This window comes from Sphaerodactylus townsendi, linkage group LG07 (genome assembly GCF_021028975.2).
Source record: "Sphaerodactylus townsendi isolate TG3544 linkage group LG07, MPM_Stown_v2.3, whole genome shotgun sequence".
NCBI classification, from domain to species: domain Eukaryota; kingdom Metazoa; phylum Chordata; class Lepidosauria; order Squamata; family Sphaerodactylidae; genus Sphaerodactylus; species Sphaerodactylus townsendi.
Window position 1 is genome coordinate 79,092,082 of NC_059431.1, and position 72,089 is coordinate 79,164,170.

General features: G+C 41.1%; 1 protein-coding gene and 1 long non-coding RNA gene across 5 annotated transcripts; one reads left to right on the top strand and one right to left on the bottom strand.

Moving 5' to 3' along the window:
• Positions 1-2,451: 2,451 nt before the first annotated feature.
• Positions 2,452-10,882, bottom strand: LOC125436224. Its single transcript, XR_007245021.1, has 2 exons — positions 10,601-10,882; positions 2,452-2,962 (listed from the first exon to the last, which is right to left on the bottom strand). It is a non-coding gene; the product is annotated as an uncharacterized LOC125436224 (long non-coding RNA).
• Positions 10,883-10,990: 108 nt separating this feature from the next.
• Positions 10,991-31,954, top strand: VLDLR (very low density lipoprotein receptor). Of its 4 annotated transcripts, XM_048503042.1 has the most exons (19): positions 10,991-11,308; positions 16,380-16,499; positions 18,024-18,146; positions 20,369-20,491; positions 21,105-21,476; positions 21,576-21,698; positions 22,451-22,573; positions 22,948-23,067; positions 23,142-23,267; positions 23,526-23,697; positions 24,408-24,626; positions 25,064-25,182; positions 26,684-26,823; positions 27,038-27,179; positions 27,591-27,737; positions 29,483-29,566; positions 30,245-30,325; positions 30,513-30,682; positions 31,346-31,954. In XM_048503042.1, the coding sequence occupies exons 1-19, from the start codon at positions 11,230-11,232 to the stop codon at positions 31,379-31,381; spliced, it is 2,619 nt and encodes an 872-aa protein (XP_048358999.1). In that variant the 5' UTR covers positions 10,991-11,229; the 3' UTR covers positions 31,382-31,954. The 4 variants fall into 4 exon arrangements, with proteins under 4 accessions (XP_048358999.1, XP_048359001.1, XP_048358998.1 ...); XM_048503044.1 differs by lacking the exon at positions 29,483-29,566; XM_048503041.1 differs by lacking the exon at positions 31,346-31,954 and having other exon boundaries at positions 30,513-31,020.
• The last annotated feature ends 40,135 nt before the right edge of the window (positions 31,955-72,089 follow it).

The window sequence follows — 72,089 nt, forward strand, 5'->3', positions numbered from 1 at the left end:
ATAGAAGATACCCTTTAAAAGTTAGTGGACTGATGCAATTAGCTAGTGGGGTAGTGGGCTCTCTATCAGGTTTAGTCTTCAAGCAGAGAATGGACAACCACCTTTCGGGAATACTCTGTTTGTATTTCTTGCTCTAAGCAAGAGTAGAACTAGATGGCCCTTTCTTCATGAGGGTCGTACAATTCAGCCTTATCGAATATGACAGCACAAGCTAGCCTACCACTTATTTTGCTCATTTATGTGAGGCAGCCCGACAGGCACCCTAACAATTGATATATATTCATAAGCTATATTAAAGCTTAATAAATTGTAGAAAGTACTGTGAGATTTGCCAATGATTGTAACAGCAGAGCTGTATTTAGCATATGCTTCTTTATTGGTAAATCAAATGTAATTATATCATGATCAGAATCACTTTTTGAATGAATCTCAAAAATACCAGTTTGGAGCCAGTGCTATTGTCCCTTCTATTATAAATTGTATTATTTTCTGTGATATTCTGGTAACTTCTGAAGTTCCCGTCTACATGAAATGAGCACACATTATGTCTGTCCCAACACCTGAAGCTCCTGAAGTAGCCATAATGTCCACATGTCACAGCAGCTCCCACACTGCTCAAATTACATTAAAAGGGGCCCTGACTGCACTATTGTGAAGAAAAGAAATATTGTCACTGCTTTTTAGGAGTGGACGCTGAGGTGTTGACATTCAGATTAGTATCTGGCAGAGAAGATTCTTAACTCTTTTTTGCCATCAAGTCACAGCCGACTTATGCAACCCACAGGGTTTTCATCAAGGCAAGAGATGTTCAGAGGTGGTTTGCCATTGCCTGATTCTGCATCACATCCCTGGTGTTCCTTGGAGGTCTCCCATCCAAATACTTGCCAGAGTCAAGTGTGTGACTGGCCCAAGGTCGCATAGCAAGTTTCCATGGCAGAGTGGAGATTCAAACCTGGGTTTCCCATATCCTAGTCTGACATTCCTAACAGCACAATCTAGTAAAAACATTTTGTCTGATTTGGCCAACCATTTCATTTGTTTGTAGCTGTTCCAAGGAAATGTGTATAACCAATAATCTAGACGTTGCTCATATTTCTGGCCACAATGTTTTCTTGCATTTGCATCCAAAGACACCAGTACTAAATAAATGCTCCACTTTGACATCCAAACTAATGTTTGGGGTTTATTTGTTTGTTTTGAAGTGTTTACATGAGATTGTCCCCTAACCATCTACTTTCTGGGTTTCCCATGTTTTGATGGGCTTTGAAAGATGACTTGATACAATCTTTTCAAAAGGATTCCTACCACAAAAAGGGCTATAAACTTACTTTTTTTTCAAAAACTAATAGGAGTGAGTAGATTGTGGTGAAAGATTGTTACAATGCCATAGTGATCTAGAAATTGCCATTTAAAAAAAAAAGTCCAGAAAAGCCCTCTGGTGACATGGGTGCAGAGGTTAAGGCAAGGAATGTGTGAAGAAAAAACCCATGTGAACATACTGTTGCTACCTAGAATGCCTCTGCATTTACAGTAGCAAAGAATTACACAGAATCATCACCACGTGGAAGCAGGGGAAAAATACTATAATAGAGCTGGATTTTACAGCTTTATCTAAAGATAAAGCCCAGCGTTCAACTTTCTGCTGCCTGTATGGCTTTTCTTATGCTCTTATGATACAGATGGTACTATGAGCTTAAAATGCAAAGTCACACAGCCTGCTTTGGTGGCATCCCTCCTAAGCTCATGAGGCTGCAACTGCAGCCTACAGTTGTCTGAAGTAAGCTTCTCAAGTCAGGAGAGTGTATGGGTGGGGCTTGATTCAGATCCTTCATACCTTCCATTGTTCTGATTATTTCCAGTTCTCGTGTGGGAATTATCATGGTTCACTGTAATTAAACTTCAGAGGCAGTAGGATTATGGCAAAAGTCCAGGCCGTTGGACCAAGACAAGACTCCAAAGATGTCTGCTTAGTTCAAATGCCTTCGGAATGATACTCTTGAGGAGTGAGTCCCCACTGCCTTGCATAACCCTGCAACAGCAAAAAAACATTGAACGAGAAGTACAGCATTTCATGTAATCTGTCTAACCACTGGTAAAATGCAAGGGTAGTATGAATATCTCACAGCTTCATATAAAACTTTCATTAACATAATGTAGATAAATAATTTATTATCAATCCTGCATGAAAGTTTAGTAAAGTATTACTATATCATAAAGTTTCCTGAAAGACCAATCCAAATGAATTTAATATAGTAGCATACATTGCAATTCATTACAGAAACAGCAAAACAATTAGAAAGAGGAAGGAATTCATTTTGAACTTCTGTTGTCTCAAGCAAAACATTTGAAGAAGCTCAACATTACTATGCACTGGTACACAGAATCAATCTTGTTTCTTTATTTTTTGCAAAAAAAGAAAAAGAGAGAATAATCCACAATTCAGTCTTTCAATGGGCATGAAAAATGTTTAATGGCTACAAGATTTGTACAGTGACTCAATAGTTCATCCAATAATTTATCTGAATACTGATCATACGAAAAGTTACTTGTAAATAAAGAAAATACCAGATTGCTAATAGCAACTGTTTCTGTATATAGTTTGTATTCCAAAAGGTGTCCTGGATCTACCTCTTAATTTTCCTTGGCAGTTTGAATTGTAAACCAAATCTTTATCATGCAGAGGGAAACATCTATAGTAATCATTACAATTTTTATCTGTTTACATCAAACTGGTGTTGGTAACCAACATTCTTTAAAGAGCTTCCCATCACTTGAGGTAATATATCTTTTTGCAGCTGGATGTAAATAATATGTCAGGACAGCAAAGATGATGAAGATGTACACTCCAGATGATGCAACATCTTTTCCCTTTTGTCAGTTTCCAGAACATTACCTCCACCCAATTGATTCATCTTCTTTCTCAGAAACCTCCACATCTTCTGCCATCTTCAGGATCATTTCACTAAACACCCAAAAGGAAACATTAATCATTAATGTGCTAAAATCATGTTAGGAAGAAAATTCTGTAATTTGTTCAAATATTAAACTTTTGTTTAACAAGGGTAGAGTTAAAATGACCCTAAAGAAAGTATTTGTTTAATATAACCAATTATTTAGCATTCTTCTGCTAATACTAGTCTTCTTTTATCTTCCTATTTTTGCACTGAAAGAAGGTAAGCTATTCGTGTTGGTTGTTCTTTTGTAACTGGAACAAGGAGAACTCTTCATTGGCTAGAACCAGTATGTACCTCAGGAATAATAAATGTGGGGGCGGGGGTGGGGGAGCAGGGCACCACTGAGGGGGGGCGGGAAATGCAGAGTGTGCACCAGGTGCAGTATGGCCCAGCTGCACCTCTGGGCAAGGACACAGTCTACCTCACCATGCTGTACAGACCACTGATGAAACCAACTCTGCCAACCCTAATAGGAGTAACCGGTAAGAAACCAGCTCTTCCACTTTTGAGACTGCCCATCTTATTGCTCTATCAGGACTCCTGTGTCCTCTCAGAGGGCATCTTGGACAATAACATCATAGGGATCACATTACCCAGCATGGATAGGGGACAACTGTATTTGTTGTTTCTCTGTTTGAAACACAAATACCTTGCAGAAACACAAAGACTGACAATACAATTCCTTTGTGACATGATCAGAACTCACAAAACAACTTAAACAACAAAACCTGTACATGTCTCAGGGTTCCCTCTGTTTTCACTATGACTATTGAAGCCTTTCCACCAATTACTATTTACCTCCTATGTTTTAATTATGAGAGCACCATCAAAACACTCCACGAGGACTAAGGCTGATGTGTTGGCCATGGTGTTACTACTGCAGAACTAGCAAAGGGGACAGAGGAGGCCCAAGCACTTCATTGTCAAAATTATCCCATCTCACTAATTACAGGTTATGTGTGGTAATTAACCTAAGAGTTGAGTGTTATGAAGTGCTCAGGAGAGAGAGGATAAAGTGACCTGAGAAAACAGACAGCAACCACTCACTGGTGACCACTGTAATGAACATAGATGGGATGTCATGGGAAAGGATGAATGGGGCTAAGCAAAATATAAAGTACCCTGGGACATGATTGGGTCAGACAGATACTACAATGAAGCTACTGACCCAGGACCAGTCACTCAGCTTGACTATCACAAAGATCACTCAGCTGTACGTGTAGGACTTTCCCTAGCTGTTTTCCCTGGGAAACCCTAGCCAAAAAAAATCTATTTAGAAAACTGAAACAGGATCAGTCAAGTCTCTACAGTTCTACTGTGCTATGGAGATGAGGAGCTGGGTCATGAGATGAACTAGCAAATACTTTTCTCACAGGTATTTTTTCCTATTTCCTGCTGTTTCTGTGTGGGTAGGGAAAATTAGTCAACACAGAAGAGATGCTTGTGTTCTAATTCTGCTGCCCCTGTCTAACATTATTGTTGTTAGCAGGATCCCCAAAAGGTCTCTATTGCTTTATAGAGACCCCAACTGCTATTCCAATGACCTGAGCAAACAAAAGTTTACAATGTGATCCTCATTAATTGTAGGGCTCGTGAGTTTCTTCTCCTCCTCTACCTTCCACATGCTGTAATGAAACTGAAGACCCAACAAAATCACACTATTATTACAATTAAAATGAGAGCTGAAATATATGTACAAAACCAAAAACAACAGCTAAAATGCTGGCCAGGAAGGAAGGGGAATCACTATCTTCACCCACTGGCAGAAGATGGCAACAGAAGGGAACAATGTACCTAACCTCTATAGTAATTTTCAGAGGTCTTGCTTCAGATGCCTTCTCCTGCTGAGATGAGGAATGGCAACCCAGGAGAGGGCTTTCTTAGTCATGGCATTAAAATTCTGGAATGCTCTCACCAGAGAGATTTATCAGTTCCCTTCTGTTGCCATCTTCTGCAAAGATGTTGGTCCCAAACCATGTAGAGCTTTGAAGGTCAATACAAATCGCTTGAATGAAACAGATGGCAGCCCATGTAGACAGATCAAGAATGGAGTGAACCTACAACCTACTTCAATCAACATCCGGGCTGCAGCATTCTGCACCAACTAAAGTTTCCTAAATACTTCTCAAGGACAACCCTATGTAGAATGTCTTTGAGTAATCCAGTCTAAATATACCCAGGAAATGCACCACAAAGGTCAGAACATCTCTGCCCAAAAAAGGATACAGCTGGCTAATCTTGCCAGTCCTTAAGGAACTGTACTGATTCCCAATTTGGTCCTGGGCCCAATTCAAGTTGTTGACATTGATGTACAAAGCCCTAAACTATTTTGGCACTGCCTACCTGAAACAGTGCCTACACCTGTATGTTCCTGCCTGGGAACTAAGGTCACAGGGGAAGGTACCTTCACCCACCAAAGTGCAGGGAGCAGTGGCATGCAGCAGGGCTTTCTCCCCCAGGCGGGGTATAAATATTTATAAATAATAAACAAATGGTTTAGTGGTTAACAGCACTGGACTCTTACTTTGGTGAAGTGGGTTCATTTCTTCACTCCTATACATGAAGCTTGCTGGGTGACCTTGGGCTAGTCACAGAACTCTCAGAAATCTCTCAACAAGATTTTGACCATCTGAACATATGCTGATGCAATGGTGGCAAAAAATGTGTTGTTTCATTGTCACTACCATCGAGTATACTTTAAAATTAGTCCATGTTTTATTGGGTTCATCTAAGAACATAAGAACATGCCAGCTGGATCAGACCAAAGTCCATCTAGTGCAGCTCTCTGCTACTTGCAGTGGCCCACCAGGTGCCTTTGGGAGCTCACATGTAGGATGTGAACGCAATGGCCTTCTGCGGCTGTTCCTCCCAATCACCTGGTCTGTTAAGGCATTTGCAATCTCAGATCAAGGAGGATCAAGATTGGTAGCCATAAATCGACTTCTCCTCCATAAATCTGTCCAAGCCCCTTTTAAAGCTATCCAGGTTAGTGGCCATCACCACCTCCTGTGGCAGCATATTCCAAACACCAATCACACGTTGCGTGAAGAAGTGTTTCCTTTTATTAGTCCTAATTCTTCCCCCCAGCATTTTTAATGAATGCCCCCTGGTTCTAGTATTGTGAGAAAGAGAGAAAAATTTCTCTCTGTCAACATTTTCTACCCCATGCATAATTTTATAGACTTCAATCATATCCCCCCTCAGCCGCCTCCTCTCCAAACTAAAGAGTCCCAATTTAAGGACACAGTCTACCTCAAGCCTTCATTATCATTCTAGCTGTTTATGTAAGTACATAAGCATAGATATTATACACACTTGCAGCTCCTCAGAGCAGGATCCAGGACGACTTTAGCATACCCCACTGCATAGTCTTTCATGGTGAACCTAGTATGGCCTCAACAAAGTTGGTGTTGCAGTTTCCGTTCTTCCTTATCCATGTGGATTCCTCCCTTCACCTTTGCAGGTTTGCTCCCCTCACACTGACACCAATATCAACAGTGTTATAGGCAATGATATTAACATTACATGTGCTGAATTATTTGCACTTAAGAGGACTAGAATTCTTCCCCAAGGAAACCTCTGAGTTCTAAATGGTGAGGGTGATTGCAGAGACTCTGGGACTGTCCTTATGCCTCATTTGTGGAACTGTGGTTGGATTGAGTAATATATTCATCAGTGCTTTCCATGCAGAAGCAATATATTGACGGGTGATGAGTGACAGCCAAATTACTAGTAACGTTGCCTCTTGTTTCTATAGATATACTTGAACTTTCCTCTTAGGCAGTATGCTGTTTCTTGCCAAAAGATGATAGGAGATTTGTGAATTAATCCACCATATCCTGGACCTTTGTTGTGCCAGAATGTTCCACTTGGGTCCTTGTGCTTACCTAGTTCTGTCCCCAAGGAACTAGGACCCAAGCGGAGAATTCTAGAACAAAGAAGGTCCTGGAAATGGTGGATTAATTCACAAATCTCCTTTCAACTTTCAGTGAGAAAGAGTATAGGAGTACATAGAATTTAAGTATGTTATATTTTATGTTTGCCCTAGTGTTGTAGTCACCAAGCATGGTCTGTCCATCCTTTATCATAGATTGGTCTGTTCATCTTTCATCACCATCAAACCAGATGTTCTAGTTTGTCTTTCTCCCCTTTATAGGAATTTCCAGTTTGGTAATGGAGACTGTGAACACCTTTTGTAGGGCAGCAAGATGCATCACTCCCCAAAATGCCACTGTTAAAGAAGCATGCTGCTTGCACTCTCCAAGGACTAGCCATTCTTGTCAAAGTAAGCCAGCTATGGAAGGCTGGTGGCAACAATGACAAAGGATGAAGCAAAGCAAGCAAGCACTTCCTGGATGCCATGTTGCCAGAAACTTTATTCAGGGGCAGACAGATAATGAAGTACCTTTGCCCAGATACCCCAAAATGTCATTGTTGGATTTAATTTTCTATTTGTTTAATATTCACATGAACTTTGAAGTGGCCTGTCTTTTGTGTCACAGCATAGCCAATTCTCCAAAGATGCAAGCAGTGCTCTCCTGTAGCACTCTGCCTCTTGGGAAATGATGCATCATCCTGGCCCAAGGACCACACATTCTATGCCCCACATGGACAGAAGGGCATTCAAGACTCTCACGTTGTCAATTCCTATTTAAACACCATTAAACAAAAAGTAACAAGCTATCTTTATGGTCTGGAAATTTCAAAATACTTATAGGGTATTACAGACACTTACTTATAAAAGTATATATTTTGTCACTTAGCAACCCTTTATCTGGGTATTATGAAAAATCCTGAATTGCCTTCCCTTATGCTCTTAAGTATCCAGCCAATTTAATATCTTCCTAATTATATCTAAACAAATTTAATATGTTACTTAAATAAGGAGGTCTACTACAATAGAAGACAGTAAAAAACAGATATACCTACTAATCCTGAAGCTGTTTGCAGTTTATGTATCCCATCCAAATTAATGATATTTATGAGCTTTCAAGTGGTTTCAGAATTACAGATGTATTGGTTCTAAAAATTATTCCATGATCAGGGTAACTTCTGTATTATTCTGCTCTCTCTTCTTTGTTCTATTGTATGGCTTATAATTGAATGTTGAAACTGTACAAATGAAAAGCATTTCTCTCTTAAACATGAGTTAAACCTTTCATTATAGGATCCCTCCATAGCATTTTGTAAAATTAACAATTAAGTGTAATCCTAGATGAGAGAATGCACAAGTAGCAGTTTTCTTCTTCAGTTGCATGGACTTGTTATTTTAAGTAAGATTCCAACCAAATTCCAGTTCGCAACATTATTAATGTTGGAAAGTAGAGCCATGCATGAGAAGGTTTCAAAATCACATATTCAAACAAAACACACTATTTAAGAGAAGGAGCTGGGGGAGCTTGCTGCAAAAGGCTGAGAGTGTGTGACTGGCCCAAGGTCACCCAGCAAGTTTCCATGGCACGGTAGGGATTCACAGCTGGGTGTCCCAGATCCTACTCCAACACCTGAAACTCTACACTGTGCTGGGTCTCTCTGTGTTATGGGTACAAAAGACCAAACAGACAACAAATAAAAGAGCCACAGGCAGCCAACCAATTTCCATTACAGCAGTTTTGTAAGATGCATTTCTTCACATGCAAGCTCTGACTGAGATTCGCTAACCAAAAAGACAAACATTCTTGCATCAAAATTGATGCAATATCTCTATGATTAGTGAGGTTTGGTCAGCTTTACTTTTAAATTCAGTGGCATGTCTATAGGATCCCTAATCCTAAATATATCAGTTCAGAACAAAAGTAGATAACTAGACCTCCTTAAAGACTTGGATACATTCAGTGAAAAAATTTTGGGGGGTGGGATGGGATAGCAACGATGCAAATTTGAAATAGTTTTGGGTGTGAAGGGCTAGTTGTACAATTCTCCAGCTTTTGGCAAGTGTGTGAAGCAAGAAGTGCTTTATGCACCAGTCATTGTTGGCTCATGTGAACAATACATGTGTGAATTCAGACACATGTCCCCAACTATGCATTGCAAAACAACAAGCTGGTTGCCCCTGAGTGCCCTATGGGAAGGGGCTGTGGTTCAGTGGAAGAGCATTCGCTTGGCATACAGAAGGGCACGGGTTCAAGCCCTGGCATTTCCAAAAGACTTAGCATTAGGTGCTGTGAAAGGCATCTGCCTGAGATCCTGGAGAGCTGCTGCCAGTCTGAATAGACAATACTGACCTTCAAGGACCAATGGTCTGATTTAGTATAAGGCAGCTTCAGGTGCATCTCAGTGTTTAGGGAAGAGCATCTGTTCCTTACATGTGAGATGCATGACATGTTTAGGGACACGTGTCTAACTGTACATGTTAAATAACAGACAAATCACTAAAATACACCTCTTCAAAACAGCTTTATGCAGCAACACTGTATGTTGTAGCTTTGCAGTCACTGCACTGTGTAGCAAACCCTATTTCTGCATGAAATGTAAATCAGGAACTGATTGTACTAAAATCAGGATTACAAATTAGCTGCATAAATGCTTGGATAGTATTTCCATAGACAGAACCATTTCTGCACACACAGGGCGCCACTTTTTCTACTCCCTTCCACTGCAGTCTCAAATGTCTCCACAAGGTTTTTCCCCTTGGGGTATAGAGACCTCCAACAACAGCATTTTGTTTTCCAGAGGGTAGGGGAGAAAGCTGTAGTGTGCTGGAAGAAATGATTGCATCTGAAGGAATGTTCGAGTCAGTGGATCCAAGCCAATCCGTCAGTGCGGAAGCAATTACTGTTGATCACATCCTCACCAAAGTGTAACAGTACCAGATCTTAGCATTTTAATTTCTATGAATGGATAAGGTAGGAGGGGCTACAGTTTAGTGGCAAAGTGCACATGTTGCAATACATAAGGCTAAAAGCAGCATGCTTTAAAAAAAAAGATGCTAGGGACCTGAACTTGTGAATTGTCTGCCTCTCATGCTATTGTTAAAATACACAAATGAAAGCCTGCCAGAGGGCAAAAGGCCCTGACAGCAGGCAAGCATCAACCATTTATTCATCTTTCCCTGACTGGACTATGGAAGTTCATGGGAGATGGCACCTAATGCTTTAAAAAATGGCAGTCACAATAATAATTGAGATGGAATCATAACTTTCACACAGTGACAGAGATAATACGAACACTCTGCAGTAACGACATGGGAGTCTTTCCCAGAAAGGGGGAGGTTTAAGGCTCTTATTGTAAGACACACTAAATTGAGAGGAAGTCCCATTGACCTAGATCATGTGTACTTCTGGACAGGGCAGAATGTCACACGTCCTTCAGAATAAACCACGCTGAACTCAACGGGATTTATTTATCAAGGTTGGGCAGACTGATGTCCGGAACGTTAGTTACCTGGAAGTAAATCACACAGCAGAAGTGGGAGTTTCTTCTGAGTAAACAGATTCAGGATCAGACTGTCAGCATGTTTTGGTCGGTCGACAGTCAGTCACTTGCGAGGGCATAACAATTAAAAACCAAAGGGGCAATAGTGCCACACGCACAACGATCCGTCTGCGTTAAGCGCACTTGCACGGAATCCCAGCAAGGGAATGGACACTGGGCGCGCAGAGAGTCACGCGATCCCTCCCACCAGAGTAGGCAAAGTCGCACCTTACCGTCGTGAGCCGGTCTCCGGGGGGCTCCTAATCAGCTGGGCGGAGGAGGAGGCGGCGGTCCACCTGTGCGCCTCATCAGCACCGACTGGGCGTGGACGGCGGTGGCGGCGCGGCTGGCCGAATGAACGCCTGCCTGCCTGCCTGCCTGCCTGCCTGGCCCCGCTGGCCGTGTGGAGCGCGCACAGCTGCGGCTGCAGGTTGCGTGGATCAGGAAATTAGGACAGGCGGTTGGGATTGGAGGCGCTCAAGAGCCAACCAGAGGCCGTCCAGGCGCCCGTGAGTCACCAGCAGCAGCACACACGGAGACAGGAGCGGGGCGGTTCGTATAAAAGCGTCGTGGAGCAGCCCTGCCCCCTCCTCCTCCTCCTTGGGCATGTTCCTTGGGTCCTCCTAGCCGGCCCGTGCCTACCCGCACGACGTCCTCTGCCGGCTTGCAGGAGCTGCCTTCCCTGGCGTCGCCGGCATTGTCTCCCTTTCCCCACCCCGGCTAGAGTACGCGAGCCCCGGCTTGCATTCGTGCCTGGACGAAAGAGACGAAGACATCCCCGCACGCCGCCCCCCCGCCCCCCCGGTCCACCCCAATACCGCTAACTTGTTGTGCGCGGAATAGCAGCGGCAGGCGCTGCGCGATGGACACGTTCTCCCTGGGGAGGCTTTGGCTTCTGGTCGCTTTGGCTTGCCTGCAAGGAGAGAGCGGCGGGGTGCGCGGTGAGTAAAGGGAAAGCGGGGCTTTATCTGCTCGGACACGCGGGTGGCTTGCTGCCTTGTCTGGGTTTGCGTGGAAAACCTTGCAGGCGGGGAGGGCGTGGGGGGTGCGGAGAGGAGCGAGCTGTGCGCTATTGCTTTGGCTGGCCCCAGGGCCGGCCGGGGAGGGTGTCAGCTTCAATTAAAACTGGGCTCTCCCCTCTTATAGTAGAACATCTGTAGCCTCCCTCTCCTCTAGAATACAAGAACCATGGAACCAAGGTGATAATTTAGGGGTCTCTCTCGTCAAATCGGGGTTGACAGAAAGAAAGAGGAACCCCTGTCTTTGCAGTGAGTGGAGGAAGATGGAGAGGGAGCTGTCCTCTGAAAAGGATTCCAAGAGGGTTTCTTTGTCTCCTTTGGCTGTTGCCTTATGGCCTTAACCCTAAGAACTGGCCCTGGAGCCTCTTGGATGCTTGCAGGCAAGCTCTTCAAAGCTAGGCAGATGAAAGGGAGCAGTTTCCCTCTTGTTTTCAGAGCTGTTGATAAGGCATCAACGGCATAAATTTGCCTTATAGTATATTCTGCTATCAGGGACGATTAAAAACGAGACTCTCTTGCCAATATAATCTACCTTATCAGCAGATATTGTACTTTAAGTACCAAGGGTATATACAGCACGCACAAGTGACTAACTCTAATGAAGCCTAGTAATTCTCTTGGATCGATTCTGGTATAACCTTTTGCACTTGCCCTCACCTAGGCACTAAACACATGAGCTTTGTCCTGAGGTGTTTTGGTTGGCACTTGTGACTAAGTTGGGCACTAGCTCTGCTCTTTATGCAATGTGTATATTCAGGCCTTCTAAATAACACTGTGATATAGCCTAGGTGTTGAACAGTACATAGTTTCCTTATTGGCTTCCCCCAACCCCAAGCATGGCAATGTTATTTAAATTTGCCTGGGTTCTTAACATGCCTTTCTTCTCACTAGTTACCTAAAGTAGCTCACATAGTTCTCCTGTCGTCCATTTTAAATTGAAGAGAAGAAAATACTTGAGTAACATTATCAGGGCCAAGATGAGATGCAAGAGTACAGGTAGCTTACATTCAAGGTGTTGTTCTGAGACAATGGAAGTCAGTGGCCCTCAGCATACAAATCAGACATGGAGTGAAGCACTCTGTTGATTCTAGTAGGCCACATGCGCTGAAGAAACCTTGGTCTCATCAGCAGGTGTAAAACACTTCAAGCTTTTTGGTCTGGGATCCATTTTGTTTACTGTTCTGACTGTAGGCTTGTACTGGATAGTGAAAGCCTTTACTTTGCCTTGCATCTCAAACAAAAGGGAACCTTGTGTCTTCTACTTAATGAGACCTGTTGTTGACATTCGTATAGAGCTTGCCACAATGCTTTGCTTAAACTTAATTCATCCTAAGTATTAAGGTTGCAACTATTGAAAGTGAGCTTGTATTCACCAATAGACTGAGATAGTAGAATAGCTGAAATGAACATCTGTTGCAAGTTTGATTTGTTTGTTCATTAATCTCAAAGTAGAAAGCCATTCAGGATCCAAAATACATGGCAAGACATTAACCCTTTTCTGCTTAGTGTTTCCCTGTAAAACAAGTTTTGTACACAGCTAACAGCCAAAAACAGTTTAAAAATATAAAGTGCCATTCCAGCTTTTCAGTGGAAACTTATGCTAAGATGGGTGCTTAAGGTAGCTTGTTAAACATGGGATTCCTGTTAAAATGCTTTGTTGGACCTTGGTAACTTCCAATTAATATCTATCCCCATCAAAAGTCTCACTGGTTAGGAATGTCTGCATATACTAGTAAATAATGGACAGAATGCATACTTGCAATTGAACAGGTAGATTGCCATTCTTTATGGCAAAGGGAAACTTGTCCAGCATTTCATTGCCAAGTATATTGATAGGAGGTAAAGACAGATTCTACTACATCCTTCTACACACATTTCAATTGAGTTTGTGCGGATAGAATGCAGGCCCAAACAGCTAAAGGAGGCCTGCTGCTGTTAATTGTAAGTGTTAATGTAAGACAGCAGACAGCAGATTTGAATATGCTATGAATGGGTCAGTGCTAACTATAATTAGCGTTAGCCATAGCAAAGGCTATGCATACAAAGTTCTATTCATGAACTTAAATACAGGGGCTAGGTAGCCTTACTAGTACTTTGAGATGAATGTCTAACATTTCATGAAATAGCCACTGTTTCAGTACTAGGAATTCTGCCTTCCTGAAATGTCTGAGCTGTACACATACATACGTGGGACTAATACCTGACACACAGACGCATCAGCACTTTGCATGCAATTACTGAACAAATTGCAAATGTATTAGCACGTTGCTAGGAAAGAACAGGAGCGAACATTGTCTTAATTTAGCACAAACTGTGCTTTATGTTTACAGCAATTTAAGGTTTTGATGGTGGCGACACTGTTCTAGAAATGGTTTTAGAAATAGCATTCTTGATATTCTGGTAACAACTTCAGCTGTCTAAAGCAAAGATTACTAGAAAGTGCACATTTCAAACATGGGGAGAACATCTTCAGTTAAAGGGGGGAAACATGGCCATATAGGCTACTAACATGAAACTTACTGAGTTAACTTTATTCATGGCATGGGGGAGAACTAGGTGAGGACTCGAACTAAACGTTGAGTTCTTAGCTGGCTAAAGGCATGATCGAGACCCTTTAAGGTTATGATGATAGCATTTAGCCTCTGCATTCTTTTTGAAGCCACATGCATTTCTACCTAGGAAAGAAAAGCTGCTTAGTTGCTCTAACCAGTATAAAGTATACTACAGATCTACTGGAGTCTGCCTGGAGCACAACTGACTGATTCAATGAGGGCTTAAAATAGATGTGCCCTGCCAGCCTTGAGGTGACAAAAGTAAACCTCTGCATGATGCAACAACCTGAAGAAAAGGGAGTTTTGCATCATGCAACTCTGGCACTTCCTTGGTCTTTAAAATGCCCATATCATGTTACTAGAACTGTACAAGCTGAAGAAGAATTTGCTATTGTGCTTCAAGCTAGCTTGGTGGTAGGGAGAGAGAGCATATGACACAAAGAGAAATACTTGCAGGCAGCAACAATTGCAAAAGAGGTAGTCCTGATTCCAGGTCTAGGTCCACTGGGTTGTCCTTTCTTTGCTCTTCCATATGCAGTCTGAGCAGAAGGAGCCATGAGAAACAAAACCCTGTTGACATGTCACTGGCATCAACTACATGGCCAATTAGTTACAACAACTAGCAGATCTTCTAGCTGATCTTAACCTAAGCACCCAGGGAATTTGTTCCTTGTTATGTCTGGTAACTCTAATACACTGCCTGTGCTAGCTGTACAGCTTTATAACAAATTGTGAGTAGTGGCTTAATGTAGCTCTGCTGTCTGAGTCCTGGTGCTTGATTGTTTCCCACATTCCATCCTACTTCAGAAGGAGACAACAGGACAAGTAGCTGCCATGATTTTTTTTTTTTGCATACTGCCCTATAGTAAAATAGTGAAATTTTGTGTGTGGCATTGCAAGGCTGTTATCCAAACAAGCCCTTTATGAAACGTGTAGAATGCCCCCTTCAGAGTTATGGGTTCCAAGATTGGCTTTAAAATTCTGTCCAGCTTCCAGAACCATCTGAAAATAGCCACTTGCTGTGAGGAGATTTAAGTTTCCTGAACTGCAAACCATTTAGACTTCTAATGTCTCAATGCTGTTTGCCCAGAAATGGGGTTACTTGGACTTTATCTCCTGCCACGTTTTAGAGGGTTGCTTCCTTTCAAAGGCTCACTCTTGAAATTAGTGGCTGCTTGTGGGCCTCTACTGCAACTTAGTTTTCAACAATGCTCTAATGAGCTGTACAGTTGGCCTAGGTTTTCAGAAGTACAGATTGTGTAAAGCTCATTTATACTTGCTCTAAGCTCAACTTGCTGAACACAATCTGACATTGTTCAACAGATCTTAGTATTTATTATTCATCTGTCAACTCTAGATTCATGTTTAACATTCAGGGACTGTTAGGAACGTTATTAATTAGAATATAATGACTCTTTGTGTTCAGATGGGACTTAACAAGGACATGTCTCAAAAGCCTGTCTTAAGCAACTGTTCTTATAACTTTAAAGCAGACGTCTTGGCTCAAGAGACAAGATTAACTTGTTAACCTGCTACTTTGGATTTAATATTGATTCAGATAATTTATATGGAGTATACATCATTTCCTCAACAACTAGTTTTAAAGAAGTAGACTACAGGTTCAGAATAGAATATTAGATTTTTTCCTTTGATAGAAGTAGCTTTCAATGATCTTTCACAGTATAATTTGGAACAGTGAAGTTTCCCTTTAATTTTCTCTGCCTTACTGTTTCAATAGCTATCATTTAAACATCTACTTGCTGTCCTGTAGTAGCTGCTATTCTCAAACATCTTCTCCAGCCCCCCTTCTGCAAAACTTTTTCTGGATTGCTATATAGTCATGTCTTTGTATTAATTTTTGCTAGTAAATATTTGTGCAATGCTTACCAAGTCTTCAGCTAAAATGAGAGAATATTGATCATTCTCTGAGGTATAGAACTGTTGAGCAGACAGTGCAACTCTTAAAATATTTGATAAGCCAAATACTCAGAGTGGCTTTCCATTCTGTCCAGTCTTGTCATTTGGTGGGGCTTTTTCCCCAAGAAGGTAGCAATTTTTTATTGCAATCATTTCCGCAAGCCTTTTTGTCTTACAGATTTTAACTGCTAAGCAATTGGACTTGCTATAGAAATGTGTATTGGGTCTAAAAGAAGCTCTGCATTTTATAGCATTGCTAGAAAGGCAGGCATGCCCAAATGTAACTGGACATACTGATGAAATGAGAACTAACAGCAATAGGTTGAGGGTTATTTAGGTACAACCAGACTAGATTCTGGCCCCATCACTTCACCAAGAGTTCAGGCTGTCCTTAAGGTGACATAATTATGCTAGGTTAAGTCTTTGCTGTCTTTGTTCAGGTGAAAAGACATTTTATTGACCCAGCTGTTAAATACTGCCTTAAAGCACTACTGAATAACTGGTGGCTTATTTCTCAATTCAAGGTGCAAGAGTAAAATGTGAAGAAACTCAGTTCCAGTGTAGTAATGGTCGCTGTATAACTCTGGTGTGGAGATGTGATGGGGATGAGGACTGTTCTGATGGCAGCGATGAACTATCCTGTGGTAAGAACTTTAATATTTGGGTTAAAGCTCTTGGGCCTGGAAATGTTTCCATTCACAGAAAAGCTTTCCATGGGAACCTTCTACTACTTTTGCTCTTCTAAAAATTTAGTTGAATACTATTAGTCACATATAATCAATGCCAGCCACACTAAGAACTTTCCAAAGTGGTTAACTTGTTTTCATATGATCACCAGGAAGTATAGTTCTGTTCTATAATTCAAGAGCATTTTACTGATTTTTTTTAATCAAAAGAAACTTTTGGGTAGTTTAAAATTAACATGGTACAGGGGTTGGAAGGGAGAACTTCCCAATCCACAATCTTCCAGTCGTACTTGGAAGTCTCTCTGTCTGGCATGCTGAATTTATTTAGCTGATGCCAAGCCAGGCTGAACAAAATGGCAGGATTAGTGTCCATGTACACAAAGGAAGCATGACTAAGGGCTGGTTTTGCCAAGGCATGCGTATGATGTTCTGTTCAAGGCCAGCTAATAACTGTGCTTTTTAAAACGTAAGATCAGCTTGACCTGAGAGGTTTTGTGGCATGATATGCCAAGGAATGAGATGGTAACCTGAAAGATCAAACCATTTCCAAAATGGATAAGCATCTCATTGCCAGGCCGGTGCGTTAGGAGCCTTTACTGTGGCAGACCTTGTGACAGTTTGCATATGAGGTCAGGCATTCCCATTGCATTGGAATGGGCCTGACTTTTATTTTTACGAGCTAGCTGAAGTATTTCTGCCAGTGTCTAGAACAGGGGTAGGGAACCTGCGGCTCTCCAGATGTTCAGGAACTACAATTCCCATCAGCCCCTACCAGCATGGCCAATTGGCCATGCTGACAGAGGCTGATGGGAATTGTAGTTCCTGAACATCTGGAGAGCCGCAGGTTCCCTACCCCTAGTCTAGAAGCATTGGCCAGGAAAGGGCAACCCATAGGGTTGCCAAGGCAAGAAATGTTCACAAGTGATTTTCTATTGCCTACTTCCATTTGGGCTGAGAGAGTTCTGACAGAACTGTGACTTGCCCCAGGTTACCCAGCAGGCTTCATGTGGAGAAGTGGGGAATTGAACCCCATGATGCAGATTAAAATCAACCTCTCTTAACCACTACATCGCAATATCCTTAGTTTAATGCAACACTGCATGGAAAACATAACCAAAGGTAATGGGCTATATAGTCAGAAGTTTATTGTGACTCCTGCAGCCAGGGCAGTATCAAATCCCTGGGTTTTCTAATACAAGTAATATGTATTGGAGTCTGCTTATTACTGCCAGATGTTGTAAATCTAGCTACTGATTTGCCATATCTGTTAACCATGTGCCTGACCGTTAGGTTGGGAAAGAGCAGGATAGTAAATCCAATGCAATAAATAAATTAATCCCTCTAGGGTGGAATGGCAATACTTGCAGCTTCCTTTGTAACTAGGAAAAATCAGCTGTTGTGATAGTTGGAAACAGAGCATTCAAAAGCATGCAGTGAGCTCTTGTTTAGCCAAGTTGACATGTAGCTTCACTTTCCTTACAGTGAAGAAGACATGTTCTGCAACAGATTTTGTATGCAACAGTGGGCAATGTATACCAAACAGATGGCAGTGTGATGGAGATCCTGACTGTGAGGATGGGTCTGATGAAAGCCCTGAGCTATGTCGTGAGTAGACAAGCCCCTATGCTGGTCATCACTAGTATATTATCAGTCATTAAATAAAGTTGCATGTTCGTAGATTTGCCGTACTGTTACCCAAGGTGGAGACACAATCTCTCATTATAGTGGGGAATATTACCTTGGAGCAACTGCTTATTAATGTTGCGAGAGGCTGGGTAAGGGTTTTTTAATACCAATGTATATGACGATCAGCTCTTGGAAGAAAATGTACAGAGAAGGGTATAATGCAAATTTGACAATCTTTATTGTAGGGATAAGGAGTTTACAATCACTTGGTTCAATGCAGCAAACATGCTCACACAAAGTTCCTAAGATATATATAGGTTGGAAAATAGATTTGGAATTGAGAGGGATATGGGATATATGGGTAATATGACCTGATTGTGATGGGAAGAAGATCCAGGGTTCACAGCCAAATGGCCAGTGTTTGGTTCCAGGGGGCAACGCGTTGGACACAGCGTCAGAGATGGAAAGATGTCAAAGGCACTGAGCGGTTGACCTTTTGGAGGGTAGAATATTTATAGGGTAAAGGATGTCAGGACAACATTTGGGGTGTCCTCTGAGAGATAGCCAGATGGATTGTTTGGGAAATAATCGAGTGTATTGTAAGGTGGTCAGAAGGAGTTAGTTACAGAAGGGAGTATCTGGGTTAAGATAATCAAAGGAGGAAATGAAATCAGGAGTCTTCTTGTGGCTGGAAATGAGGATTCATTCAGCAGGGCTACTGTATCATGTTGAGAACACATTCTTCCTTGGCTGTGGAGCTGAAAAGGAGCTGACATGGCAAACAAGCTGCATGAGAATAGAAAAACAATTCCTGGAAGCTTTTTGTAGGTAGACTTGGCTATTGCCAGTGAATGGGCTCCCCATCTCTGCAATGCCAGCATCACCCTTTAGGCTGGTACGTGGGCAGGGGTACCTGTTAATAAGCACTCCCCACTCCCCCGCTATGCCAGGGCAGTATGGTAACAGTGCTGTTATCTTCTGTAGTATACAGCCTACAGAAAGATGAAACATAGCATATGCTTAGTTGCAAATAGACTTAGTTAAGGCAATTTAGTAGAAAATGTGTTTGAACATCTGGTTTTAACCTGCCTCCTACAGAAGAAGGAGGAGAAGAAGAGTTGAATTTATATCCCCCCTTTCTCTCCTGTAAGGAGACTCAAAGGGGCTTACAAACTCCTTTCCCTTCCTCCCTCACAACAAACACCCTGTGAGGTAGGTGGGGCTGAGAGAACTCTGAAGAACTGTGACTCACCCAAGGTCACCCAGCTGGTGTGTGTTGGAGTGCACAGGCTAATCTGAATTCCCCAGATAAGCCTCCACATCTCACGCGGCAGAACGGGGAATCAAACCTGATTCCTCTAGATTAGAGTACACCTGCTCTTAACCACTATGCCACGGCTGCTCCGTGCAAGTCTTAATCTGCCTCCTATAGTTGTAAACTGTCTCAGACTTAATAAAAGCAATTTTTATCCTTAGGCCTAACGCAATAATTTAAGTTTCAGGCAGTCATATAATATTGACTAGGGGTCCCAACATGGTACCTGTGGGTACCATGGCACCCTCCAACACTTTTTCTGCTGCTTGCCAAGAGTTCTTAGTAAGTAAGTGGGGCTAGGCAGGGCTGTTGCACAACAGGGCTGCTGATTGACTAGTGGAGACTTGATTGGCTGTACAGATTTTTAAAGATGTTGCAGCAGTAACTACCATAACATGATGAGGTACACTGTGTTACTGAAGTTAAGCTGTGGCAATCATTTTGTGGCTTGCTCCACGCCCTGTGGCTGCCATTTTGTTGCACGCCCACCATGCTGTAGCAGAATTCTGATTTTGCCTGTAGGCTCAAAAAGATTGGAGACCCTTGGTATTGACAAATAACCTTACAAAAGCAGTAAATTCTAGCACAAAAATTGCATTTCCAGAATATAATCTGCTTTGATCACTGTAATAGGGCTCATGATTTGGTTTAAATATATCAATACCATAAAGGCATGGATAAAAATACAGGAAAGCCCATTTTCTTTTCTTTCCCCTGAGTCATCCAAATGCCTTCTTGAACAAGCCTTACCTCTCAAAGATCTGATAGGCAGGCTTCCCCAAATAGATAATCCTTCAGAGTTAAGCAAAGAATAGTAGGTTGTCTAATTTTCCTAAATAGATCATAAAGCCAGCCTTTAAAATTAATCTTGATCCTGTCTCAACAGATATGAGAACATGTCGGCTTAGTGAAATCAGCTGCGGTGCTCGATCAATTCAGTGTGTCCCAATGTCCTGGAGATGTGATGGTGAAAATGATTGTGATAATGGTGAAGATGAAGACAATTGTGGTAAGTCTGAGTAGATTGCAATTAATGAAATTGAACAGATCAAAGAGGACATAGTGATGAGCAGGAGCAGTGCTGCCCCATCAAAGCAGCAAAGCAACTGTTTGGTATATAGTGATTCCTAGGTAAGCTAACAGGCAGCTGAGAGAGATAACACCATTAAACAAAGGATGAAACAGCAGGATGAAAGGGGGGAAGAGAAAGGAAGCACTCACTATGTAATTGATCTACCAGTGCAGAAGGAACCAGGCTGCCAGCAAAGAGTGCCCTGGCAATTGCTCTCTCCTCTCCTCTGTTCTCTGCCTGACCTCTGCCCAGCATCTGAAGCAGCCAGTGTAGCTGCTACTGCTACCTAGCTGATTGTGCCTCACACCTGTTGGAGTCAACTGTGAGGAGGCAGAGGAACAAATGTGTACTGAGAAGCAGTTGATGGATACCATTATGCCCCTGCTACCATGTTGAGGATTTCTGGGCTTCAGCATCCTTGATGTAAAATTAACCTAGTCACTGAAGTATACCTGTATGGGACAGAGTGCCAAAGTGAGAAGCAGTTCTACTTGATCAATAATTATTAAAGCATTTTTACCTGGCATATTATTTTTTGTCTCCCTTTTAGCCAATGTAACTTGCAGTACAGAAGAGTTCACATGTGCCAATGGACAATGCATCTCCAATAACTTTGTTTGCAATGGTCAAGATGACTGCAGTGACAGTAGTGATGAAGTAGACTGTGCACCACCTACTTGTGCACCTAATATGTTCCAGTGCAAAAGCACTACCTGTATTCCAAGTAACTGGGTATGTGATGGTGATGCAGACTGTCCTGACATATCGGATGAATCTCTAGAGCAGTGTGGCCGTCCACCTCTCCATACTGTGACATGCAGTCCAGATAAAATGCGATGTGGGACAGGGGAATGTATTCAAAACAAATGGCGTTGTGATGGGGATGCTGACTGCAAGGATGGCAGTGATGAAATCAATTGCCGTAAGTAACACACCTCTATCCCCGGAAAGGAAGACTCTTGCTCCTTGGCTCTGAAGAGGAGCTGAATTGGTGACTAATGTCAAACACTTTCTCTTCTAGCTTCTGTGACATGTAGACCTGACCAATTCAAGTGTGATGATGGCAGCTGTATCCATGGAACCAGGCAATGTAATGGAGTACGGGATTGTGTAGATGGCTCTGATGAGATGAACTGTAAAACAGGTTAGTAAAAGTGGAACTAGTATATGGCATATTGTGGCTCATGGCCTGAAACAGTAAGAAATAGGCCTAGAAAATGTCTCCACTAGATGATCTTTTAGTGGATCTTAAGGAGGAACTTCGGCTTTCAAAGAATGGTTTCCTTCCTAGGGGTTTCAAACACATGTTCCAGTCTTTTCAATGACATCATTATGACTATGATATTTAGTTAAATTTTTCAACTGCCAGTTTATATTTGCATTTCTACTTCCATGAGAAAGATATACTCTAGGTCAGTGTAATTGACTGAATTGAAGCCTATAGTATATGAGGTGGTCTTGGTGTTATGATTAACCCTGCAGAACAATTCACCTCCACCATAAAGATCTTAAAAAGCAATATCCATACTCTATTACTTAGGTATATTTATTTTTTGACCACTGAGACAGACTACTGACACATTTGGCTGAAATGTGTTTGGTCAGGGTTGAAATTGGATTTTTACGTTGTGTTATATTTGTGTGGAAACAGTTTGTAATGTAGGCTACAAAAAGTCCCACTGGAGTAGCTGTATTTAACTGGCTATAGCCAGTTAAACTGGCTATATATGTGTGTGTGTATATATATAATCCTTTTTAGTATTTATATGATTTTGACAATTGAATCTTTTGGCCCTTAACGTGAATTTATTCTTGACCTTTGGGTACTTAATTCTACTGCTTTGATCGTAGAACAGACTGTTCCTGACTGCAGCCTCTTTTCTCTCCTACCTCCAGCTGTCCAGTGCAGTGGATCGAGTAAATTCAAGTGCAGAAATGGAGAATGTATAGAATCCAGTAGAGTATGTGACCAGCAGCTAGACTGCCAAGACTGGAGTGATGAACCTCTAAATGAGTGCAGTAAGTTGCAGCCCAAAACAAAAGTAATCCTAGCAGAAGGGCCAACAGTATGTGTTTTCTTGGTTGAGCATTGAACAGTGGTTTCATCTTCAGAGATCTAAATATAGTTGAATGACGTACACCATAAGCCATTGCTTGATGCTTTCTGGAACCAAACAAACGATTATGGTAGCTTTCTGTCTAACTACTTAAACAGCACTCAGCTCTGACTGGTCATGGTCCACAAACTTGCTATCTGATTCTCCCTACCTACGTCTTGCTCCAGCGTCATTGCAGACACACCCATATTTTTTGCAAGAGATACAAGTACTGTGTATGGATCAGTTGTGCTTGGAAAGATCAAGAACTATTCCTAATTTCAATTTCTCTTCCAGATGTGAATGAATGCCTGGTGAATAATGGTGGCTGCTCACATATCTGCCGAGACCTTCCTATTGGTTATGAATGTGACTGCCCTGCTGGCTTTGAGCTGATAGACAGAAAGACCTGTGGAGGTAAGCAGACTATGTCAGTGGAGCGGTGGTGATGGTATACATGGTCATGAGGCTGAACTATGTTCCTCTTCTAGATATTGATGAATGCCAGAATCCTGGTATCTGCAGTCAAATCTGTATAAACCTGAAAGGAGGTTATAAATGTGAATGCAGCCGTGGGTATCAGATGGATTTGGCTACCGGAGTGTGTAAAGCTGTTGGTAAGTAACTCAAGATATGGGTAGTTATCAACTGCAAACCAACTGCTTATCCCCAAATCCCTGAGTTCTGTTTCTTTAACTGGAGATGCTGAGGATTAAACCTGGGATCTTTAACATGCCAAGCAGTTGCTCTGCCACTGAGCAGTTGCTCTGCCTTTTGGTATGTTCACAGTAAATTTGTTCCTACAACATCTGACTCCAAAGCCTTAATATCCAGCACTTGATCTGATCGCTTTTAACCTTAAACGAACATTGCAGGAAGAGAACCGTGCTTGCTATTTACTAATCGCCATGACATCAGAAAGTTTGGCCTGGAGAGGAATGAATATGTCCAGATTGTGGAAAATTTAAGACATGTTATTAGTCTGGATGCAGATATGACAGAGCATAAACTCTTCTGGGCTGACTCTGTGCTGAAGGGTGTCTTCAGGTAAGTGGTTTATATAACCTTTCTTGTAAGATGGAACATAGAAAAGAGATCATGGAAGCTCAAGTAAACTGAGTATTTAGATATCTAGTGTAAGGTCCATAAATCTCAAAGATGGTTAATTTTTAATCTGCTATCCTTAAAGGCATACTTTAGACAAATTAGCACAGGATGCTATTCTTTGTCTTGATACCACTGAGCTTAATGGTCATCCAGTATACACACCCAAAATTAATATCGCCGCTGGAGAAGAACATTCACTTCAGTTTCCAGGTGGTAGTAAAGTGTCTTAAATACTTATCGATCACTCAGTGCAAAGGGATATGCTTGGTGTAGGCACCATTCTTGTCCATGATCAAGACCATTCCTTGGTCTGTCTTTAGAAAAAAGAACCAATAGTCTACGTAGTATAGATACAGGGCAACAAATCCTATTACTTTCAAATCAGGAGCTTGTTTAAGCAACTATGCCCAACTTTATGGCAAAGTAAGTGATGGAAAAACTGTCTATCTTATTTTAAATGGCGATTGAAGTTGCAGTACCTTTGCAAATCTGAGTCCCAGAACTGTAGCATCTTGGATTATCATATGTCTAGGCAATTGCCAGATGGGATTTACTCTAAACATAGGGTAAGAAAAGCCAAGAATAATTTATCAGTGTCCTTAAAATCTAGCAGGATATACCCAGACTCACAGAATCCCTCTCTTTCATAGTGCCTCTGTTGATTCTCATGATCGAGTTGGCAAGATCTTCAGGACCACAGACAATGTGCAGAGTCCTGGAGCCATTGCCATTGACTGGATTTATAAGAACATCTACTGGATTGATTCCAACTCAATATTTGTGGCTAACCTTCTTGGTACAAAAAGAAAGATGCTGTTTAACACAGATTTGAAAGAGCTGGCCTCCATTGCTGTGGATCCTCTTTCTGGGTGAGCATCGCAAAGATTCTTGTACATTCTGGAAGCTGAGCCTCGAGTCTGCCTGAAGTGGCTTCAAGAACCATACTAAGGCATTTATGTACAAATGCTGGTGATGCTGAATCAATTTGAGGAGTCTGAGTACAGCCACCGAAAGTTACTAAAATGAGAGCTACTTCTGGTGGAGTAGAACTATTAAATGACATGGGCAGGAGGTGGGGAAGAAAAACAGCAGTCACTATCAAGTTGCAAAGGTGGAAGGAGACAAGTGTCAAATGTCATTCCTTAACGTAGTTCACTGATGCTGGGAAAAACAAATGTTCTTGCAACAAATGCAGCATTAGAGATGTTTGTCCTTTTGTAGATAAAATGACTACCAGTGGCTGTTGGTAATGCACGAACTCATATCCTGCAGGAAGGCTCATAGTGATGCACTGTTTTCCTTACAGCTTCATCTATTGGTCTGATTGGGGTGAACCAGCCAAAATTGAAAAAGCAGGAATGAATGGTCTTGCCAGGCAGCAGTTTGTAACAACAGCAATTGAGTGGCCACTTGGAATAGCACTAGGTATGATACCTTGGAATTGCTTTTAAAACATTTCTGGAACTGATGAACTGTAATCTCCTAGCAGCGCAAATCAAATCCCTGGACTATGCTGCAGAAGCCAGAGGCAGTGCTGCAAAGGCAGTGGCGTGCCACCTCCATCAGAATTTCCAGAGGCGCAGGGAGGGAGAATAAAGCAAAAATCCTCCCCACCACCTGAAAGCCCTCCATAGGGCTGTGGCGCAACTGGCTGCAAATCCGGGGTGGGATGCCAGCACAGCTCCACAGTGGTTCTTTGCCTGCCACAGAGCTGAGTGGTGGCCACCTGCTAGCATATCTGCTCCCCATGCCGGCAGTGATGCCGCTTATGCTGGGGGCAGAGGACACACTGGCACAGCCCTCTGCCACCACCCCCAGAGGCATATCTAGGCAAATTGGAGCCCTGGGACAAAACCTGAGTTTGCTCCCCCCATGGGCCAAACACACAAACCCTCCCCCACCACAACCAAACAAATATTTTTTGCACCAGCTCACAAAGCACCTCCCACCCCCAGCAAAACATACATGGCTCTCTCACCACCAACTCTCTTTCCTAATTTTGTCCTCACACCAACCCTATGAGGTAGATTCTTAGCCTGAGAAACAGCTCCAAGCTAGTGCAAGTGGGTATTAAGCTTGTGAATCTTTCACAAATCACCACCAGCAAAACATTTACCAAACAAATGTCAGCATCATCTCTCACAAAACACCTCCAGTGGAATCCACCCCCAAGCATCATCATTTTCAATAGTGTTTAAATTAGGGAGCCCAGTTTCTTCTTTTAAATCCATCTTAAAGGAAGAATCTGGGGTTCCCAGTTAAAACAACATTGAAAGTGATGCTGTTTTGGGGTGGATTCTCCCCCACCCTGAAGCAGCATCACTTCCAATGTTTAAACTGGGGACCTCAGATTCTACCTTAAAATCCATGCAGATGGGGGTGGATTTAAAAGGAGAATCTGAGGACATTTGGAGGGTGCCTGCTGTCAGGGATGTTAAGCTAGCAGCATCAAACTTTCAGGGTATCTTTAGGAGACTCTCCTGATGATACCACTCAGGTTTGGTGAAGTTTGGTTCAAGGGGTCCAAAGTTATGGACCCTCAAAGGTGTAGCCCCAATCTCCTATTAGCTCCCTTTGAAAACAATGGGGGATGGAGCACCTTTTTGGCAGTCCATAACGTTGGACCCCCTGAACGAAACCTCGCCAAACCTGGGAAGTATCATGAAGAGGGTCTCCTGAAAGATCCCTGACATTTTGGTGCTGCTAGCCTAAAAACAGCACCCCCTGCTGGCCAGAAACTAAAAAATACTAAAAAATACAAAAACACACAAACAAATCTGAAATTTTTGCATCCTGGGGGCACGCCCGGGAACATAGGGTACCCCATGTCCCCTTGTCAAATATGCCACTGGCCACCCCATAAGTGTGTTCGACCTCCCCATCTGGATTGGACTGTAAGGGTTGATGTTTTTAAACGTCTCTTTAGATCTTGTAAAAAATCGTCTCTACTGGATTGATGCTAAACTGCATACACTCTCCAGTGTGGATATGAATGGCCAAGATCGTAGAGTTGTGTTGCAGTCTCATGAATTTCTTGCTCATCCTCTTTCTCTGACAATATTTGAGGTATGTACAAAAACTACCTATAACATGGGTTCAGTAATGGCAAGAGTTTAATCCAAGATGCAGAATTTGCACAATTATCCTTACCCAAGTAACAGAAGAGGTAACTGAAGTATTGTTACATGAGTGAGTTTTCTGTGTCTCTGAGATATGTGTCAGTTTGCTTCCAAGCAGGGTAACTAGGAATGCAGAAAACAAATATCTTTTTGGTTCCTAGGACCGTGTCTACTGGCTTGATGGGGAAAATGATGCACTGTATGGTGCAAACAAATTTACAGGAACTGAAGTGGCAACATTAGTAAACAACTTGAATGATCCTCAGGATCTCATTGTATATCATGAACTTGTGCAGCCTACAGGTAATGTCAGTGAAGTCAATTGTATAGCATTATCAACAGAGTGGTTTTCTGATTAGGGTTTCAGAGTGGCCCATAAGGCTAATAACTGAACCATCTATCATATATTATATACCCTGTTTAATATTCAACCCTGAAGTTTACAAATAGAAGTTGGTATCACAAGGGGCCAGTGGTGTAGAGCCTGGGGGGGTGAAGCTGTGGGCGGAGCAGTGGCGGAGGCGTGGCAGGACCATCAAGGGAGTGTGGGGGGGCATTGCAGGACGGGGGGTGATGCTGCAGCAGGGGTGCAGGGTGCGCACATGCCCCAGGCACAGTTTCCCTTGCTCCAAATGGAGGGAGGTGTTGGTATCCAGATGAGAACTGTTGCACTGGGCTGCAATTCTTATTGTTGCTTCTACCTGCTACTCACAGGAAGGAACTGGTGTGAAGAGAATACAGCAAATGGAGGCTGTGAATATCTGTGTCTGCCTGCTCCCCAGATAAATGAACACTCACCAAAGTATACGTGCATATGCCCAGCTGGATTTGTACTGCACGATAATGGCTTAAGATGTAGAGGTACTGTTTTGGTTTCTTTCTCCCCTGCACAAAAATCTAGCAGAGCTGAGATTTTTGTTATATGCAGAAGATACCTTGCAAAACATGTGTGTTTGGCCCTGATCACTCAACAAGCATCGACTCCATGCCTGGCTTCTGCATACTCATGGGCATTGCATGTTGTAATAGCCATTTGCTCTTTCATTGACCTGATATTAGAGCTGAACATGTTCAATAATACATTTTAAAGATTATAGCACATGAATAACAAACCATGGCTGCTGCTGAAAGATTGTAAGGAAAGTTGGTAATTTTGCTTGTCAGGATTATGCAGTCATTCCTACCAGTCAAGATAACACCAACTGCATATTTCCATATTTTTCCTCTATTGTACACTTTAAAAAACTCAGACATGCTGTTGGTACAATCTCTTAAGAGCTTAGTATTTGCTCAGTGTATTAAGGCAGAATAGCTTGGAGTTTTGCTTTTCTTCAAGGACTAGTCTTGGAGGCTGACCTGTAGGGGGGAACTTTACTGACTCAGAAAATCCAGAGATAAAGTTGTAGCTGCCTTCTGATCTTAGTTGGGCAGAGACCATGGCAAGGAGAAGTCGGCTCCTGGTTTTTATGCAAATGCCCATCATCCATAAAATTAACAGTCAGATAAAAAATTATCCAAAAAATTAGCAGTCAGATAAAACTTTCCTTGTGGGATAAACCAAAGGCTGATTTTTTTTCTACAAAAGAAAGAATAACAAAACCACCTCTACAAACTCACAAGGTAATAATTTTCCTCTGCAGTTCAGATAGGTAGATTTAGGTGGGTAGCTATATTGGTTTGTAGTAAAAGATTAAAACCTTTAAGACCAACAAAATTTTCCAGGGTATAAGTTTTGTGAATTAATGCTCACTGCCAGATACTTTATAGCAGTGGTTCTCAACCTTCCTAATGCTGCAACCCTTTAATACAGTTCCTCATGTTGTGGTGACCCCCAACCCTAACATTTATCCATTTTACAGAGGGAGAACACTGATGCAGAGAGTCTCAGGCAACCCCTGTGAAAGGGTCATTCGACCCCCAAAGGGGTCGCTACCCACAGGTTGAGAACCACTGCTTTATACCTTACACCCAGGATTTTTTTTGTCTTTAAGGTGCTGCTGGACTTAGTTTAGGTAAAATAACCTTTATAAATAGGACAGAGGTTGGGCATAAAGTCACTTGCACAGTCAAAACCTGTAAGATATATTGGTTATTCATCTTATTCCATAACTGCCGCTTGTAACAAAGCAAACATCTTAAAACAGTTTGCTTCAAGATGGCTTAGTTTTAATAGTGTTACACTAACCCAGAAAAGTAGTTTAGCCCCAGTTAAGGGAGTATACTATTCTGGATTTAAATGCTGGAAATAAAATGTTCTATTTCCTTCTGGAATTCAGTGAGCTTACTGGATAGTATTCAGTTCTGCCATTCAGCAGCAGCCCACTTGTGGCAGTTGGGCCTAAAATCCTACCATTCAATGGTACTTATCAATCTGAGACTTCAGTTGTACCTCTAGTTTGGCCAAGAGATATTGTGTTGAAAGTTTCTAGCCAAAAGACCTGAGCAACCTACATTCTCAACAGTCAAAATAGCAGTTCCATAGCACAAATCAAATTTCTTAGTCAAAACATTAACATGCATGGTCACATTCATTTGCTATGGGTGCTCCACATTCACAAAACCATGCAAAAACCTGGGATTTAACTGGGCTCTTGCTCTACACTTAGTTTCAGGTGAAGGAACTACTGTGACTTACACTGAGGCAAAAGACAGCAGTTCAACAGAAAAACCACTTGGACCCCTTTCTGGAGGTATTGGTCCTAATATAGGCAGTGCAGTGTGTTGGCAGGGGTAAAGCAGAATAAGTTGATGCAGGCAAACTTCTAAAGTGGAGGTGGGTTGGAAGTATGCCAGTGAAAGGGATCTAGATATGGTAAATCTAGTGGCTGCTGGAATTCTTAAATCAGTAATGACATCAGTTCTACTGTGGTACATGAAGACCTTTAATTTCCCAAATAACAGCATAGCTAGGAGTATTTGCAAATTTAATCTTGCAATTTAAGATACAACCAGTAAGTAAATGCATTCATTAATTCTAAAAATAAGCTACTGGTAAACTGTAGAGACTCGAAACTAAACTTGAACTGTCTTGTGCTTTCAGCGAAATACTCCCTTTTTGATCAACCTGTTGTGTGCTAGGCAACAGATCTTGTATGCCACAGTAGTAGATGAGGTTCCCTCATCAGAATAATAACAAAATTGGCATACCACAGCACACTGTAAACCTTGTTATCTAGAAGACTAGTTAATGTTCTTTCAACTTCACATAAGAAACAAGATATGTTGAAAGGTGACTGGGGCTTGGTTACTTAATAGATAAACTGGTTAGTAAGTGAAAATGTAGGCTTCTGTATGTAGTCTTCAGTATTTATTCAGTTGTTTTTGGGAATAAGTAAAATGGGTTTTAAGCTATGGCTTCTGTTTCCTAGGGCAAAATCTGACCAGTCCAGTGTCAGAAGAACTAGCTTCTGCTAGAAGTTCCTCAGCAGCATGGGCTATTCTTCCTGTATGTAAGTATAAAGGATAGTGTTTATTAAAGTAAAATGTTAAGCAAAGTAAGAATTCAACACCCTTTCCCATCTAATATTACTCTTCTTTTATGGGGAGAGGAAATATTGGTACTAAGATGATCCCTCAGTAGCTATCTGAGCTAGGCTAGGTTATTCTAGCCAAATAATGGCATGATTTCTCTTCAAGTATTGTTAGCAATGGCGGCAGTGGGTGGCTACTTCATGTGGCGCAACTGGCAACACAAGAACATGAAGAGTATGAACTTTGACAACCCAGTGTACTTGAAAACAACTGAAGAAGACCTCTCTATAGACATTGGAAGACACAGCAGTTCAGTGGGACACACATATCCAGCAGTAAGTGAACTTCAGCTATTTAATTCTCCTTTGAGATATACTACATCCAAGTCAACAAGTGGTTTAGAAAAACTATGGAATGTTGCATAATCCCTGTAAGATTTAAAATATCAGTTCCACAATCTCAGATAGCCCCATCCAACAACTCTTGTAATGAAGCCTATTCTGGATCTATAGTCTCATTACAGCTGCTTCCAGCTAACACGTCAAGCATATCTTAAGTTGCAGAAGTTAGCTAATCATGGAAACTGTCTAGACCAGGGGTCTGCAACCTGCGGCTTTCCAGATGTTCATGTACTACAATTCCCATCAGCCCCTGCCACTATGGCCAATTGGCCATGATGGCAGGGGCTGATGGGAATAGTAGTCCATGAACATCTGGAGAGCCGCTGGTTCAGACCCCTGGTCTAGAAGTAGTCACTGTTCAAAGCTTTAATGGTGGTTACAATGTACGTAATGAGGTTACCAAGCTATTGTAAAATATACCAGATCTCCTAGTTGGAGTTAGAGGGGATAAACACAATGCATTAATGCTGGCTGACAAAACTGGGAATAAGGACTGTATTTTATTGACATAAAGCATTTTGTATAAAACTTTACTGTATAAAATGAAACATGATTAGTGACAAGGTAACTAATCAACATCTCTTCCCTTCTGAATAGATATCAGTTGTCAGCACAGATGATGACTTGTCCTGAGTCTTCCAGTAGTTGTCTCCTGATCTGTACTTTTTTGGATGGTAACAAGGCCAGCGGGTAAACCGGTCCCATCCTGGAAGAACGAAGATATATGCAGCAAGTTCACAAACCATTTTCATGCACTAATAGAAAATTGTGAACCATTTTGTCTAACAATTCAGCTTTTGATAGTTTCTGGACTGCAACCCTTTTTACTAAAACCAGTATTGCTGCCACTGGCCATGTACAAAGCACTTTCCAAAAAGCCATATTCAGTTAACATGTAATATAGAGGTACTACCTGTAAATAATTGTACAGGCCCACTTGTAAATGTTCCCGAGAACAGACTATTAAGCACTTTGAAAAAAAACACATGTAAATTATTGTAGAATATTTCAATGGTTGGGCAATGGCAATAGGAGAAAACGGGTTACTCAGATTAATTGCCAAAAATTTGTAAACTAACTTTTGTATGAAATGTGAATTTGTCCTCCCTGAGCCACCTACAGGGGTGTGCAGAGGACAACTGCTCTGTATCAGAAACCACTGTAATTTTCAACACTGAAATGGGATTAAAGAGAAGCAAATCTCTATGTGTCGACTCTTCTTTAAGATTATACTAACTCTCAATGGTGTTTTCTTTTGAAATATCTCTGATGTTTAGAATGGAGGCCTAAAGCCCTGAACCAGTCCTGGGACCTGCGCCTCTCAACATAAAATGCTAGGTGGCACCCTTGCAGATATTGCAAGCTAGTATATATGCAAATGAAGGTGAAAAGCTAAAACTGCATAAGACCAGCTGTACTAGATTTCATAGTAATTCACCTAAAACTCAACTTTTATCCTAGCTTCTTATACGTTGAATCCATATTTCAGTTCTGAGTTGCTGGCAGCACTCAACCGCTGAGTGATTTTTAGCATATGACTTTTCCAGTGTCAAAACTTCCTCTGTTAGCTGATCTCAAAAGCTTGTGCCCTGAAAATCTTATTGATCTAAAAAATACTATTAGACTCAAATCTGGGTCTTTGCAGTAGACCAACACAGCTACCCTCTGAAACTATTCCCAAGTACCAGTGAAGTAGGTATAGATTTTTAATGGGGTAGGTCATGCCCCCACCCGCTCCTGTGGGCGTGACCACGCCTCCCCAAGCCCTGCCTCCACCCCAGTGCTTATAAAAGCAGCTCTCCGAGGCCAGGGACAGCAAACTCCCCTGTCCCACCGGCTGGGTTCCCAGCTGGCAGCCAACAGTCCCTTCTGCCCTCTCCTCTGGGTAGAGGCGTAGCTAGGGATTCTCCTTTTAAATCCACCTTAAAGGGAGAGTCTGGGGCCCCTAGTTAAAACAACATTGAAAGTAATGCTGTTTTGGGGTGGATTCTCCCCCACCCTGAAATAGCATCACTTTCAATGTTTAAACTGGAGACCTCAGATTCTCCCTTTAAATCTATGCCAAAGTGGTTGGATTTAAAAGGAGAATCTGGAGAAATTTGGAGGGTACCTGCTGTCAGGGGTGCAGGTGTTAAGCTAGCAGCACAAAACTTTCAGGGTATCTTTAGGAGGCTCTCCTGATGATACCACTCAGGTTTGCTGAAGTCTGGTTCAGGGGGTCCAAAGTTATGGACCCTCAAAGGGGTAGCTCCATCTCAGCTCCCATTGGAAACAATGGGAGATGGGGCACCCCTTTTGGGAGTCCATAACTTTGGACCCCCTGAACCAAACCTCACCAAACCTGGGTGGTATCAGAAGGAGAGTCTCGCAACAAATCCCTGAAATTTTGGTGTTGCTAGTTAGCCTAAAAGCTGCACCCCCTGCACGCCAAAAACTGAAAGAATATTAAAAAATACAAAAATTTACAAACGGGGGGGCAGACCTTCGGACATGTAATGGGGAGGGTGAACCCAGGAACCCTTCCCTTCCCTACATCCAAGGACCCAAGTGTTGATATTTTGCACTCTTAGTGTGATACTATTCTCGCTATGCATATTTTATAATGTGCTAGTACAACACTTAGAATGCTACACCAACATATACTTGCAGAAGTAGACAGTCTTGTGACCGAACTGAATGAAACACAGGTACTGTGGAAGAGGATTTGCATGTGTTTCTGAGCACATTGCCCCAAATTTCAAGGGACATTGCATGAGTTGTTGCTGGGGTATGTGTTTTGGAGGGAGGGGTCAGTTCTGGCCCCGTACTGGTCCAGTTTTCCCCTAATTTCCACATGCATTTTTGTGCTTTAGTTTTCACGTTCGTTTTTATTTTTCCTCCATTTTCCCCCGGCTCTTTTGAGATTATTTCAACCCTAATTTTTTTGGAAGTCGATTTTGAATCAACTTTTCCCTAGTACATAATGTTTCTATTAGTTTTTTACTCCCACACATCTCCAGACCACTTTTTAATAATTGGGCAGTTGTCTTTGTCATCCCCTTCAGTAGTGATTTTAATTTTTAAATAACCCTAAAATACTGATATAATACTGTAATGTTGTAATTATTGCTTAAGCAGTTTCTCTGAAATGCACAGGGAAGGCAGATAGCCAGAAGAACTTTGTCCAAGCCAATTCAACGTCTTGCGGACTGACTCCTAAGAATATTAGGAGTAACTTCAGTGCACAAAAGTTCAAGGTTATAACTAATGCTTTGGTCACTAATGCTTATAACTAATGCTTTGGTCAGGGCAAGCCTTGGTAGACTTCTATCCTAAAGCAGATTCTGTTGCAGCATCAACTTCTCTTCCAAGGTCTAATAAAGTCCTTGGATTCCAGGACTGCAGTTTATTTCAGCTACTGTCTAGCCATCACTCTTCAGCCATGTAAGAAATGACTTATCTGCCTATTGTATTTTAAAGTACATCAATGTTTTGCTATTCTTCTTGACTGCAATTCTGCTCCCATTGTTAAATGTATTAAGTTATTAAACTGTGTTCTAATCTGAGGGAATTCGACATAACTTTATTCCTCACAAATGTGTTTGTTTAAAATATTTCTATGCCACCTTTCCACCCAGTTCAGGGCCCCCAAGGCAGCTGCAAGATTCTCCAGGTAACTTAATCAAAGAGTATTCTAAATCTTTAATAAATGCACAAAGAGTGGAAACTGTTATAACTTAGTATCCTGGTCAATATCTGCCCTATAATGAGTCCTATAATAATGGTAGTAGCAATTGACATGTGTGTATCATAGAATGGATTTACCAGTAATTACAAGGCAAACTGGAGTAATGCCCATTAAAATTGGTGCACCAAGCGATCACATACCACCTTGACTCTCAGCAAGAAAAGCAGGCCATAAATTAAGTCAGCAGATTAGGGATTTACCTCTGCTGGGCAAAACACATGGAGCTGGGAGGGAGGGAGCAAGTCTTTTCACCTGTTTGCCACTTTTGCTGTTCAAATATACACATATGATTATCATTACATGGTTAAAATACAGTCATATCTAGTTGACAGATAGATCAGCCTCCTAACTTTAAAGGTGCTTCAAAAACTACCACTTGCAACTAACACTGCCAACTGATTATACTTTTCTTGTTTCTCTTTATTCTGCATCTGAATCTCTCTCTTTTGCAGAAATGTGTCTCATCTACACAGACAAATTTTTGTCATCTGCTACTGGTCCTGTTTCTACTGTGGCAATCTGGCATCTATTTAAAAAATGCTATTTTCCCCCCTCTGGTGCTGATTTCCAGTAAGAGATGTGCTTTAACCATGTCTTGTGATGCTTAATCTCTAGAGAAATTATCAACAAAAGTAAGATTGTAGGCTATAAGAATTTGGTAATGCCACCTTAATATGTGATATCTCATGGGGTTGAGGTAAGATACAAACCTCTTCTTCTCCTCTTAGGTTAAGGCAGATTGATCACATCCCAGCAGAATTCTATAAATATCCTGAAAAGCTTAATCAAGATGAGCCAAACTGCTGCAGAAAAGGGGCCAAAACATCCACAGTTGTAATGAATGTGGTCTAGAAGAGGAAATACTTTCCAGACCACAGAAGTAGTATTTTTTTGAGCTTTCCTCTTTAGGCAATGCTTTTAATTTTGTACTAGAAACTTGCCTTCTCTAACCATGTTGATTAGAATCTTGTGCTTTTCATGAAGGGAGGGCCATTGCAGTTGAGGAACAACGGGACTATTTATCCAGCTCTTGCAGGGGCTACAGAGGAAAAGTTTTGTGGATTTTTGACTAGCTAAAAAGAATTATTGTGGTGGGTTTTCCGGGCTGTGTGGCCGTGGTCTGGTGGATCTTGTTCCTAATGTTTCACGTGCATCTGTGGCTGCATCTTCAGAGGTGTATCACAGAGGGAAGTCTGACACACACTCTGTCCAGTGAGAAGGGAATGTTTTAGTGGGGTATAAATTGTCATGTCCCCAGGTGGGGAACCAATCAGTACTTTAAAAGAATGAGTCCATGGTGTTGGGAGTGGAGCTTCTCCTGGCTGCTGCACATCCACTTCGAGCTTTGTGTTGCAAAATTAATGTATGCAGCAGAGAGGACTGGCCCCCACTCAGATGGAAGTTCTTGTCCTATTTCCTCAGGTGAAATCAATTTGCTGTCAGTATCACAGAAGAAGTTTTAATGTTAAACTGAGTTTTCCTCCAATAGGAATGAAATGTTGCTTTAATGCTGAAGAGGTTTTGGGTTTGGTGCCCTGAATGCTCCCTGATGCCTTTTTGCATTGTGTAGGTCATTATGAAAGAAAAAGCATCAATGAGGATTTAAGCATCTTTTGGATTCTCTAAAACAACTGAAAACATAACAGATTAGAGAGCTGGGTCATATTTGTGTTTATTTTTAAAAGCCGCAAAGCTTCTGCATGGTCTAGGAAACTAATCTAATTTCGCATGGTTTCCCCACATCCCCCACTCCAAAAAAATCTGTTTTCAAATAAATCCAGAGTGTTACTGCTGTAGAGGCTATTTTGGTTTTTAATGGCTTAATCCAAGATCATCTGAATGCTTGGTCATAATGAAAAGGCAACAATATAATTTGCCCATAAGCATTGATAGCCTTTGAAATATAAATTTGTCCTTTTCAAGCAGATCTGCTATGTAAATGACGTTGAACAGCACTGGGTCATTCATGTCATGATTGATCTACTTGTAGGAAAGAACAAGTTGAAGTAGCAGTCACGGTCTGAAGGAGGGCATGCTACAATAAATGCACAAGTGACAACTGTTCTCTTGTGAAAACAGTGAAAACAATAACTTGGTGCAGTCAATAACGCCGACTTTCTTCTGTGATATTGTATCGGTGCATCTTGAGTAGGACATTTATTTTACAGAATTCTTCAATTCATTTGGTAGACCTATCTAGGTTTTTTTATCCAAAAAAGAGATGCTTAGAACTGCTTTTGCATGTATAATATGTAACCTCTAATATGAATACAGAATTCCAAATTTTAACTGTTGGCTAGAAAGGGTGCAATATTGCTTCCAACTAGAAGTAGTATAAATTTGAACAGCAGTAATTAAATGTAGAACTGTCTCCTGTTTCTTCAATGTTTCCTTCTGTGGATCCTAAAGGTCACCAAAGAAAACCACTTCTGAATTTGTGACAAACACCACCTTTAGGGTCCACAGGAAGTTCATACTCCATAATATCATTGATTCCAGTATTTTTGCCAAAAATATCTTTACTACTGGACAATTTCAAAATATGTGTGCCAGGGCTTCACCCATTATCCACTGTAGGATTGTATGTGCCAGGCTTTGATTACATAACATCAGACAACACTGAGATTGTGTTTTCTTGACAGTTGTCTCATGCCAGTTGATACAAAATTTGACAGATTTCATTCAAATGTAATTCCATTCTATCTCATATGATTCTCCACCCTCGAACATGAACAATATATACTCAACTAAACATTCCCTTCTCACTGGACACTGTGAGTAATACACTTCTCTCTGTGATACACCTCTGAAGATGCCAGCCACAGATGCAGGTGAAACATTAGGAACAAGATCCACCAAACCACGACCACACATCCTGGAAAACCCACAGCAACCTGTTGAGTCTGGCCATGAAAGTCTTCAACAATATAAAAGAGCACAAGTTCTAGCAACCTCGCCTGCTACCTAAATCTGTACTGCTACCTAATTTGTAATACTACATATTCTTCTGGTAAATAGGAAATAAATGTAACTGAAATTCAGCAATTTAAAAGGGAGGAGATCTGCATATGAGATAGATAGAAATTGCTGGATTTCAGTTACATTTATTTACCATTAATTCTCTACTTTTCTCTGCATTGGCAACCCAAAAATCCATTCAATACTGTCAATTTCTTTCACTTTATAATAACAACTGGTAGGTTAGGCAGAGAGGGAGTGACAGCCCAGGATCAGCCAGATCCTATTCTGACTACTAGTCACTACTGCATGTTGTGTAAAGATATATGACAACTAATCTCCTGATTGAGCATTTTCTTATTCTCTTATTCTTCAATGATTTTCTTAATGGGTTTTAAGAGACATGTTGAACAGGTTTCCGTAGTTTAATATGAAGCTTTTAATGTGGTTTAATTTTACCATTCTTGAGCTATCACATTCTCTAAAACTACATTAGTATAAACATTGCTTAATTAAAAAATTTAAGGTTTTGTGGAACTGAGAAAAAACCTGACTAGAATATTGATATGTACACATATATAGTTCACAGTGTTTTAAGCCATATATATATATAGTAGCCTGCACAAAAGGGTGGAGCATGTTATATAAAATCATCTTAGCTAACATCCCTGCAGAGGCTTGGAATTGAAGTTGCTGAAAATCAGGTAAACACAAGGAATGTGAAGGGGTGCCAAGGAGCAGCCTGACACTAGCTCTAAGTTGAAAGGAACGGGGCCTCTCAGTAGAGATTAGCTAGCAAGACGTTCACAAAATAGATAAGAGTTAGCAGAAGACTTGATTGTTATAGAAAACTGTGTACATGAGGTGTTTTAGACTCAAGTAACATTAAAATAATATGAGATGGAAAGGTGTGGTAAGAGGTGGATAAGCATGACCAGGTCTGTACCGCTCACTCTTGACTCAACCTAATGAGCAAGAACGGAGGTATGTTTTGTAACTATAAATTATGCTACACAAGCAACAGCCCTTTGAACCTCCTCCTGTTGCTGACAGAGGAGAGTTCCTCTAAGCAGAATTGAACAATAAAACTCTTTAACACTGAAGAAGCTATGGATTGGTTATTTTGTGAGTAACCGACAGCTTTTGCTCTGAGAACAGGGCCCTGCCCTGTCCCTAACAATTGTGGGTCTGTGACGGGGAATTAATCTTGATCTAGCTCTGGTTTGACAGTCTCTCTCTAGGGCCTCCTTTAGGCTTCAGGGTCACTGTTCATTCTGCAGCTCAGCATCGGGATTGAAGACTCACAACTTTAGAGCTAATTCTTCAGTGCTCAGACTTTTAGCAAAGATTCCTGAAATAGGAATCCTGAAGGTAACAGTTAGAGCAAGGATTTCTGGAACACGGATATCCTGAGTAGGTCCCGGAAATAGGGACAGATGGTGAGGTGGTTATTGAAATACACTACAGGAGAGGGAGGAGGGAAAGACGCTCAGAGGTCAAAGACAGGGCACGCTCAGACCCCCCCCTTTAAGGCACAAGTGCAATGGTAGAATAAAGGGAGGAAAGGGTACGCCTCTTCAGAGGTTCTAGATGGGAGGTATAGTGATAAGGGATACCCCCGAGACCCCTGGCAATAAGGTTGAGGTCAGTGGGACCAAGATGACCTATTGTCTTTAAAGGTATAATTGCCGTGTTTCCCCAGGTATAAGACAGCATCTTATGTTGGATTTTGGCTCCAAAGATGTGCCTAAGGTCTTGTTTTTTCAGGGATGTCTTATATTGGGGAAACAAGGTAAAAGTGCTTAAATGTATAGCCAAGAGTGTAAAAAAAGATTATTGTATTTAAAGTCTCTTCCTTGTGAGTTTAGCTTAATTTTAGAGCTCTTTATTTTAAGAAAATATTTTGATTAAAAAGAATTAAAACAGGCTGTTTAAAGTAAAAAAGAAAAAAATGCTTTTAGAGCAGTATTTTTTACAACAGGAGAGGGAGGAAAATCCTGCTCAGTGGTCTGGATCTCACGTTTGTGTGAGAGAGAGAGGTTTTAGCTGCACTTGGAACTGAAAGAAGGGGAGCTGCAGCTGCCCCCATAAAAAAAAAAAAATGTTAAAGTTTCTGCCTAGCTACAGACTAGAGGCATGAGAAGCAAAGAGTTTTTAGTTTAAGGGGAATGTAGAAAATGAAAAAGGGGAGGGAGGGAGAGAAGGGGTTGCCACCCTTGGAAACAACCCTCTGCCTTGAGAAGGAATCAGAGTATAAAATGCAGAAAGGGAAGCAGAATGATGTTTAAAAATAAATTTATGATAGCAGTTAAATAAGAAAGTAAATTGAAAATAGGATGGACATTTATAAAACATAAATTGTGCGGATAAATATTATATTGGTCCTCAGTCCCTTATAAACAGGGCAAATGGGAGAGGAGACAAAATGTTGCAACATTAATTAGGAGAAAGCAAAATGCGTTTTTGGAGGTAATAAAGCATGTTTTGAGTAAGTTAAAGTAACAGGATAAAGAAAAGGCTGAGTTAGTTAGTTTTAATGAAATGACATGTTTAGTAATGCAAACAAAAATATGAATAAAGCATAGTAGTTTTAAGAAATTTTTAAGATATTTGAACCTAGTGTTTTTAAAGATAATGTAGCCTTTGTACCCATAGCTTCCAAAGACCCCAAAATTTTAAAACAGAGGTTTAAATAAGAACCAGTTTTTTAATAGCTGCAGGATGTCTCAGGGAAACTGGGGCACATGTTTGTAATCTCTTTAAAATGTAAAATTTCAGATTTGAAGTGAAGAGTAGAGTCTCCAGAAACGAACGTAGTATTTTCTGACAGCTGTCTGCTTCCAAATTGTCTGTAAGGAAAAAGCCAGCTGAATTACGTAAGATGAGATGCCAGGCTGCATGCCCGAAGACAAAGGAGCGATAACTAACCCTTCTAACTGCAGATGCCAGCCCAATTTAGCAAGCAAGTGAAAAGTTAATGAAGATAATTAAGAGATTAGAGCACTTTCCTTTATGCTGCTAGCTGCAGGTTTAAGATTTTTTAGTTTAGAGAAAGAGACGCCTGGGGATATGATTGAAGTTTATATAAAATTATGCGTAGAAAATGTTGACAGAGGAGAAATTCTCTCATGGTATTAAAAAAGCAGGGGGGCATACATTGAACGCTGTGGGATACAAGGGAGGGATTAAGACTACGTGCTACCTTTACGCAATGTGTGATTAGTGTTTGCACAAGCTACAGGAGGGGATGGCCATCAGCCTGATAGCTTCAAAAGGGGTCAGCAGATTTATGGAGGAGAAGCCGGCAACCATACCAATCTTGGATTCCGACTGGGATGGCAAACTGCCAGGAAATTTATGATGTGCTCATTTGTTAAAATATGAGGCTGTGTTACTGAACAAACAGATTTAAAAGCTGTTCACAGACTCAAGATAAACCTGTTATCTTCCTCCTGCAAATAGATGGAGCATAGAAGTTAGGAATTGACCACACTGCCAGGAATTGACACAATTATCAAACTAAAACAAGATGGGATTCTCCTGAGGAAGATCCCATTGGGGAGAGCAGATTTGTTCATCAATGGCCTTCTTCCTCAATGGTAGAGGGAAATGATGTAATGGATATACAGTTCTTCATGGAACTGAAATTTATAAGCACTCCTTGCCCCCTTGGTTGGTCAGCCCCAGTCATGTGGGAATTATATGCACTGTGGAGCATTGCAGTTAGAGGAAGAAATGGGAATGTAAAATGACCTGTACAAATCTAAAATATTTCATGGGGTTATTTAGACCTTTGGGAAATTTCAAGGAAAGGAAAGAGCCTTTGGAATACAGGCAAATCTGGCACACCTAATAGTTAGTGGGAAAGTTCTAGAAGCCCCAGGAACCTCGCAGGCCGCTTAATAGCAAGCATGTCAGCAAGGGTATCAAACAGGTGACTCCCAGCTCACACCGCGAAGGGAAGAAAATATTTGGGGCACTTAATAGCACAAAGGAGTGGGGTGGGACTGTTTTCTAAATGGGTTTAGGGTAATAGAGGGAAAGGTAACAAATGGGTTTGTAGTAGTGGATGGGGAAAACAAGTAAAAATTTTAGAGGCAAAGAGACTGCCTTAATACCTGGTCAGCCCAAATTTGTGAGCTTTATACATTGAATTAGGTATTACAAAATCTTAAAATACCAAGATGGAATGCTTTGAGTGTCATACTTTGGGAAAAAAGGATTCTAGGATAGGAAGGTGAAAGGGAAGTTGCTCTAGAACTAGTGTGGTTTATGAGAGATGGTCATGGATTATAGAGTATAGCCCATTTAGTGCTGCTGGGTGCTTCTACCAAAAGTATTAGTGTTGGAAACAACAACACAAATGTTTTTTACTAAAGTTTTATAATGAGAGATAGGGTAAATAATTGTATAAAAATTTATAAAATTTGGAAGGGGAAAAAGGGTTTGTGTTTCTGTAAAATGTTAAATACATATAGTTCTTTGAAAGTAATATAGGGGAAAGGCTGCATGTAATTATGAAATATATGTAAAGACAGTGTTAAAGAATTGGAACATAAAATATAGCCAAGCAAATTCTACAAGTTAGCAAGTCTGCCTTAAATGAAAAAATTCTTCTTTAGTTTATTCAGAGTTCAAACATAACCATGGAATTATAATTTTTGCTTTTAAGTGATGTGCAGCATTTTATATGGGATGTTATTTCACCACATGAGGGGTGATTTTTGAAATTAATGATTGCTATTAGGAAATGTGCTGCTGGTCTGGCCTTTGTTTCTGTTTTGTTTTGCACGGCATGGCTTGGAGTCCAGTTCATAAGTTCTGTCTGAGACTGAGTCCCGTTGAAGCACCCGAAAGAGTCCTTAGAGGCAAAGTGGGATCGGCCTTATTAAGTGCTGTTGACGACAGAGGTGGTATCAGTATGACAGAACGTGATGGGCTTACTATATACCGGAAAGCTTCATTGGGTTCTTGAGCCTGAACTGCTGTTATGCATCCAGACTAGCTATTTAAACTGGACTTTGAGAAGAAAGCTGTGACAACAAACTGAACTTAAATTTTAATATTTAACTTCAGGACATTGACAGTTAAAAACTATAAGAAGACAATCCTGTTGATACCAGAGAAGAAATTACAGAACTTTGCTTTTTTTTAATTTAAAAAAACTCTCATAATTTCCATGGACCTGATTTAAAAAAAAAATGAAGGACTTTTTTTGTGTAGAAATGGAGAGATAGGAGTTTTCAGATAGTGGGAGGGTCATTGTTTTTATTGTATTATGGAAAGGAGAGAAAAGAAGCTTCTAGCTTCTGAGACTAATAGATTTTTTTGAGCACTGTGGTGAAGGTACTAGGACTGAGGCCTACAGTACCTAATTGGTGAAACAATATTGTAATTAATTTTTTTGATATAAGTGGTGGCCATAATACATGCATTATATTAGTGGTGTGAGGGTTACTTTTTTTTTGCGTAGACAGGATGTTATAATAATGAGTTTTATAAAGTAGTAAGGTTACTGCTATTAGTGACAAACAAGTTTTAAAATATTTAGGTATGCTTTAGGAGAGCCTTTTCTCAGTTTGAGAGAATGGCTTGGGTGACCCTACTAATTGAATTTTTTTATCCGTGGCTGAAAAATGTCTCTTATGTTTATTTTAATGGTGATAGTAATGGATTATTATATGTATTTGTATGCAATGTTTATCACTTTTGGGCAGTTGTGCACATGTTACACGTGGACAAGGTTCAATGGTTCTAGTTACAGAAAAGTACACTCCTATTTTAGAAAAGCACCAAGTTAATGCAGAGAAAAATAATACAATTATGTAAATGCAAGTTTTAGTGGTTTAAAAAGCAGTATGAAAAAGGAAAGGATGGATTGATATGTACACATATATAGTTTACAGTGTTTTAAGCCATATATATATATAGTAGCCTGCACAAAAAGGGTGGAGCATGTTATATAAAATCATCTTAGCAATAATCCCTGCAGAGGCTTGGAATTGAAGCTGTTGAAAATCAGGTAAACACACAGGAATGTGAAGGTGCCAAGGAGCAGCCTTGACACTAGCCTCTAAGTTGAAAAGGAACGGGGCCTCCCTAGTAGAGATTAGCTAGCAAGACGTTCACAAAATAGATAAGAGTTAGCAGAAGACTTGATTACTAGAAAACCCTGTGTATTACGAGGTAAGCCAGACTCAAGTAAGATTAAAAAAATAAGGAGATGGAAAAGCGGTGTGGTAAGAGGTGGGATAAGATGACCTCAGGTCTGTAATGCTCAATTTGACTCAACCTAAATCGAGCACAGAAACGGGAGGTATGTTTTGTAACTATAAATTATGTTACACAAGCAACAGCCCCTTTGAACCTCCTCCCTGTTGCTGACAGAGGAGAGTTCCCTCTTCTGCGCAGAATTGAACAATAAAACTCTTAACACTGAAGAAGCTTATGGATGGTTATTTGTGAGTAACCGGACAGAGCTTTTGCTCTGAGAACAGGGCCCTGCCCTGTCCCTAACAATATTTTCAATGTTACATTATGTTACTGTTCTAGTCTTCATAGCCCCAGAGTATCACCTAAACCTGCCTTTCAACCTGTTTGCAAAGTCACACTCTCTTCAGTTAAGTTCCTGTGCAGTTGCTCTGAAACTCAGCCACAAGTTTAAAATTCACAGTCAACCTCAATGCAGTCTTATGACTAAGATGAGGCTTTAAGGATACCTGCCCTAAGCACAGCAAGGACAAAAGCATGAAGCAGAACTTCAAGATCATACAGTGAAAGGCAGATAAAATGTTATTTTAATTTTTGATGTAATGAGATAAGGTGACAAATGAGGAGAAACTAGCTATTGGTTTTAATGAAAGTAGCAGGTCAGGCAAGCTGAAATGTACCATCCCAGCGTTAATTGGTTCCATGCCACAGTGCACTTGGCCACTGAGTACTGTATTGGCAAGGGCTTTGAACAACAGATTTGGCAAAGAACTAATTATAACAAGGAAATTCAGTGGTAAAACTTTGAGATCTACAACCATTCTTAACTTTCCCTTGTGCCAGTCTAGGAAATGCACAGAACTAGGAGCCTGCCCATGTGTAACATACCTAATTAAGACCTTGCTTTCTAACAAATGGTAACCAAAAACAATTATATTAGGATAAAAATAGTTGGATTCCAGTGAACCACACTGCTAGTTCCTTGAAGCAACAGGAGCTTTGCATTTCTTAGCAGCCTGATGATAAGTCCTCTCTGAAGCCAGGGAGAGTCTCAAAGCATGTAGAGTTTCATTCTTATTTATTTATTTTACTAATCCTCAACATTCTCTCGGTGGTGACCCCCAAGTGGCTTACATCATTCTTCTCTTCATGTTATTCTCACAATAATCCTGTGATACAGGTTTAGGCTGAATGTGTGTGGCTGGCCCAAGGTCACCCGGCAAGCTTCCATGTCAGATTGTAGATTTGAACCTGGGTCTTCCAAACCCTTTTCTTATGCTGTACCCACTATACCATACTAAAAACATCTGGCATTACACAAAGTATGAATAATCCCCTGTTCTTGACTGACTAGGTATTAGGAACCAATGCAGAAAAGCCTGTGGATCAAGGCACCTCCCTGCAGAATGCATAGGAAAACTACTGAGATGGGGAATATGTGATGGCTAATGGTTCATTTGTCTTCTGAGCCAAAGCTAGTAGTAAAATTAAATTGCACTGCTGAGTCGTCTGGTCTCTTTAGCAAAGGACACTGGTAGCAAAGCTGGATGTACTATACCAACCTGACCATCTGTTACCACAGCAAAAGTGGCGTGAAGAGAAAAGTCTATTGGGAAACTGTGACAGTATTTGAAAATCAGCAGCAATTTGTCAGGCTTTTGCTAATGCTATGCTCTTGAGTGCGTGCCTGGATTTGGGCTTGGGAAGGGTATGGTAGTGCCAAGCTAAATATAGCCTGCCTTGCTGCCTTACACACATCACTCCAAGCTCCTGAATCAGTCGCTGCTGTTTGGAGGACTTTAAGCATCCATTGGTATGGCTTGATTTTAGCTATTGTGCAGCTTAACAGTTTCTTGTCATTTCTGTGTTTCTCCCACTCCTCCTAGGGTCATGGTACAATCTCAGGAGCTCTCTTCCCTTGTTGATAAACAACTGTGTGAAATTTATAATCAAAGAAGCACTTCACAATCTCGAAAAATTAAAAAATGTGGGCCTTTCTAAACTTTTCAGGTAGCAAAAGTGGATTGAACTGGAATGTGAGGGCAACATACAATAGCTGTATATATGTGGTGCTAACGTTTCAATAGCTAACGTTTAATTTCTGGTATCCCTTAGTTCCTAAAAATCTCAGTCCTATGTGAGTAAAATGGGCCTTCCTTGTTTCAGAAAAGCACCAATAAAGTCTCAAAGCACAATTATCTGTTGCCCTGCCAGTTTCTGTAACTACCTGTCTTATGTGATTCGGAAAATATCAGGGCTACTTACTTTCCCCATAGACAGCCAACATACAACACCTTACATTGGATATGGACTAAATTGAACATTTCTGTCAATTTCCATGTTCCAACTGCAGATAATTTCCATGTTCCGACTGCAGATCTTACTTTATGCCATTTCTTTGGGTTCCCTCACTTCAGGAGCATTTCATGAAGATCAGTAGGTGGGAGGGGGAGGCAGGAATGTTCCATTCTATGACTGTAACATTCACTCTGGGCCCAGTCCATGATCTGATACACATTACTTTAGATAGAGAGCAACTACCTTGTAGTAATGACTGGTTCTGTCTCTTAATGAATCAACAATGGAAGACATTAGAACCATTTCAGGCAATAAATCATGTGAACATTAATGTTGCCTTCTTGGAAAGGGTATAGTCCAGCTTCAGGTTAAGCACTTTTCCAATTTCAGTTAACTTCAGCATGAGAATTAAAGCTCTCACTTAAATCTTTCCCAGGCAATGTTCCATCCAGGCAATAACTAGGCTGTGACAGGCTTCAATAACAGATAGTATCAGAAGCCCTGATGTATTAAATCCCTCTTGAAGTGTATCTAATGCTTTCATAAAGTTCTAAAGCAGCAGCTGCAGAGTCTCATGCCAGCTGTTGAAAGGTAAAAAAAACACCCCAGTGAGTGTTTCAAAGAGTATTTCAAAATGCTACCTAAATCACCCGTGTTGTCAGACAGAATAGCACATTGTGGACTTGTTACTTCTTAACTAAGTTTGGATGGTCTGTTCTCCATCTTGTAAAATGTGGACAATGAGTTGTATCCAAAAAACTACATATAGAGCCCCCATTTGTATGATGTAGGTTTATAGTTTTTCTGTTGTCTGTAGCTATTTGCCAGCTAAGAATTGGAAATCTATGGACACACTTTCTGTTCATAAAAGAAACCTTTTGGGCTGCAGCCAGGATGTGCATGGATTTCTCTATATTTTTCATTCCCAGCAGTCCCCTTTTAACCCTGGTAAATTCCTAGTTGCAGATATTAAATGAACAAACACCAGCATGGTTGGGAGTGTGCGAAATTTTATCTTTCTTCCTCTCTATTGTGAGGATGCTCCATGCCCAAAATGCGAAGAAACTGAAGCAATCAGGGAGGCAACCAAAGGAAAGATGTTGCGGTAGTATAGGGCTGGAGTTACCCCCATCTTAATGGCATAGACTAAGCTCATAATAGAGATGTCTCTCTTTGTTCTTAAAATATTTTGAGCTATTTCATGTAGAAAAAATGGTAAGAGGAATAATCAATAAAATCATTATTTTAAAAAATTCAGATGTAGGAAACAAATAAGGCATCCTCCGTTTTTTCTTGCAGTACCAAAATTTAGGGATTTCTAATGAAATTGAAGGGGAATAAGACCAGAACAAGCAAAAAGGGGGGGGGGGGCATAGACAGTAATCTATACTTGGATCTGGATTGCATCATTTACTGTCAGAATTTGCTACGGAGAGTCATGTTGATGGTTATTGGTTTATATTTTTTAAGCAGATTTGGAAAATGAATCAATCAGTCTATCATTCACTTTGAATCATGGATAGTGAAGAGGTCCCTTATGTTCAGAGACATTATGAATATTACTGAATATTACTGGGTGAAGGGAAGGGCATGTCACTCTCATGCCCCACTGGTGGGATTCCTATCTTCATTGGCTGCTGTCCAGTAGAATACTGAGGCTGCTGAAGGCACAATTAACAGCTGAAAGGCCAACTTAAAACAAAACTACTAAGTTTAGATGTTGTACAGAAAGATTTCCTCAAGGTTACAATGAATGTTAAAGACTCCCCTCTGATTTAGGGTGAACTCTATGTACCACAGCATTTTACCCACTGCATGAGAGAATTTCTGTCTAGTTAGGGCGTTCATTGTTTTCTCAGCTTTGCTACAATGAATCTTTTAACACCTGAGTCTTTAGAAGAGTCTTAAGTGATCTTCAGTCTAATATGAGCTGCGTAGACTAGACAAGTGTCGACAGAGTTGGCTTTGTATTGTCGAAGACTTTCACAGCCGGATTCAACTGGTCGTGGTGGGTTTTCCGGGCTGTGTGGCTGTGGTCTGGTGGATCTTGTTCCTAACATTTCGCGTGCATCTGTGGCTGGCATCTTCAGAGGTGTACCACAGAGGGAAGTCTTTTACACACTGTGTCCTGTGAGAAGGGAATGTTTTAGTGGGGTATAAATTGTCATGACCCCAGGTGGGGAACCAGACAGTAAGTGTTTGGGTGAAAAGAGTTGGTTTTGTTTTATTACTAGCAGAACTGGTAAATGTTTTTTCACATGAATGCTTTGTATTACTCTCCCAGCCCACTTCTCTCTGCTTGCTGCATACTTCACTGTTCTTGTTTTAGAAAGAGATAATATAATTCCCATTTGATACTCTTTCGTGTATTTGGGAATATGAGTCAATCTTTTACCTGTTATAAAGCTGCTGCATCCAACATCTTTTGATTTTTTTTATCAGTTTGCTTTTTCCCCTCTGACCTAAGTTTTCCATGAATTTTTCTTTAAGGCTGACGACCTATATTTTGTAATATATACAATTCTTGCTTATTGGTCTAAACATTAATTTTAAAGAAACTATTTACTCTGATAACTTACATGTGCAATACTTTTAAAAAGAACCCAGCATGCAAACAATGGTCTGTCAAAAACCGATGAAGCAAAAAAGATAACATTCGTGTTTTGTATATGGGTTTATTTTTTAACTTTGTATCATGTTTCAAGGCAACTAATTTTAGCGTAAACCAATTCCTGTCTCTAGATTGAAATATTGAGTAACTGGGATTTAAATAATCTGATGATTTCTCTAGCACAGATATTTTAGAGCCAAGGCAGGGGCAGGACCAGTGTCCAAAGAAGTGCAGTCAGCCCTCAAGGATGGCTTGATACTCTCAGTGGCCCCTGGTGACCCAGTGATCCAAGTGACCGCAGAAGACTGCAGTGCTGTGTTCACAGGGGGTGAGAGTCTATACGTGGTTGAACAATAGAGACACAGAAGATGCACCTGCAACAGAGGGAGGGCCCATGATTACATATCCCTAGCAACCATGTGACCCCATGACAGCCCCCCCCTTAACTTGCCAGCAAGGGCAGCAGTCACCAGCAAGGTGGAACAACCGGGACACTCAACAGACTATACCTCCATTGCAGAGGTGTATCTAGGAAAAATGGAGCCTGGGGCAAAATCTGAGTTCTCCACTGCACACATACACCACCACCACCACCCCCAGTTCCATTTTTCCTATGTCCAAGCCCAGGACAGGTGCGGGCGCTCTCATGCTCTCTCCAAAGGTCCTTTTTGAAAGCTGCCACGGAGTGTGTTGGAGCTAACTATGATCCATGTGCCATCAGCCTCCCCCAGGGGCTTAAAGCTGCAGTGTGGAGTGCGCTTTGGAAGGAGCCACTTGCTTTGCATTGCAAGGAAATGTGGAGAGCGGAGGGAGAGGAAAAGTCACAGGAGGGAAAACCAGGGTGGGGGCGGGGAGAAGACAGCAACTAATAAATAAATTGCTGGAGCAGGGAAAGGAGGTGGTGGGTGGAGGAGGGAAGCACTGATGAGATAGGGCAGCCTAGATGGAGCTCACCCGGAGAGGTTTTCCTCTAGTTCTGCTTCCTCCAGTGCTGGGGAGGTGGGGCCATGCCCCCTGAGCCCTGTCCCCTGGGCCTCAGTGCTTATAAAAGCAGCTCTCTGAGGACGGGGACAGCCGGCTGGGAGGAGCCTCGCCCTGCCCTGCACCCAGGCACAGTGAGGGGACACCCAGAGACAATTTGTCTCCAGGCACCATTTTACCTCAATACGCCTCTGCTCCAAGGTCACTCAGCAGTCTTAGTGTAGAGGAGTGGGAAACTGAACCCATTCTCTCCCATGGGAAATCGAATCCAGTCTTAAACATGACGCTTGGCTGTCTTGTTGCAGTACTCTTTGCATACACTTTACATAGGTATATACTTTACATATATTTTACATAGGTGTATACTTAAACATGCGCTTTGGAAGGAGCCACTTTACATAGGTATATATTTTACATATATTTTACATAGGTATATACTTAAACATGTGCTTTGGAAGGAGCCACATCTAAAAAATATTGCATGAAGCAACTCCCAGGTTTAGTTTCTGCTGTGATTTTTGTGACTTACTCAACAGTGACATTTCAGATTCTGGTCTAGTGAAATTTATCTTGTTCCTTGAAGCAGAATACCACTTTCAATCTGTTGCACACTTTCTGGATGAATTGTGCTCAAAATTTCCTGTGGCCATCTTGTGTTACAGAAGTAGAAGGGCTGTGTCATACTTTAATTTTTACAAGAAATGTTTATGTAAATCAGTTTGTCATGACCCATAGAGAATATTGAATTGTGCCCTTCTAATGAAGTGAGTCATTAAAATGTCAGTTAAATTTTATAGCCTGAGTGTCCTGTCTTGTTTAATTATAAGGTATTTTGGCTGATTGTTCTGCACAGAGCACAATTAAATCTTGTACAACCAGCAATTCTATATGATATGCGAAAGGTCTTGAGCATAGACTTATTGCATAACAAGTTAATCTGCTTGATTTGATAGGTTTTTTCTCAATTAAATGCGCTTAGGGAACTGTCAAAGCAATAAGGTCATACCCGGTAAGACTGGACTTTGCTTCAAACAAAGAAGTAAATTTCCATCTGTTGGGGGAGGGGGAGATAAAATATTTCTGGTGCTAGAATGCTTGCCGTGAAGCAAGTTGGGGAAGGAAGAAAAAGTGAAAGATGGTCCTGGAAGCTGACACCTTTCTTCTGAATGAAGTCCAAAGCCTTGTATGATTGCAGTAGTGAGTGAATGAGATTTATTTACAAGCTCAATTTCAGCCTGTTTTGAACATAGAAAACCTTCCACATATGAATTCAGTATCATATCTCATAGCAAAGTGACAGTTAAAGAAAACAATATGAGTGAACTTAGCTTGCTCCAAGTACCTACAAGCTTATGAAATCATGAAAAGAGAAGGTACTGAGGGGTGGTGGTACAATTGTTCATCCCTTTCACAATTCCTTGAGGCTCCAATTCATGGGCTGGATCCTGACAAAATTGGCAGATCCCACCATTTTCTTCTTCCTGCTGCAGAGGCTCCTCCTGTCACCTTCGGGGTCTCCTGGGGATCAGTGGGATGTAGAGGAAGGGGGGAAAGTAGGAAAATTTCATTCTACTGATGGAAAATTTAGCCTGGATCCAATTATATAGATTTAATTTCTTGTGGTTAGCCCCATTACAAATGAGCAATTATACAATGATATGTAAACTTGTTTAAGAAGAACATTCATTTCTCTGTCCTAAGAATATGGATGAAAATTTTTAGAAAACAATATCCTCTCAATACAAAGAAATGGCTTATTAGTATACAAGTTTCATTTCAAATTTGTAAAATGGTAGGCAAGTTTTTACATACTTTCATATTGTCAGACATAAATATTTGGATGATTTTATCATCCGGGCAAGTATCCAGATCATGACTCTATCATTTCACTGCCTGAGTAAAGGAAACTTGTTCATTATCAGTATTTATGCTGTGGTTAATAAATTGCACACCAGTTTTTGATGCTTTTTGCGCTACTCCATTCAGGAGAGGAGAGATCAAAAGCATAGAAATAGTCATCTAATTATTTATACAACCAAAGTACCTGAATTTTGGAATATTCCCACCAAATATATGAACAGTTAGCCTTTATTTGGAGATTCACCCATTTGCTTTGGCTCATGTATTTTGATTACCGGTAACTGACACAGTATTAAACACCAATAATACAGCAATACATAGAAACTACCTTATTCAGGTGATGTACAATTGTTTGTTTATAGCCATGGAACACTGGGACATATAGAAACCTGTGAATAAACCTGTCATACATCTTTTGGTTTTTCTCCTTTTCATTTCATTGCTACACTATACTTTTCTCCTTTTTGATAGTATCCTGCATCGTTTTTAAGCTTGCAGTGTGTTAACAGCTGGTAAACCTCATATGGTAAAAACATCCTATGATAATATATTTTGCTTGTTGTGAAATAGTGCAAAAGCATACAGCTAAGAGTAATGAATTATGCAGATGCTGCTACATCATGAGGGCAACATGGCCTTCTCCCTGTAGCTGAGCTATCCCTATCTGGCATTGCCTGAGATGTTCTTATGTATGGCACTGGTTTTTAGAATCTGTTTTCTGCATATCATATATTCCCCCCACCCCTTTTCTGGCTTTGGCTGATGTAGTTTCTTAACATCAACACTGCGCTGAATATTTTCTCTCTGCCACTCCTTTCCTATCATTTAATTTAACCATCTTGTAATTTTCTCCCACCTACACAGAAGATACATCTGCAAATGTTACTGCACCCCCACAAACATGTGAACATATGTTCAGATTAATGCAGGGAGTCCATGCTCTGACCCCACCCCCTTTGTTCATTGTTGTTACAAAAAGCGGAAAAGGCATAGGGAGTATAGTTTGGGCAGCAGCTGAGTTTAAAAGCATTTGTAATACTTTCAGATCTGTACACTAGAGCATTTTCTATTCCTGGATCTTCTACCTCTTGTGATAGGTAAAGTAACAGTTAAACTTTTGTTCTTAGTGATGCACATATGTATTTCTAATTTGAACTACTCAATCTCAGTTCAAGAGAGATGTGCTTTGTGTGTCAGATCACTATTTCCCTCAAATGTACATAGTCTGCTTTACTTACATCATGCAGCAATTTTTTTACTGTGTTTCAAGTGCACACTCTGATAAAGCATATAGAACTGGTGCTTGGTATATTACAGTGCAATTTCGTGCATGTTTACTCAGTGGCAAATCCATAATATTCAGAAAAGCTTATTTCCAGTGAACTATGCACAGGACTGAGCATTAGGTAGATCCTTCTGGCTTAATACTATTGACTACTCCTGCATGAGTGAGAGCGAGACACATTCTACTCATGGTAGGATTTTAACCCTTGAAACGCTGAGCCAGTTGCAGGAGCAAGCTGACTCTCAGCAAAGTTTTAGTGCAAACCCCTCTCTATTGCTCAGTCTTTTGTCCCAGCAGGCCTTCCTGGTATCTAGGACTTTTGAACTGTTAACAAAGAACATCCTCAATATATGCAACAATTTTGACAACCTCAAATTGCGTCAACACCACTCGGTATCTCGATATGCAACGGAGGAGACTCAGAACTCAAAAACCATGGACTCTTCCAGAGATCTTAATATGGCAGCTCTAACCTCACAGACTACTATCATCAATGTTATTTTTTAGACTGATGCTCATGTGTCCCCAGCAGCCAAACAGGATCCATCCCAATCTCTTTCCTAAACCAACCTGCCTGGTTCCTTCCCAGAACTAGTTCTACATCCAGTGTTAGAGCCTGTTGGCTGATGTGAAAATACCAGCTGTATGGAATAGTGTTAATCGAGGTCTCCAATGTAATGCCTGGAGGTACCTTCCAACACATTCCCTGGCACCCATCAAGTATTTTTTAAAAGTGGGTGAAGCCACATGGGCACCTGCCCATCTGATTGGCTGTGCACATTAAAATAACATTTCAGTGACAGCTGCCACTACAGTTCATTTTATTCTTTCTGACCTCTCTTTCCAAGTGTATTTTAAAAATTAACTCCTCTTGTACCCTGCACTTGGGCTTCTTCTATGTATATATGTTTGGTTCTTCTTCCCATGATAGTCATTTTGTGGCTCATCTCCCACACTGGCCATTTTGTGGTTGTGTCCCCCACCCAGTGTCAGAATTTGAAATGTGTTCACAGACTTTAAAAGGTTGGGGACACCAGGTGTTAATGATAACTTGCCATGGAGCATCATGTGCATCTCATCAATCAGTTTAAAGGTCATACTCTGGTGCTATCAGTGGTTTAAACCAATGCTTGTACAGCTCTTGAATTAAAGTTATTGAAGAAAACGTGCTTTTACTACAGTCTATTTACATAGCTATTGCTAAAAAAAATTCTGTGGCAGCCAAAATTATTGCACTTTCCCTTTGGTATAACAATTATGACAATAAGCAGGGAACTATGGAAAAGTGCCATGGTTGAAGATAGGAAAATTGGTCTTGGAGCCTGTACATTCTCTGAGACCAATTCCTTCTTCTACCCTTATCCTTTAAACTCTGTAATGACTGTAAAGAACCTTTGTGGCCCAGCAAATGTGTACTTCAGGGGCTGTGCTCTCAGAGCCAAATTGCACAGCACACAAACCAACAAAAAACAACAAGCTGCTTGCTATCCTTTAGCCCACCTTTTTTGCTAGGGCTTTGTCTCTTTCTGCAGCTAGATTCAGAGACACCATGAAAGCAATGTGTATGGGTATCAGTTTATTTTTAGTGCTTGGGAGGAAAGCAGTGCTTTTTGTGAGTATGTGAAAATACTCACTGTCCCTCATTGGACAGGATGTCCCTCATTGGCAAGGATGAACTAGCCCTCCTTCCTGCTTTTCGGGGCTCAATGCACAGCATTCATTTTATTGATAAAGATGATGTTGCCAATGTGGCTTCTATAAACTTTTAGATTAATCAGAAGCTTTAGAACTGCAGAATGCCTTCAACTTCTGTCTATGTAATAAAGTTCACTACTAAAGGCACTGTAAGGGCAGGGGATCTTTAATGAACTATGGCTGATAGAGCACAATGTGTCTGCTGCATGGTGTCTGCCACAGCAAGATTTCTTCTACGGATGTAGAAGCAGCAATTGCGTAGTGGTTAAGAGCAGGTGCATTCTAATCTAGAGGAACCAGGTTTGATTCCCCACTCTGCCACTTGAGCTGTGGAGGCTTATCTGGAGAATTCAGATTAGCCTGTGCACTCCCACATATGCCAGCTGGGTGACCTTGGGCTAGTCACAGTTCATCTGAGCTCTCTCAGCCCCACCCACCTCACAGGGTGTTTGTTGTGAGAGGGGAAGGGAAATGAGATTGTAAGCCGCTTTGAGTCTCCTACAAGAGAGAGGGGGGATATAAATCCAAACTCTTCTTCTTCTATTTCCTCCAGCCCGCTTTCACAGCTCAGACTCTGTTTCTGATTTGTGTGTGTGACACATAGCCAAAGAAATGTTTAGTTGGTCAGCGAACTGAAACTAAAAACTCCACATGTTCCTGCCTATTTTTTGTTTTGGTTTTTTTGCTGATTAGGCACACACATGAACCCATACTCACAAAACACCCTGCTGAGCTATAGCATGTACCCGTATGACCAGATCCAGACCCATGCTTAGCCTCACCCTTCTGCTCAATAAAATGTCTATGGCCAATTTATTACCCCAGCAATTGAGTAGTGTGTATTATTGGTAAAGGGCCTCGCACAAAAGAGATCCACCCTCGGACAGCAACAGCAAAACTAACCCCCGAGAGGGCTACTCCAGATCGATCAGGGATAATGTTTATGTTTCCCATTGGGATAACCTTGTAGAACAACAACCTCTGCTCCTCAGTTTTTCCTTGGACATCCTTCAATCAGTCTCCAGACAGGAAGCTATATTCATAATTAAGAAATGCTTATTTAGATACAATTACAACAATACAATCGGTAGAGCATGATGAGTTTGTTCTACCCAGTTTGTAAGTATCCTTCCATCTGGCCCGCTTCTCAACCATCATTTATATTTGACTGTTCCTCTGTATAGATGTGCCTTTATGTTGGGGTACCTAAATGCCTTTCCACCTGTCTTGCAAGGGAAGTATCTTAAGATATCCTACTCTAAAATAGTATTTGATTGGTGCAAGGAGTGTAGATATTCTGTATTATGTGACATTTGAATGCAACTATTTTATTGAGGCTAAAAATCTTTTAATTTTTCCTCTGCTTCAAAATATAGATCAAGCAGAGACATTATATCTTTTATTAGAAGATAATAGAAGATAATAGAAGATTTATCACTTGTGCAGTTTCAAAATTGTATGGCCTTGTGATTGATTTTCACAACCATTCAGATGTGGTCTAGTTTTTTTCAAAAATATTGTAATATTCTGTTTAAGACTAGTAGGTTAAGAAGCAATATGATATAGAGACATAGAATACTTCCCTGCAGCTGCTGTGTGATTGTAAGGAATGTGAGTTGAGTCAGGGAGACCAGACACAACTCCCTGAAAACATAAAGTTCTGTTGGATCCTTAACTAGAGTGCAACAATGTTTGTTTCCACAAGCTGATCTCTCCTCCCCAAAATTAAGTTTGCCAACCTTCAGATGGGTCCTGGAGTTCTTTTAGACCAGTGGTTCTCTACCTGGGGGTCGGGACCCCTTTGGGGGTCGAACGACCCTTTCACAGGGGTCACCTAAGGCTCTCTGCATCAGTGTTCTCCATCTGTGAAATGGATAAATGTTAGGGTTGGGGGTCACCACAACATGAGGAACTGTATTAAAGGGTCACGGCATTAGGAAAGTTGAGAACCACTGTTTTAGACTTATAACAGATCTCCAGACCTCAGTGATCAGTTCCCTTGGAGAAAATGGCAGATTTGGAGGGTGGTCTGTATGGCATCACCCAAAATCTCCAAGGAATTTCCCAAGCTGGAATTGCCAACTCTACTGAAGACCCTTTTGAATACCCTTTTCCCTTTTCACATATGAGCCTGAGAACCTGAAGTTCTCTACTGTAGGCTTTAGGGAACCAAGGTGGGGAAACCCTCGCTTTCAGGAAAACTCTTAATTCTTGACATGACAGTAATGTATTCTCTACTGTGATTATAATTATAATTAGGACTTCAACATTTAGTTAATTCATCAGGCTAATTCATTCAGATCTTCTAACTGACTGAATACACCCAATCAACCAAGCAACATTTTGACAAATTATTTTAATGAGTTATAAAAACCTTAGAAGAGGACTTTGGCAACCTTTCTCATGACAATGATTGCTCTAAGTGTATTTGTTTAGGTATTTTACCTTGCCTTTCTTCCCAGAGGGGACTCAAACTGGCTCATAACATCATTCTCCCTTTTTAGCTTCACAACAACAACCCTGTTGAGTTGGTTAGCCAGAGAGAGAAAATGACTGGCCCACAGTCACCCAGAAGCTTCCATGATAGGTTGGTGATTTGTACTGCAGTCTTTCAGATCCTGAACTCTGATATATTATATATTAGTTAAAACTGCTGCTGTTATGGTACTATAACTTGAAGAGGAAAAGAATATTATTTGTTTTAACAGTGTTCTTTTCCTCTTCAAGTTATGGTTCCATTCATATGCAGAGTTAATCAATTAAAATTTGTATGATTAATCAACTAAGATTCCTTTAACCATGTGACAGCTCTAATTATAATTAACCTTAATTCTGTTCCTTCTCTTCTTTGTACCTCATCATGTATAAGTATTTCATTGACAGCTTGTAAGCAGAAAGTTGATTTATTCTATTTTTGCTATCAATAATTAGTTATTTGAAAAGAATGTAGGAATACATGTGCAAGTATGAAATATACTTATATTTGTGTGGGAACTAAATGGTACTTATCTAGTACATTAGTAATTTGTTATGAGCCTTATCTAGCTTTTAAATAATGTTCAACAACCTGGTGATGTCTGTTTGCATTGTAATTGATTATAGACAAATTGAAAGAAATAGTATGCACTGGAAGCCAAGGATTCAGATTTGAATTATATGAGGTGCTTTCCCTTGAAATTCCACAGGAGTTGTGGGAGTGAGGGAATATTCTTTCCTCCAACCCATCTCTTCTCTTCTTCTATTGAACATATTCTCTTGCACTAATTCTTGAATAATGCACCTTCACTACTTTTCACAGCTTTGTTTGTAAGAACTGCCAATCTGATTGAAGTTGTGTGTATGTTTTTAATCTGTTGACTCTCTACAATTCCTCTCTACATTTATTCTTGTGCATGTGTCTATCCCATATCCTGCTGCAGGTATAAATCATATTTTTGAGGGATGGGATAAAAGAATATTTAACATTCTAAAATGCAAAGATCTTTATCAAGGTCAGAGAAATGGCCACCTACTCTCACACCACTGAGAGCAGCAGTGGCGTAGTGGTTAAGAGCAGGTGCATTCTAATCTGGAGAACCGGGTTTGACTCCCCGCTCTGCCACTTGAGCTGTGGAGGCTTATCTGGGGAACTAGATTAGCCTGTGCACTCCAACACATGCCAGCGGGATGACCTTGGGCTAGTCACAGTTTTTCCGAGCTCTCTCAGCCCCACTCACCTCACAGGGTGTTTGTTGTTGGGGGATGTAAAGGAGACTGTAAGCCCCTTTGAGTCTCCTTACAGGAGAGAAAGGAGGGATATAAATCCAAACTCTTGTTCTTCTCTCTTCTTCATCCTCCATTCTAGCTCCTGAGACTTTAAAGAAAACTGGTATCAAAATGCCCGCTTGTAGACAGAATGTTTAATCAAGGGCAGAACTGTTGCCATGTGCTCTGCCATATAACTAGTTGGTCAATGGCAAGTAGTAATTGTGAAAGTTGCTTATTTTGTAAATCTGTGAAATTGATTGCCTTTTGTGTGTTTTGTGTAATGTAAGCTGCTTTAGGGTTATATTATATGGAGAAAAGTAGAATACCTCTTGTGAGATTACCTGAGAAGCTCTCAGCCACCATTTAGAATTTCCTAGCAATTACTGATGCCCATTTAATCCAAAATCTTCCTAGTTTCACTGCCAAAATGGGATGTGAGGGGGTGGGGAAGGAATCAGCAGACAGGGAAGACAAGAGGAATGGGGGAAGACAAGAAGGAAACACAGAAACTTGGGAGGAAGAAGTAAGAGAGTATGGCACAATGGTCAAATACACAAATCTTGTAAACAGAGACTCAAAACATGAGCTTGATGAGAAGTGGGAACTGTGTTTTTTGTATGTTGCTGAATCTTTTTTTTTTAAGTTCCATTGGGGATCAGAATTAGAGCACTTAAATGAATATATTAGTAGCCATGGATATTAGTACCTGTTTATTTAAAATATACAAGTGGGTGTTTTCTGAACAGAAATAAGTACGTTGTCAGGTGAAATAGGTAAGGTGGAAGGCTCTCTTTCAAATTTATACCATGTTTATATTTTATCAAATTGAAGATCATTTAATTTGTTATTTGTTTAGATAGGTATTTACTTTTTGAATACTAGTTTATGTGTTATTTTTAAATGGTTTGATGTTCTTTTAACTTTTTTGTGTGTGTTTTTACATTGATAAAAATTTAAAAATATATTTTATAAAAAGAAGGATGGGGTAAAGCTGGAGTAGAGGGAGGAAAGCAAGAAAAATAGGGCAGAAGATGAGGATGTGGGGGGTAGAGCAAGGGAGAAAGCCAGCAGGAAAAACTGAGAAGGTGCAGAAGCTGTCGAATCTATCTTCAAACCCATCCAACCAGGCAGCCAACATGTTGCAAAAAATTTCTTATATTAATTCATAAGAACTATTATCTTTTACCTGGCCCAACAGTATTGCACATGGGTTTCATTGGCTGTTTCAATGGCTACCAACTCTCTCTTGGAAAATTCCTCAAGATTTGGTGTGGCAAAGTTATGGAAAGGGCAGAGTTTAGAGATGGGAGAGAACTCAGCAGAAGAGTAAAGCCATATAGTTAACCCATAGAAGCTGCCATTTTCCCCCAAGAACAGGTTTTTATGGTCTGGGGTTCAGTTATAATGACTGGGGACCCTCAAGAAAATTGTGGAAATGGTGCACCTCTTCCTAACCCCATCTTGGGCTGCTCTCTCTACCTACCTCTTCCCTTGGCACTCCATTCTTCCCCTTTGCTGATCACCCCACCTACCTCCCATCTTCACAGCTCTATGCTCACCCCACCCTTGCTGCTCTTACCCTTCACTCTTGATAGTCTCCCCTCCTACCTCCTGCTGATATTCGTTTTTCCTGTGGCCACCAGGCCTGGAGCAGTTGTCGGTGTCCTTCTCTGGAGTGGCTGGATCTGGAGTGGCTGTCAGCATCGGCTGGGTCCAGAGCCTCTCCAGGTTCTCTCCTCTGATTCAGCTGGGCCCAAAGCTGCTCTTGGTTGGTATCCACTCCAGGTATCTGCCACCACAAATATTGGGCCCTTGCAAGTATCTTGGGCTCCATATCCCCTATATCTGGGCCCCTCTCAATTTCAACGGCAAGCAGGATTTAACCCCCAGGTGTTTTTAACTTTCCAGGTATTTCTACAGATTTAGGGGATTCCCAAAGTTTACAGAAACATTTGTTTGAGTGTGTCCCCATCTGCATATTTATTTAGGAATCTGTAGAGAGGGGCATACATGTGAATTAGATGTATAAATTCCAGGAGACTGAGCCCATGATGCAGGGCTTGTTTCTTCCTCCTTCACACCTTTTCATGTTGCCAAAACAGCCATAGGGGACTGTTTTGACACTTGAAAAGCCAAATCCTTCTTTAAAATGGTGCTGGTGGCCATGGGTCCAATCTGTGGCCTCTTTAACTTCTAGTTTGGCTCTAATCTTTTCCTGCTCCCATTATTATAAAGACATTATGCTATGATATTATAAAGACATTATGATATATCTTATTTTCAAACCCTTTTATTTGATGAGTTGCAGTTTTCTATTGAACTATCCAGCCACCATGATTGCTTTCTTGGGTAGGTACAGCTAGTTCACATCCCATCAGCACTTATGAGAAGTTGGCATTTTCCCCCCAACAAACATCACTTTACACTAACTTACATGAAACTCCGGTGCCATTTCGTTGCTTATTTACCCAGTTTAAAGAGGGCTTTTTAAAGCTTTAGGCAATATACTTGGTTATCAACATCCTGAATAATTTGGCTTCCTTTGCAGCTTGGCCACTTCACTCCTAACTTCAGCTGAATAAGCTAAATAAATATCATCAGTACAAGGTTTCAGTACATTGAAGAATATTGGAGAACATTTGCCAAACCATTTCATCATTTTCTTTCTTATTTTTATGTTTCCCATGCAGTACAGTCCCCTTGCAGAATCACAATAGAGTACAGTGTCAGAAGCCAAACAAATACTAGTCACCATACCCCTGCTGTTAAACTGGTTAGCAAATAAGCACTACAGTGAACAAAGTGCAATTTAAAAAATAAGTGCAAAAGTGTAATCCTGATTATAACAGAAAATCTGCATATATCTCAAATCAGCAAGAGGTACTATGTGCATACACATACGATTACAGCCAAGAATCTCAAAATATAAGCCTCAACTGGATAAAGTATAAAAAAATATCACTACTGGTTCAGTTTCAACAACTTAATTGAGACTGACATGGAATTGTTCTTCCAGGGTAGTAGCATGGCCCACAAACATTCTGTTGTCAAATCTGCCATCCACAACCACCTGCTTCAATGATGGAATATGAACAAGTGAATTCTTCTAAAAGTGTGACTTGCATATATTTAGTTTGCATTTGAAGGTGTTCTCGGGCATCATTATCTGAGAAATGTGTTCTTCTCCTGAAGCTTAGTGTTCATGCTGTTTAGTGTGTCAGTTAAGTCTGCAAGAAAAGCTAAGTTTGGCATTTTCCCCATGGACAAAATATCTTGGGATAGACCCAGGACCATATATCCCAGGGTGTTTTTATCCCAGTTTCAACCTTCACACAGCTGCCTGTCAGTGCGTTCAGGCCAGTGAATTATGCACAAGCCCCCAGTTTATTTTCATTTTCCACGTGAACATTTACATTTATGTGATTTACGTAGCTTGTGTACGTTTATGTAGATTCCATTTTTTTGATGTTCTGATTGGCTGCAGCTAAGGGGCAGGGAGAGCAGGCAGCGAAGCTGGAAAAATAAACTGGCCCGTTCTCACCGTGTTTGCATGGGAGCAGGAGCTGCTAAGTTTTTTTTAAAAAGAACTGCTAATTTTATCATTTTTTGAAAGGCGTGGGATAAGGGAAATCTCACAGGGCGGGCCCGACAGCCATGTCAAAATCATGGCCAAACCAGGATGTTTCACCTCCTTATCCCAGGAGAGTTTGTCCATGGGGGAAACGGCTCCAACAGCCAAACTTTACCATACAGCTGATCAACATGTTGATCCTGAAGGGTTTTATTTTTCTGCTGTTGTGCTGCAAGGGTCATGCCCTTGAATTATTTTATTGATGCTGAATGGTGCCTTTGCCCTTTCTTTGTAGCATGATGTGGTGATTGATATGTGAAGATTCCGTTTCTTTGTGTTAGAATACTGGGTTAGAATGCCGTGCGCTGCTGTCCCAACCTGAGTACAATTATTGTCCATAAAGCTAGTGTAGAGGCTCAAAGTATCAAGTATAACCAAGCAAACACAGCTTTCATCACAAAATCAGGACCTAGGGTTACAATCAGAGGTGGGATTCAGGGGGTTCCGAAGGTTCTGTAGAACCTGTTGTTAAAATGTAAAATATCAATACTTAAAATATTTTTATTAAGTATTAATATTTAATACTTAAAATAAAAAAGTGATATTAAAAATATTTTAATACTTTTTAACAGTCATTATTTGAATCCCACCACTATCGGAACCTATTGTTAAAATGTTTGAATTCCACAACTGGTTACAATCATATAAATATTATTCAGACATTAAAATAATTTGTATCAGAAGCTCACCAGCCATGCATAACTGGTACGTTCTCTCCCTGCAATCCTGCTAATTCCCGCAATTGCTGTGTTGTGTGAACAGGGTGCAATGCATGCATTTACCATATGTGTACTGTAAGCAATCAGATCCCGTCTTCCACTAAGGGGTGCCACAAAGGCATAGGGGACGAAGACTGGCATAAGAGCAAGACACTGCTCCCCACAAAATAGATGCCTCTCAGAGAGTTTTGGAATCCATCATGTGTGTCAAGTCTGGACAGGAAGGTGGCTGCCCGCTAAACTTCTCCCCTGGTCCTAAGGTGTGCCTGGATGGACAATGGGGCTAGCTAACCATTACTTACCCTATCTGTATCCAGCCCAGCAATCAATCAGTATTCAAGAGACTAGTCCAGGCATTATCTTGGGTTCTGATGATTCATCAAGCCTCTCCTATGTTTTTGCTAGAACCCTGGAAAAACAATCAACTCTTTGTCTCCAGCTTTCCTGCCAGCTTACCTCATACCACCTCAGGACCCATTTGGGGATATGCATATTGGCCCTTTGGCCATTCATAATGTTAGTATGTTTTGGATCCTTGCATGCACCCCCACTTGTGTTTGGGTACTCCTAGAAACTGTGGTTATTTTCCTCTTCAGCGCAGCTTCCCCTGGATGTCTCTTCAAGTCTGGTAGCAATCACCTATCTCTGAAGCACATCGAATTTCCTCCCTTAATCAGCTCTTTTATGTTTTATGTGTGAATGCTCATTGCTTGAGAAATATTTCTTGTGTTTATTAATTTATTCTTTAATAAAAGCCCCTCTCAACAGTACAACCACCTGCTCATTTGAGAGTTTTTGCCCAGAACAATCCTGGTATACATAGGTTCCTGTCCTCCGCCCCCCCCCCCCCTTTGCTCCTTGTCTCCAGCTAAATCTCTCCCCACTACCCCAAGTGGAGATTGCCTACTTATGGCAATAGTATGTGTGAATGAGAACCCTAAAAAGTTTAGCATTCAGTTCATAGTAAATATATTTATTATTCCTGTTCACAGAATATGGTTTGCTGTCTTGATTCTGTTCCTCTCTTTTACACACACATTGATTGTACGTGTTTAGAATATCTGCTTATACCTCAATCTCCGAGCTTTTTTATGGAGACAGTCACTCTGACCTACTTTACAAAGTTATGCATGTGAAATTCTTTGAACACTCAGAAACATAATATAAATGTCAAGTATCATTTTAAAAATAAACTTGGTGTAGTCATGCTTAGTTGTTACCAAACCTCACCATCTTTGCCCTGCCTTGAACACCTCCAAACCAAAGAAATGCCAAGGACTTTTCCCCTCTTCACATTCATTTAGTCAAACAGGGAAACCATGTTTCGTCTCATCAGCATATTAAGTGTTCCATCGCACTGCACACAGTGTAACTCTAGGGTGATTAATTAGCTGAAGTACTTCAGATTTCAGAATCACTGTAAACCATTAATGTAATTGAACTTTACAGTCAGCACAACAAATTAAGACACTGGTGCATCCTCCCCCTTTTCAGTTCATTAGAGAGGGGTGTAAACATTCCTGAAAAGCTGACTAAACAGCACTTCCTTAGAAAATTACACAGTGAAGCATTTTCATATGTAGTACGTTGGTTAAGATTCCACCACTATCTCAGAAATACCAGAAGCTGATTCTGCATGGGCTGAAAACAGTGGTGTGAAAACGATGTGAAAATGGTGTAAAAGGGTTTAAAACTGTGTAAAAGGGTTTATACCATTTTCACACCGTTTTCACACCGCTGTTTTTGGCCCATGCAGAAACAGCCAGAGTTCCAACCTGCAGAGAATCTCCTTTTCAACAAACTTGCAGGAGTGCAGGGTCTTTGCCATAACTTCAAATAGGATGCTGTAGATGGTGAGGGCATAAAAAAGAGTTCTGGTTATACCAGATGATTGCCCAAGGAGATAGATGAGCTGTTCCAGATCTCTTGTGAAGATTAATGGGGCTGGGAAAACAGAACATTCCTCATTAACTATGAGAATCTGCTCTTTTTGTCAGTCAGAACTCTCTCTTTTTATTGGGCCATGTCACCTGACTTATGGAGGACCTCTCTTACAAAGATGGGATCCAGCAGAGTTTATCCACCCAGAGTATAAACCACACAGCACTGCATGGAAGTCATACAAATTTCCAAGTGTCAGGGAAGCATGAGCAAAGAAGAAGAATCTTTCACAATATTACAAGCCTTGGGTCATGTGATGGAGAAAGGTTTGAGACTGATTATGGCATGTAGATAGGTTTTGAGCTAATTTCTCCCTCATCAAGTCCAGCACTAAGCCATTAACTTGTTCTTAGTCGAAAACAGTTTCTGATCTGTGAAACAGTACTGTGTCTGTAGCCATTTGAAAAATCATGAGAAGCATGGTAAAGCTCCAAACCTCCATATAATTGATTAATAATAGAACAGCTGTGATGTTCACAGTTAGTACATTTGATTTGGATATCTGAAGGGTTCTCATTTTTAATAACAATAATATCAGAAGAACTAGCCTTCTTGATGTTTCTGCATATTATAGTGTTGCTCTTTTTTCCCATTAACTTCTACTTTTCCTCCCTCCATTTTTGTATGACATGCTGACAGCATTCCCCTGAATAAAGAGCATTCCCCCAAATAAAGAGTTAACATAGAAGTTTCCATCTTCTTGCTTTTTACTTCAGGTTCATCTAACAATGGCTGCAAATTCAGAACCCCAGAGATTTGTACCCCCTTCTGCTGAAGTAGAAACTGTCTGATCCAAACAATCACTTCTCATCATAGAAAGCACTCCACTGCTCACAAATGCAAAAAACCTCTGTCTTCCTCCATCAACTGTATAGCCAACAACTTCTCTCCAGTGCTATCTCATCTGCATGCTCCCTCTCCCTACTTTAAATTTGCTCTTGACACCAGAATGATCTCTTAAGACGGTCACCTGTTTCTGTCTGTCTGTGCTTTACTTCTTTGCCCTAACTCCGGAAGTTATGCTAAATTACATTGTTCTATTTCTTCTCCAAGGTAAATTTGTTCTTACTGGTACCAAATCCCTGATGTGTTTTCAACATTCCTGAGGATGCTTCTTTGAACATCTTATATCTGAACAGCCAGGAAGTTAACACATCATTTTAAATTTTATTATAGAGTCTTGCTAACTATCGGGTTCAAATGAGCTATTTCTGAAGGCAACTGTTTAGTTTTATTTAAAAATGGTAGTAAAACAAAATTTAGACAAAAAGGCATAAGGTGTTTTGCAGAGCAGTTCCTGCCATTCTGTGCTGTAAAATTATTTGGTCTGTTGTGCACAGGAGAAAGTATATTATAGGAACTTAACAGTCAGTAAAAAAGCAGAAGCTGCCGTAGTTTTCCTGCAACTGAACTACTCAGGTATATGTGATTCAGAGCCTCAGTTAGAAAAAAAGGATAGTTGTTGCTTATATTAACAGCAGCAACCAAAAATAAATCTTCCCTTCTATAATTATATGATGAGATATTCCCTCATCTGCTGATGAAAAGAATGTCAGTACTGGTGCTATCTTGTTTTACCCATCAGAGACAGGACAGCACAACAAAAAGACTGTGATTCCTTGAAACAAAAACAGATTTATTATGGAATAAATATTACCTTTTGTAGACTAGAAGCTACTTCTTGAGAATCATGAAGTGTATCCTTTGGGATTTGGGCATCTTAGTTGATAGTTCCATGGGAATGTCAACTCAATGCATGGCAGCTGTGAAAAAGGCAAACTATGCTGGGGATAATTAGGAAAGGAATTGAGAATAAAACTGCAAAGATTGTCATGCCCTTATATAAAGCAGTGGTGCGACCGCACTTGGAGTACTGTGTCCAGTTCCGGTCGCCGCATCTCAAAAAGGATGTTGAAGAGATAGAAAAAGTGCAGAGAAGGGCAACGAGGATGATTGAGGGACTGGAGCACCTTCCTTATGAGGAGAGGCTGCAGCGTTTGGGACTCTTTAGTTTGGAGAGGAGACGTCTGAGGGGGGATATGATTGAAGTCTATAAAATTATGCATGAAGTAGAAAATGTTGACAGAGAGAAATGTTTCTCTCTTTCTCACAATACTAGAACCAGGGGGCATACATTGAAAATGCTGGGGGGAAGAATTAGGACTAATAAAAGGAAACACTTCTTCACGCAACGTGTGATTGGTGTTTGGAATATGCTGCCACAGGAGGTGGTGATGGCCACTAACCTGGATAGCTTTAAAAGGGGCTTGGACAGATTTATGGAGGAGAAGTTGATCTCTGGCTACCAATCTTGATCCTTCTTGATCTAAGGTTGCAAATGCCTTAACAGACCAGGTGCTCGGGAACAGCAGCAGCAGCAGCAGGCCATTGCTTTCACCTCCTGCATATGAGCTCCCAAAGGCACCTGGTGGGCCACTGCGAGTAGCAGAGTGCTGGACTAGATGGACTCTGGTCTGATCCAGCAGGCTCTTTCTTATGTTCTTATCCTCACTTGCCAAATACATGCACTTGGACACTGGGGTTAGGATTGTAAACAATAAGTCCAAAGGCAAATAGTACAACCTCACACCTACCATCCATTATTAGGGAAATATCTCACAAATGACAGCCATCCATGTATTATGTTACTATAAATGGGGACCCATGAGAACTCAGAGTAAGTGAACTCTGACTCCCCCCTCCTCCTAATCTCCATTACCGTCTTCCCTGATTGCTTCTCCTTTCTCTCTCCTCAGTACCAGCTTCCTTCTGTTTCATATCCTGTGTCCTTCCCATTGCTGTTGGTTTCCCCACCCTACTTATTACCACTGTGCCTTCCTTAGCCTGTTGGGCCACATGTTGGATCTCCAGCATGCATTTGTAGTTGCTATAGCAACTCACAATGCCAACTGAAGTCCAGCTGGCTATTTTTGTAACATATCCACAGGCACAAACACTGCAACTAAGTGTGGGTGATTAAACTAGGTAGCTCGCTTATTTTAGAAAACATTGGGGTTTTGTCATGACTGCAGAGAACTATGTGGTTACCATGGCTGACTACTCTGTGGACTGTAAAATATATACAAAGAGGTCAGCCTTTAGCTGTTAGGGACTGGGCTTTGATAGCCATCTAAAACATAAACACTTTCATGGACATTACCTTGAATTACCACCAAAGGTCAAGATGTCACTTTTTTATGGGCATACATTCTGTTTCTGTAACGGTTGCATAACAGGCAGAAAATCATCAACAGGTGATGTTTTCCCCAGACTGGGGATGAAATGATGGGGAAAGCTACATCTGTTAATTCCCAGTCTCTCTGCTGTGTTCAGAGACACAAAACTGTGTGTTGTGTATAAAGTTGACAACCTTACTGTGTTAGTTCTACTACTCCAGATATATAGAATGCCATTTATGTAGTCAGAAAATAGAGAAAGGATCAGATGAGGATCAGTTCTGACTGAACCTGACTGAATTATGCAAGCAGAATGCAAGGAAAAATGCAGGAGGTTTTCTTGGGGAGGGGAGGAGGGTTAGTTCTTTTGCATCAAGAACTACCAAAAATTTCTTCTTTCTCCCGTTTCTGCCAGGTGCAGCTACTGATCAAGCCCATAATTAAGATCATGATAAGATGTTCCCGCACACTGCTTGCTAAATACTCCCTGTCAGGCAAGCTGGGACTAATTATCTTGAAGGTGACAGCTTTAAATCACCTGGCAACACTTAAAGCAGCAGGTAAAAAAGTGCTCGCTTAGCTTCTGTCACAGCATGAAAATTACTATTTTAGAATGGTCAGCTTTTGAGGGAAGTAGATTTTTGTGGAAGGTTTTTTTCATAGATGTGCAGATAAAAATACAAAACCACATAGAATTACATTTCAGTAGTAAAACAGACCAAATGGAGAAGGGACCAAAGATCCTGAGGGAAGAAAAAGGCAACTATGCTATGCAGAATGAGAACAAACATCCTATAACAGACAAGTAGTGCTTATGCTCAGGGTCTGGAAGAGGTGAAGGGTCCTTTGGCCTGGGCCTCAAGCTCAAGGGCAGGCTCAGATTCAGACATGCATTACATTCGTAGTATTGGATAAGTTTTGCTATTTGTTTTTATGCACATCATGTGTTGTCATTTTAAAATGTTTATTACATTCAGCAAGCCTCAAAAGACACAAGAAGCCTGGGCCGTTCTTGAACCCCCGGGAAACTTCATTTGTATTAACTGGAATGAAACTTCTTCCTTTGGCGGTAGTCAGATTCTAGATCCATGGCCAATATACTTAAGATGTGCCATTTGTCTCCTATTAGTATGTGCAGGAGATGTGCTGTGATCTAATTTTGGCTTGTATTAACTCATTTTTAAAGACTTTACCCTGGTAAATGAGTATCATTACTGTCCATGGGCAAAATTCACCCAACATCAGTTTCCTATTAAAGCCACAGTGCTTAGGTGCCTAGCTGAATTCCTTTCAGTCTGTGCACACTTACCTGGGGATGTTTTCCATCAAACTGAATGAGACATACTACTGATTAAATAAGGCCAAGCTGTCAATGCTATAGAGCTCAATTTTATTCATTCACAGCAAACTTTCTCTGAATTGTGCCATTGAATATTTGACATTCATTCCAGTCCACAAGTCTTACACTGCTGGGCGCTGTAAAACTTACAAAACAGCTGACTCATGGCATGGGCATGGAGGGGGATAGATGCTTTCATGAGCATGCATACAAGGTGACTTACAATTCTATTCAAATGATGGGGGATGAAGGAAACTTCCTCATAGCTCATTCCTACAAGCCACAGTACTAACACAGCATATTTGTAGGTGAGTTTTTAAAAAGCAGTTCCACTGAACTGAATCCTCCCCCAAACCCCAAGAGAAGTATTGTGTTGCTGATATCTCCAGATAAAGGAATAAGCTTTTACATAGCAGACCTAACCATCATAAAATGATCGCCATCAAAGTAGACAGTACTGGACTAAAATGACAGCTATAGTAGTGGTTGGAGTGTTGGACTGGGATTTGAGAGATCCAGGTTTGAATTCCCACTCTGCTATGGAAGCTTTCTGGATTGGATGATCTTGGGCCAGTCACACGCTCTCCATCTCCATCTAACCTACCTCACAGGATAAGAACATAAGAACATAAGAACAAGCCAGCTGGATCAGACCAGAGTCCATCTAGTTCAGCTCTATGCTAGTCGCAGTGGCCCACCAGGTGCCTTTGGGATCTCACATGCAGGATGTGAAAGCAATGGCCTTCTGCTTGCAGTGGCCCACCAAGTGCCTTTGGGATCTCACATGCAGAATGTGAAAGCAATGACCTTTGGTGGCTGCTGCTCCTGTGCACCTGGTCTGTTAAGGCATTTGCAATCTCAGATCAAGGAGGATCAAGATTGGTAGCCATAGAGCGACTTCTCCTCCATAAATCTGTCCAAGCCCTTTTAAAAGCTATCCAGGTTAGTGGCCATCACCACCTCCTGTGGCAGCATATTCCAAACACCAATCACAGGATGATTGTAAGAATAAAATAGAGGAGAGGAGAATGATGTAAGCTGCTTCAGGTCCCCATGGTGGGAAAGGTGGGAGGGTATAAATGCAGGAAATAAATGGAATGAATTAATGAAATGGTTTTAATATACACAGAGACTATGCTTTGTAACATAAAATACTGGTGAAGGCACACATGCATTTTCTGCAAGACCTATTCTATTACAGACAACAAAGTAGAGGACCTGCCCAGTGTTCCAATAATGGAGGAAAAGGTGAGGGTCTTTAATGAAATCTACAGTCCTTGCTTCCAGACTCCAGTCAATTTAAGGCCCTTCTACTAGTCCCTCCTGCCACACACCCAACTCTGTTCCTACAGGATGCTGCACTATCCATAAGGACTAGTTCCATTAAGGAGAGGGTGGTGTATAAATCTAAATGAAAAAGTAAATAAGCATCGTCATATATCTGATAGTCAACTGTTCCCCAGTCTGATAATACTTAAGTGTGCAGATTTGTGCAAGATGGTAAGGAGTTTTTTTCTACAAACCTGGAAAAAACTCCAAGTTTGCAGAATGTGTTTGGGTTTTTTTAATTACTGAAAATGGATTGGGGAGTGGGTTAATTACCCTGCAAACAAACCTCTCAGTACCTATGCAGAACTGGCATTGCCCCCAGCTCTGCCTATCCTCAGCACTTGGTCTTTGAGGTGGTGAGGCAACGATACTGAAGGTGAAGAAACTTGGGGGAGAACTGCCTCCATCCTGAGCCCCACCTGACTCTGAGACACAAGGGTAGGAAGCACTATGGGCTGCCAGATAGCAAGAAGTGATGTACTGCCAAAGCCAGGTTGTCCACAACAGTTACCACCAACACCTGGTGGCTTTCTCTTACTGTTGAGTTTTAACAGGTGTGTAGGGAATGATTTTCCAGGCTCCCCCCCCCCCCATGATCCCAATGACACACACCCAGGGTATGGTGTCCCTCCCCCACACCCGCCCCATGGCAGCTACACCACTGGGTTGGTGTGGGTTCTGGTAAGGACAAGGCTGCAATAGGACTGTTTGGATGGTTTGGAGGCGCCCTGAAAGCTAGGATGGAACTGGTGGGACAGTCAGCTGGGAAAAGTTGGCCTTGAGGGATTCCCTCTTCCAACAGCTGCAGATAGACTCTATAAGCAGGGGCTGTGATCTAGCAGCGGGCAGGATCCAAGTAACAGATGGGGGTGGGAGAGAAAGAGAAAGAGAGAGTAACAGGGTGGGGGTGGAGAAAGAGAAAACTGGTTTGCTTATTTAGAAGTTGTCCTCATGAACGGTAAACACTGTTTGAATTTTTAGTTTTGGTGGTAGAGAATCACTCTCTCAGTGTACAAAATATGCAAATATACAGGAAGCTTCTTAGAAATGCATAGAGGTTTTTGTGAGGCAGGTGCTCTAGAATCAGGAAAAGGTCTAAGCATCTCCTTATGCCTTATCCATTTCAAACTACAGCCTAAACTACAACCAACATCTTGGTATTCCTGTCTAGCTGCATTTTTTCTCCCTGATACCAATCAAATCCCCCCAAACCTGGACCACTAACCTTCTTTCCTTTTGCTTTCACTACATGTTCTGGGGGGAGGGGAGTTTTCTGAACAGGAAATGTTCAATATTGTGGTCACCTGATAGTGACTCCTCCTAGCAAAGAGAGACATAAGCTGAAAGCAGTTATTTTCAGAGGATTTTTTTCTTTTCCCTAATCACGTGTACTTTGGCCACACAAGGCTTCCTCTGCCTTACAAGTTACATTCATAGAGGCCTCATCCTGGTCTGGGCTGAAACCTATCCCCCTTGATTCCCACTTTCATTGCTGAAGAGAATTTTCAGGAATTTATTCAGTGATTTCATTTTTCCCATTCTGAATTGTCACAAAACAAAAGAAATGTGCATATTTCTTCTGGGGCAGAATTTCTGCCTCCGTAGGGTTGCTAACCTTCAGGTGGGCAAAGAGATTTCCCAGAAGTACAGCAGTTATCCAGACTACAGATGCCAGTTCCCCTGGAGACACTGGCTTCTTTGGAGGGGGGATGCTACGACATTATATCCCGCTGAGGTCCCTCTTCAACCCTCACTATCTCCAGGCTCCACCCCCCATCCCCAGGCTCCCGGAATTTTTCTGACCTGTACTTGGTGATCCTACCTTCGCTCAGGT

Bases quoted from the DNA above. Each gene is read 5' to 3' on its own strand.
- VLDLR (XM_048503041.1), top strand. From the start codon at position 11,230: ATGGACACGTTCTCCCTGGGGAGGCTTTGGCTTCTGGTCGCTTTGGCT. The intron at 20,492-21,104 runs GTAAGTCTGAGT...TCTCCCTTTTAG, and splicing joins TGAAGATGAAGACAATTGTG to CCAATGTAACTTGCAGTACA. The intron at 24,627-25,063 runs GTGAGCATCGCA...TTTTCCTTACAG, and splicing joins GCTGTGGATCCTCTTTCTGG to CTTCATCTATTGGTCTGATT.